Genomic DNA, 54,163 nt, shown 5'->3' on the forward strand with positions numbered 1-54,163 from the left:
ATGTTTCGGTAAATCTACTGCTGGCTACCTGCAGGACGGTGGAACTATCAGTACCAGATATCACCACCAGGGTCTCTGTCCACAGCGCACTCCCGTCGCGTGCCGCCCCATGGCCCAGTGGATGTTCCTGTATCTGGATACCGACTCTGATGGTCAGCTGGAAGCGAGAGAGTTGTACGCCGTGGAGAGGGATGAAATGAGCCCTGTCTGAAGCCGTTCTGGACAGCTGCGACCTCAACAGGTAAGGAATGGGAGGCGGGTCCGGGGTCAGGGGTGGGGTGGGGGATATTTGAGGGGCATTCGTCCTTACTTTGTTCAGAGCTCTCTGGTTCATCGCATCCTCCTGGTTCTTGGTGGCTCGTGCGGCGGTCAACCCCACAAGGCAACTGGTGTGAGGACAGGTTCTCGCTGGGATGCACATCCGGGATGACCGTTTGAGCGGCAGGCCGGGCTGTCCCAAGGGACATTGCCTTCTCAGTTCACCGGAAGAGTCTCTGCCGCGTTGTAACATGCATGGCTAGTGACTACTTCCTATCCTATCATCCCATAGCTCTGCAGTGGTCTTTACAGACCGAAAGAGCCTGTTCACAACTAGGAAGACAAACAAGAGGTTTTGATAAGAACGACTAAGCGAGAACCGAGAGTGGGAAGGAAAAAGAGTGGGAAGGAGGGGTGAGGTGAATGATTGGATTGTTAATGAAAAGCTCTTATGGGGTCAGGGAGAGAGTGTGGAAAGAATAGACACACTCTGTTACCGTAGAATGTGGTAGCATTACGGTAGAATGTGAAAATGGGTCGATAGTGGAATCCGTTCACTTACTGCAGCGCCATCTGCCTCAGCGAGGCTGATTGTAAGTCAACCTTATTTGCTTGGGGCTTGGGCTACGCGCTTCACTATTCGGTGGCTGTTCGAAAGAGTTTAATATTGATTTTTTCGTACCACATACCTACAATAAAAATATAGAATATAGATAGGAGAAAAGCCAGAAATAAAAACACATAAAAACAGAATAAAAACACCTATAGAAAAATTAGCCCGGGACACCCTCGTTTTATCGCAAATAACTCGCAATAGTAATAACTGCCTGCCACAGGACGTACACAATTCAAGTCGCAGTGATGCCTTTCAGATCCACTACATTTGCATTTTTCATACCTCTCTCTCTCTCTCTCTCTCTCTCTCTCTCTCTCTCTCTCTCTCTCTCTCTCTCTCTCTCTCTCTCTCTCTCTCTCTCTCTCTCTCTCTCTCTCTCTCTCTCTCTCTCTCTCTCTCTCTCTCTCTCTCTCTCTCTCTCTCTCTCTCTCTCTCTCTCTCTCTCTCTCTCTCTCCTCTCTCTCTCTCTCTCTCTCTCTCTCTCTCTCTCTCTCTCTCTCTCTCTCTCTCTCTCTCTCTCTCTCTCTCTCTCTCTCTCTCTCTCTCTCTCTCTCTCTCTCTCTCTCTCTCTCTCTCTCTCTCTCTCTCTCTCTCTCTCTCTCTCTCTCTCTCTCTCTCTCTCTCTCTCTCTCTCTCTCTCTCTCTCTCTCTCTCTCTCTCTCTCTCTCTCTCTCTCTCTCTCTCTCTCTCTCTCTCTCTCTCTCTCTCTCTCTCTCTCTCTCTCTCTCTCTCTCTCTCTCTCTCTCTCTCTCTCTCTCTCTCTCTTACACACATTCTTCCCCTACATTGACATCTTTCTCACCTTTTCTCTCTCTCCCCACAGCGACATCTTCCTCACGACCAGAGAGTGGTGTACCTGCTTCCAGGCCGTACCGGCGCCCTGTAAGGACCGTCAGCGGGAGAACGCCGCCAGACTGGGTACGTGAGGGCGGACTGAATGTCAGTCTGCTTCTGTGTATATGCATGTGTGTCTCCCTACCAAAGACTAGCGGGAGAATGCCGCCAGACTGGGTAAGTCGGAGTGTAGCGAATGTCTGTCTGTCTCTGGGTAAATAACAATAACTAAAATAAAAAATAACATGTATGTATGTGTGTCTGGCAATCGGAGATCACCAGCGGCCAGACTCGGTACGTTAGAGTGTGGTGAATATCAATACATATATCTGTCTGTCTGTTTGCCGGTATATCTAACTGTCAATCTACACATGTCCTTATTACGGAGCGAGCGAAGCGAGCGTAGTCTTTCCTTAGATTAACGGAAATTTCTGAGTATGAGCGGCCGGCCGGCCGGCCGGCCGGCCGTGGTCACGCTTTTGCGAGGCTTATATCTCAGCAACCACTTGACCGATTTACACGCGGTAATTTTTGTAGGGTAGCTTCATTCCTTCTACCAAGTATTGGACTATTCCCGATGCATGTGGGTGACCCCTTATGCACGTGCCACGTGCAAAAACGAAGAGGTGTCAGTTTTGTAATTGTTGCAATATCTCGGTAACTACTTGGCCGATTGCGCTGAAAGTTGGCATGTAGGTAGGCACCCACTAGGCACTGCATATACATGTGCCAGAGTTGGGGTGCTGCTGCACGTGCGCACGTGCAGGGGTCGTTTCCAGATCTCGGGAACGGCTGGACCGATTGCGCTCAAATTTGGTACACGGTTAGGGACCGGTTAGTAGGGTGCCGTGCACAAGTCAGTTGGGACCCATTTTGCACGTGCGCACGTGCAGGGTGCCGCTTCCAGATCTCGAGAACGGCTGGGCCGATTGTGCCCAAATTTGGCACATCGCTAGAGACCAGTTAGTAGGGTGCCGTGCACAAGTCAGTTGGAGGTACCCCCTCGCAATTTCGCACGTGCAAGGCCCACCCTCTCGCTCGCTCCGTTAGTCGCCCCAAAAGGCGTTATACTGGTTTCTGTATGTCTTAACCATACCCAGCCTTCGGTTCCGGACCGAGCGTAACGTGGAATTGAACGTGACCGAGTTTATTGGTGACCCAACCTAAGCTGGCAACCCTGTTATGGAGAGTTTAATTCGCTGTATTAGTGAGTTAGTGGTCATCTTTGGTAAAACACGTATTATAACAATCCTGAATATCGTGAATAGGTAGTCCGCCTACCACGGCCTGGCTTTCTGTCGATGTGTCATGTTTGTGCATATACGAAGCAGGCGTAATTGTTTTGCGCTGCAATAAATTTAAGAAAATCGCCTTATCTGACGTTATCTAAGCTGACTTCCTCTGACCTACCCTGATCTAATATACCCTGACCTGCCCTGACCTGCTCCAGGAGCCTACACGCCGGCCTGCGACCAGGACGGTTTCTTCCGTCCGACCCAGTGCCACGGATCGCAGTGCTGGTGTGCTGACCGGTACGGTGTCGAACAGAAGGGAACCCGCACGCGGCGCGGCAACACCAGATGCGGTACGTTCGTACTCAGATGTCGGTAAAGTGTTACTCATAAATCAAGAATGAAAAAGCACAAGCATTTGTCCCCTGACTTCTGCAGTCTGCTTACCGCTAGGTTTATAATCCGTCATTTATTTATTTATTTATTTATTCATATCGCCGACGGGAGGACCCATTAAAAGACGAAGTCTCACTTTTAAAACGAATAAGTTACATGCATAGGTACAAAGACGACACACTCGGGTAGGTATACATATAATAAAAGACCAATAAATATACGGCCGGTAAAAAAAAATAAAAAAAGATATAAAAGATAGAAGGTAACTATAAATAAAAATAAGAATAAGAATACTCAATAGAGTGCGATAAGTGACAACAAGGATGACGACAAGATGCCAGTAAAATGCTAGTAAATGAAATGAATGAACCTGCCAGGCAGGCTCATCGAATACAGCGAGGCATTTCCATTAGCGTCACATTTCTGCCACAAAATGTCTGACGCTGCTACGGAATGTGAAAATACCGTCGCAGAACACGTCCACCGCGGGAAGTCTCTCTACAAGCCGGTTGAGCTGCCTCGGCAGCCTTGTAAATAAACCGTTTTTCATTGCGTTCACCCTTGCAAATGGCACATGCAGCAGCGCACTCGCCTGTTGCCTAGTTGCGCGGATAGGCACACTAAGCGAGAACGCCTGCAGCAAGAGTGCGGACTTAATTCTGCCTCTAAGCACGTTGCGAACAAACATGATATCGTGCTGCACCAGCCTGGCAGATACGGAAGTGAGGTTAAAATGTTTCAGCAAATCGGCATATGAGATGGAAGTTGAGCGATGATGACAGTTGGCGTTCAGCCACATTAAAAACTTGTGTTCGATCCGGCCAATCCTGTCGAGATGCACTGCGGCGGCTCCACTCCAAATTACACTGCAGTATTCCATGTTGGAACGAACATAGGCGAAGTATGATACCATGACAGATGATACATTGAGATTGGGATGTCCTCCCGGGGTAGCCCTTTGAAACGATCTGATTAGGACACCCAAAGCACGATTTGTTTTTGATACCATCTGATGAACGTGGGGTCCGAATGTAAGTTTTGTGTCCAAAATAACGCCCAAATCTCGAATTTCGTTCACATGTTCCAAAACCGTGCCTCCGATTGAATATGCCGTGACCAGTGGTTTTGTTTTTAGAGTCATTCTGAACGTTTTGCATTTTGATGGGTTTAGCCTGAGATGCCAAGTTTTCGACCACTGGTGCAGACGTTCAAGATCTCCTTGTAAGCTTGTTGCATCTTTTGGACAGGCTATTTTGCGATAGATTTTGGCGTCGTCAGCAAAAAGAAGTACCCGGGAGGACATCCCAACAGACAGGTCGTTGATGAAGAGCGCGAAACACAGAGCAGAAATTACGCCGCCTTCCGGGGTGCCGGATGTGACACAGCACCAATCCGAACACTTCCCGTTCACCACAACGCGCTGCTGCCTATTGTTGAGGTATGACGTCAGCCAGCTCAGTGCCGAACCTGATATGTGATATGACGTTTTAAGTTTGTGAATTAAAAGACGATGATTGACACTCTGAAAGGCGGCTGAGAAGTCTGTATACACACAGTCGGTTTGGCACTGTTCGTCAATCGAGTTGTATGCGGCGCTGAGCAGTGTGGCCAGGTTCGTTGCACACGACCTGCCTGGGACAAAGCCGTGCTGCTCGGGCGATATAGCGGGGGTCACATGTCGAAGCAAGCTGAGGTAAACAACTTTCTCAAGGACTTTACCGAAGAGTGGTATGAGTGACACGGAGCGATAGTTGGCAGGGTCCTTGACACTACCTTTTTTGAACAGTGGTACGACATTGGCTTTCTTCCAGTACGTCGGAAAAACACCTTGGCTCAGAGAGAGCTTGCAGATCTTAGTAATTGGAACTGACAGCGCGCCGCTGCACTCCCGTATGATACGGGCGCTTATGCCATCAGGGCCACAGGCCTTATTTACGGGTATGTTTTCCATGATATTTTTTACCAGATCTGCATTGCATTCGAAATGGGTCAAAGGTGACAAGTTGTAAGACGGACACTGGGGTAGTACGGTCACAGGAGAATCGGTAAATTTGGCCGCGAACGCCCTGTTGAGTGCATTCGCTTTGTCTGTGTCGTCCGTGACCTCTACACCGTCTACTTTGAGAGCTGATAGACCTTTAGTTCCGCTTTTGGTACACTTTAAGAAAGACCAGAACCGTTTTGGATTTGTTTTGAATTCGACTGTGAGTCCAACTAAATAGTCGCTGTATTTTTTGTTTGCTAAGTTCCTAAATTCTCGTCGCTTGTTTCGAAATATCTGTTCGGTCTCCTCGCACCGATTACGTTTCAGTCTGCGAAAGGCAGTCTCTTTCTCTCGCAGCAGATCACGCAAGCCACGGTCGAACCAAGGTGGGTACAGGGGGGCGACACGGCTATTCGCGCAATGTATTCAGTTATGGGCCGCGCGGGGCCTCGCGATGACGCGGCTGGAGGCAACTGCTCAGCGCGCTAGGATACTTCTGGCGGGGCCGGGCGCTGAACGGTGTGCAATGAATGGGTTATGGGCGGGCGGACAGAGATAAGGTATTGAATTTGAATTGACATCAGCAATCGGGTGGGGAGGGAGAACGTTTCTAATCGAGCTTGGGATGGGGAAAGCCGAAAATGTCACGATCGGATCATAGCTCCGACAGGGCCGGGTGCCGTACCATGTGTAATATATTTAGGCGGGCAGACAGAGATCAGTTATTGGATTTAAATTCACCTTACCATCGGTTTCTGGTGGTGTTTGAAGACGTTTTTAGTCAAGCTCGGGGTCGGGCAACCCACTGGCGGATCCAGGGGAAGGCATTTGGGGCAAATGTCTTCCCCACAACCGGGGCAGCGCCAGAAATCGCTTTTCGAGAATAAAAGAAAACTTCACAACTATTCTGAGGAAATGTTGGTTAATCACACTGCACAGCAGTGCGCAAGAAATCGAAATCCGAGCTTCTTTTTTTTAAATTAATTCGGAAAAAAAACCTTTTTGAGGTTAGCCCCCGCAGTGTCCAAGACCGCTTCCTTATCCGCCAGTTGTGAATAAGTCTGAATGAAGTCACGGTCGATACCGAGCTTCGGCGGGACCAGACGCCGCATACATTGTACGTACCTACGTACCTACAATGAAAAGGCGGACAGACTCCTGACCCCACATCCTACTGCTGTGACCCGTGCTTCTGTGGGTGAAGCACTGAAGCATCACGGAATCCCACAGGACCTGCGAGTCGACGAGGTGGCCGCTTTGGCCGCCGGGTACTGCAGCTCCCTGGAGTTGCCTGGGACCGATGGTAAAACAGCAGCTCCGGCGGTGCCCCTATGAGCCGTAATAATTAGTGAATTCCCGTAATGTAGAGATCATATCCTCTATGATTTCCATTACGGTTTTATATTCCTAAGCAATATGACAGACCAATTATGCTTGCCTACGTAATCAGGCATTACCTCTGATGGTTAAACGCTCAGTACAACATGCGTTGTCTGTCAAACAACAATCGACGATGGGATCCTTTCTCGAATCATCTCTTAAACCATCGGTTGTCGATTCACCCACCCCGTTTCCCTAAAAATAGACGGTCAGATTCGGCCTGGGTCCTTACGAGTTACGACCCCTCTGGATTCGCCAGAGACGGGATCGGGTCGCCGTTATTGCACTCGTCTTAGTGTCTTTAGATACATACAGCTTCGACCATGGACGTCGGACGGAGTGATCGTTCTACGAATGTACGCACCATCCAGGCCTAGGATGCATCGAGGTTTATAAGACTGCAGTCTGTAGATCAATCAGCATAACAATGGTGGTATGCAACCACATTAGAAGATCTCTCCGGCTCCCGCAACGTTCCAACGCCCCTCCTTTATGCATTCGCCCGATGTGTCCGCCGAGCCGGCTTGCCTCCAATGACGTCATCGGCCGGCCGGCGGCGTTCAAGGTCAAACGGCTGGTGTCCTTACCTGGAGTTCTATAGCCTTGGGTGGGTAGTTCCTCTTTATATCAACGACAGGTATGCAGTCGCTGATGACTGCATTCAAGAGGTCGTAGAATGCGTCTACTGCTGCGTCCACATGCATACTGTCCAACACGGTCCATGGCAATAATTGTAACGACACACGCATTCTATCGAAGTCAGCTTGTTTGTAGTTGAAAGCTGAACGCCTGGTATTAAGTAGCATATGACAACATTTGAAATCTTACAATCGGCTGCTTCGCTCATATTGTTCTAACACCGTCTCTGACAGGAACTTGAACATCATTAATTCGTTTTTTCCTCCGACAGATGGCGAGACCTCTCGCTATGACGCCGATTTCAACATCGCCGACGAAGACGATGAGGACAATTACGTCGTGGATGGCAGCGGCAGCGGACCTCTGCTTGAGTTCTAGATGGCGCTGATGTCGCCCACACCGGCCCAACGTCATCTAGCGTGGCGTTTTCAGTGGTACAGGTGGCGCTATCGGCGATATAGGTGGCGCTGTAACCGGTAAAGGCGGCGCTGTCGTCGGTATAGATGGCGCTATCGCCGGTATAGAGGGCGCTACGTGTGGAGCGTCATCTTTGTCCAGTGGCACCACCTGTGCTATGCGCCGCCCCTCTCTCCCGGCAGCTAATTGGGCTCTGTTAGCGGTCACATGACCCCGCCCTCTGCATTCCCTCATTATTGGGGAAGCTTAGTTTGAGTTTTAGCGAGAACGGAACGATAAGGAACTGACCCGAATGATCCTCTGTCTCTACAGAGTGATGTGTAACGTCTGTAAGGGTCGGATGGCGTTCATTAAACATTCCAAATCGACATTTGTGACTGCATGTCACATTGCTGAGACTGCTTCACCATTTTACCTCTTTCCTAACCTATGCTGTTCTTCGTCCGTTTCTTCGCCTTCCTCCCTCCCTCCCTCCTATTGCTTGTTTTTTTTTTGCTATTTTCGTTCCTTCGGTAGTAAACAGAAACTTGCGGCAGCTAACTACTTGAGCAAAACTGTATGCACAGCACTGTGCATACAGTTTTGCGTATCGTAGTACCCTTCCGATTACATGAGGTCAAAAGCACTTCTTAACTCAATGTGCTACACATTCCATTATTTCGCCGTCCATTTGTGCTTTTAGTTCGCCTCAGTTATGACGTCATATTGTGACGTCACAGTGTACGGACCGCCGTCGGTGTTTGGCGTCGAAAAGGTCTTGCAGGTGTCTCAAACGCTCTCTTACCATTTCGGCCGCATGTGTGAGGTCACTGTGTGTCGCGCGTATGACGTCACTTTTAGCCGCATGTGACGTCACCGCTTATGATGACGTAACCAGGTGTTTTCGAAAGCACCAGTAGTGTTGGCAAGCAATGCAGTGTACGTTTTTGAAACTGAAAAATCTTTGCAAAATTGTTTCCTGATGCTTTGCTTTTATTCAAGTTTTGTATTAATTGCGCAACAATTGAAAACCGTGAGCGGTGATAATATGTTACTAAAGTGACATGAGATATGCTTTCACCTTAAAGTTCTAACAGCCTTACAGTCAAAACTCCAGGATATCTGAATCATGTGCTTGCGTCCTCAGTTTAAGGCTAAACCGAGCCAGAAGCTGCTCATTTGCGACTTGATGTAAGCTAACGTCCAATAATTGGCGAATCCGAATGTGCGTTTGGATGCTCTAGAACGTAGCAATCAGAACACAGTAGATACACGCAGAGCCATCTGTTCGGTGTCTACCGCTTCGCAGAGTCGTGGCGCGGCCCCGGAACGTCGTGCTCCAGCCATCCGCGGGCTGGTAGATCGCTCTACTTAACCACGAGTCGGTAGACTCGTTTCGATTCCGTGCCATTGTATAATATACTACTAACTGACTGTGTGTTGTGAATTGGACAGTGCTCGAGGCCCTCGAAGTCGAGTCGAGGGTATTATAATTAGTCGAGGAGTTGTTCTATCACCTTTTAATATGAATACCGATCAAATATGGAGCACCGAGTGGCCATATCAATTTCTTTAGCTAAGTTAGACTAGAAGAGTTAGACATTTTGTTTCTCTCACAGACAATGACAATACAAAAACAGTGTAAATAAGACCAGACGTTTCGACAACAAAGTGCCTTCGTCAGTGGAAAACAACATGTAGGCCTTACAACGATAAAAGGCTTGACCGGTTGTCTTCTATATTTTATCGATGTAAAGCCTATATCTTGTTTTCCATTGACGAAGGCACCTTGTTGTCGAAATGTCTGGTCTTATTTACACTGTTTTTGTATTGTCATTCTTTAGATAACACTCTATTTCTATGTTTTAGGGGGACTCTTTTGCGTTAAAAGTTGTCCTTAAGGTGTGTTCTATAAATCGATCAAACTAGTGCAGTATTGAGCATTTATTGGACGGAAAATCCGACACTACGGATAGGTAGTAAGCGAGACATATTGGACACATGCATAAATGTCGGTTGTGATGTACAGAACATACTGCAAGAAAACATTATAAGTGGATAGTATTATGCTACAGAACACACTAACTAGTGAATGCTCAAGATGTGGAAACGAACAAATCTGTCAGCATTCACCAGTGGGTCAATTGTAAGACATTTTTTTTTCGGTCAAACGAAATCAAACTATGAAATTAGACGACCACTGACAATGCTATCTGCATTCGTAGTGCTTTCCACCTTGCTTTCGAGGGTAAAGGCGCTACAAAAACGGAGACACTTCACACTCTCGTGATATCTCCAATACAACTAACACTGTACAGTGTACCTACTAAGTAACATTCATATAACATGCTTTTATCCTATCTCCACATCCCGTAGGGGTACACAACTACAGCAGCATAACACTAATGACAAGGTCATCCACGAAGTTTGCGCCATGTTTATACTGAACATCCAGTCTCCAAACACTGACGTTCTTTGAGACTCGGACCCTGTGGTGTCCAGCCGTCCTCTGGCGATCAACAGAGAGGTTCCAGAACACGGAACAGCTGTAGTATAAACAGTGGGACGTAAAATACGCCTATACGTGGTCGCCATATACCTACAGCGCGGCGATGCTGTCAGCCAACCGTGAGTTTTGTGAAGGAGGGTCTTCCAGCCAGTCGAATGAGCTGATTTTAAGAAGTTTTAAAGCGATTGCTTGCTTATTCTGGTAATATAACCAAATTGAGGTGTAGGTATCTGAAAATAAATCGTGCTCAGAAACAACTATGTATATTCTAAATCTATGTAGAGCCTGAAGTTGTGTTTCTTTTTTCGATAACTATCAGTGAAATATATGAAAACCTCAAAACTATAGTTATGTGTCTTCCTTTTTACGCATTACCCTTGAATAGTGCCAAACACTTCTTGGAAAACGCCCTTCTTCACTGTTGGAGTGCAGAGGTCGTCAAACCACGAGCCGAAACATCCGTGCCGCTCAAAGCACATCACTCGGCTGACCTGAAAGGTGAGAGCCACAGTGAGATTAAGTACCGATATCAACAGCTGCGATACACACGGAAAACACAAGCTGACAGGGTGTGCCAAGTGCTATATATAATACTCGTATGTGTCCCAGTTTCAAAGGGGTCATCTGTGTAGAGGCCAGCCTAGATGGATGGTGCTTAGCGTTAGGGACTTGCGCATATGGACTAAACAGTATTAACCCGCGCCCCACTGGGGTCTGTGTATAACCCGCCCTACTGGGGGGGGGCTATTCATAGCCCCCCCTCCTAACTCCGAAACTACTGGGTCGATCGTCAAAATTCAAACGGCGTCTGATAGCCCCGGAAAAACTGTCGAGCGAAACCTAATTTCATTGACCTCGAGGTCATCGATGACGTCACAGGTCAGGTCAAAGTAAAAATTATTAGCATTTTGGCTTGTTCACATTTTGGGCTCTGGCCGCCGTCTTACAAGTCAGATCATGCTCATTTTTGGTTTCCACACTCGTGAACAGATACTTTAGATACCTTGAGGGTACCAAACTTGTACTTTGATTTTCAGGTCAGGGTCAGGTCATCACAGGTCACGGAAATATTATATCATGCGTCGGTCACGTGACACATGTTTTATGGTCCGTTTAGGCCATATATTTCGAATTTGATGTCGTCTGTGTCATTTGAGGTCATTTTGAGTCGAATTTAGCTTAGGTCAGGTCACTTTCAGGTCAAAAAAGGTCAAATATTGAAGTTAAAATTTTTCAACAAAAAAGGTGTCTATTGGATGCAGTTTGAGCTCAGGAACACGATGGTGCCATTTATATTGGTGTACGATGTCAAATACGTACTGAAAAATTGATTTGAAAAATTAATAATTGTGAATTTTTTGCAATAATGCGTATAACTTGGCCATTTTTGAAGATATTTAGCTAAAACTTGCTATAGTTAGTCATAATCATGCGTTCTGTCACATATTTTCCGGTTTTTTTCGAAAAGTCAAAAACTTTTTGAAAAAAATACAAAAATATAAATTTTGAATATTATTATATGAAATTTTCGAAAATTTCGAAATTTTGAAAATCCGAGATAGCAGTTTGATAGCACGGTCAATTCTGAGTCCTTTCATGCAAAGAAATTGGATCTAGCTTAAAAACTGAGCTCTTGGGAGCGATTGCCGTGGTTCAATGTTTTGCGTCGAAATCGGACGAACATGACGTCACTCTGACGTCATTTCCGGCCGACCTATGGTAGCTACGAAGTTCAAATTTTGACACAAGGTGTCAAATTGATGCAGCTAAGGGTACCGAAAGCTTGGCGTCGATCCGTCAAGCGGTTTGAAAGTTATTGCGGAAAAACGGGAGGGGGGCTATAAATAGCCCCCCCCCAGTGGGGCGCGGGTTAAACCACGCCTAACGTTCAGGAAACCAGCCCGTACTGGGCTTCACCAGCATCCAAACATGGCCCACATTTGTCGAATTGCTTACCCCAAATCCCACAATAACCCAGCCTGCATGAAGCTTACACCAAAATCCCATAAAAGCCCAGATTGGGTCACGTTTATCCCAACATCCCATAAACACCCAAATTGATCGACGCTTACCTCGAAGTCCGCAAATAGCCCAGATCACTCACCCTGACATCAGGGTTGCTACAGAAGGTGACTACACCCTGCGCACAGGATATTGCCCAGATCTGTCGAAGTATGCTCCAAATCCGCCAATAGCCCAGACCACTTACCCTCACGTCGGGGTGGCTGGTGCTAAATATAACAGTTGACTACTCTATACGTACAGGAATTAGCCCAGATCTGTCGAAGTTTGCCCCAAACCCGCAATTAGCCCAGACCACTTACCCTTACATCGGGGTTGCTGCAACAGTTGACCACACCCCACGTACAGGGGGATACCGTCGCCGCCGGCGACTTTGTGCTGCTCTGAAACTTCACCGACGTATCGTCGAAGATCGCGAATGACAGGGCCGGCCGGGCGGGGGGCAGCTCTCCAAAACTGCTGTAGTCGTAGTCGTAGTCGTAGTCGTATTCCTCAGAACTGCCTGCGGAGGCGAAGGCGGATCCTGCGGAGGCGAACGCGGAACCAGAGGAGGCGACAGCAAAGGCGCCTCGCCCGCTCGAGGATGAGGCGCTCCCGCCAGAAGCGGTTGCTCGGCCGGCGGTGGCGCCAAAAGGTCCCGCGCGCGCCACCGCCGAGCCAGCGCGCGCCGAGGCTCGCGCCCTTCCGAAGCGTGGCGCCACTCCTCCGAAGCGCGGCGCGACGCCGGCCCGAGCGCGCCCTCTTGCCGAACGGGCGACCACTCCCACTCCGCGCGGTGGCACGCTATCAGCACGCGCCAAAATTCGGCGCGCGCGCGCCAGCTGGCGACGAGTCGCGAAAGACATTCTTCTTGTTGGCGGTTTCTTTTCGGAGCGAATGGTGGTAGAAATCTGCCGTGTGGGCTCCTCCTTTTGAGGAGCAGAAGAGGAGCTGACGAGGACCGTACACAGGCCCAGCAGTAGCAGCAGTCGGCACAGCCTCATGGCAGCCACTCTGGAATCATACAGGAGAAGAAGATAAAAACACCGTAGTCACCCAACTTAGGTTTAGGGATGAAGCTGCCTAATTCCAACAATTATGTAGAGGTTGTTATGGAGCTCAAATAAGTGGGCATTGTGCCCACTTATTACATACATGGTGTCGAGTGATTTCAATTGACGATACAGACCCATATTTCTAGTCATCAATTCTTGAGCCCATATTCCTAATCCTATGACCTAATTCAGTACCTACATATTTAATAAAGTCTCTTGGCGATCATAACTAGATAAATAATAACCGATCTGTTGGCGATCGGTCACTTTTACGCGAGCTATGCAATACTCGTAAAAGCCAGGGATCCGTTCGACACCGTCCCCTCCCCCAAAATGCGAGGATAGATTTCTCGAGACTCGATGTTTTTTGTGAAATGAACGGCAATGCACTTGTAAGGAAAGTGCAGTGGCAGTGCAGTGGCATACAGAAGTGAGTGCACGTGATTCATGACCACATATTTTCCTGCTATTGACATTTGCCAGCAGCGGATATGGTAAACAACAGTCTAATGACACGAACTAGGATATACATGATGTTTGGTGGTTTCACGTACCAGCTTCAGAGAATAATGCGTCGACTTTTTAGGTAGCTGTATAGTGTACATAGGAACAACGACGGATATGTTTTTTTCAAATAAAAGGTAGGTAAATTACATGTGTGCCACTGGGTTGCACCATTGTGTGCAGCATGGCGCATGCGAATAAAAACAACAATCAGCACACACGAAACCCTTCAAATATTCTTCTTCGTTAAATTTGTCAATAAAATTACACCTCTTTATTTTCACTCGAGGTTTCAAGACAAATAATCAAAGGAGGAACTGAAACAACGGAAACATCGAAACGTGAATTAGTAGGCGCGTTGTTTTGGGCTGTGATAAAAAGCACACTAGCATGAGTTCTTTTCTTTAAAAAAAGCAAGCGGAAATTAGGATTAAGGATGGTGTGTAGGATTGGAACATATATTCCAAAAGCGTAATGATTTGAGCAGAGCGAGGCGTGACATGTCATTAAAATCTATGGAATGAAAGATGCACTGACAGTGGATAGCAATCGATACCGACGGTATGTTCCCAGAAGGGTTGTCGTGCATTCCTCTAACCTCGGCTGAGCTATCACCCAGAAGATAGACGATTTACGTATATTCCGGGCGATGCACTGTTTAATCGATAGGGTGGTTGTCACTTTATGGCTTACATAAGCTCGTATTACCTGCATATGAACGTACAGCCCACCGCTAAAGTAATGTAGGGTTTTACCAATCTCAACGATTGGCTTTGACTGGCGATTGTTTAATGCGGAGTGATCGAAAAGAAGATGTCAGTAGCTAAAATTGTAGCTGCAAGGGTGACGATACATATAAGCTACATTCAAAGTTTCATTGTAGTCTGGTTAACCCGCGCCCCAGTGGCGGTCTCGGCCAACTTCGCCCTAGTGAGGGGGGGGGGGGGGCATATGTTACCACCCACCTCTAACTCAAAAACTAAGAGGGCTAGAAAGACGCGGTAAAAAGCAGTCGATAGCTCTCAATACGTACGTTTGAAAGTATTTCGGTCATTTTTTACCTTAGAGCAATATTGGGGTCACCAGAGGTCATCAAAGGTCAAAATTTGCCAATTGTCATTATATTTTTCAGAAAACATGCCGCTATCTCAGGAACTATGGTAGGTAGAAAAACGCATGGAAAAGCAATCGATAGCTTTTGAACTCTTCTTTTGAAAAGGTTATTATCAATATTGTCCTCAGGTCAACGGTTTAGCCTCCAGAGGGCAAAAACTCCAAAAATAGCTGTTTTTACGAAAAGTGTTTTTCGACAATAACTTTCGACTACAAAAAGCCACGACATTTCTATTGCCAGAATCGTGTTCCTCTCACCGAGACGCGTCGAATGAACTATAATTTGACCTTGAAAGGTCAACTTAAAAATTTGACCTCAGGTCAAGGTCATGACCTGACCGGAAAAGGTCATGTTGCATATCAGTCGATGCGTCTCAACAAGACAAACACAATGAGACCATCCCCAGCGTTCTATCTCTTTCCAATCGCGAGTTATTGGCAAAAAACTGTTTGTAGCCTCAAATGACCTCGGATGACCTTTCTAGAGGCTATCAGCAAAAATGACACCTTGGTCATCACGAGTGGACTAAATCGTTGTGATTCTGAAATATTTGGACTGTTCCTAATTCCTATGTGTACACACGGATCTAGAGGCATTTTGATTTTTCTCCATTGACTTGTAATGGAAAGGTCATGCCACTGACCTGACCTTAGGTCACGGATATAAAAAATCCGAGATATACAAATTGTAGGCTCCCATAACAGCATGCAATCCACCAAGTTTAAAACCTTTCTGACAAACACTGCAGGCTGGACATGATTGCAAACTTTTTTTAAGGCTTGGTCAGTTAACTTGACCTGGTGACCTGACCTGACATGACCTGGGGTCACAAATTTCACACATTGTCCAAAATTGACGTACCAAAAGCTACCCCAAGCGGCGCGGCGCTACGCGCCGCGGTTTTTTATTCACACGCGAAAAACGCGACAGGGTGGTAACATATGCCCCCCCCCCCACTGGGGCGAAGGTTAATCGTTCCTAAGCTTCAGAAGCAGAACATACCCATGACTGAAACCCAACATTACTTCTGCTGTGGACTGTACATACCTATCGACGGGAAATGCAACCAAAAACGACAGGTAATGCACGAACTAGATATCGAACTAGATACTAGATATAATAGTAGACCTACGTGTACGTACAGCATTGTAAGGCAAGAGGTGTACCTAATACAATTTGTGATCGTTGAATACGAACGAACATGCTATAGGTAAGGGTGCGTTCGGAGAGGCAGATTCCCGGGGAATATTCCACGCCGGCATGAAATTTCCGCCGAATGTGCCGTTCGGAGAGCGATTCCCGGGGAAAGTTCCGCGGAACGGACGCGGAAAGCGCGGAATCTAAAAAGCATCTCACGCGTCGTTCCCGTGAAGATGGCGGCGCCCATCAATATGCTCGAGTGAGTATATTATTGAATATAAATGGCTATTTCTTGCGTTTGTTTCCACCCTGATCAGTTTTATTGCAAATCCAACAATTGATAATGCTTACTCAGTTGTGTGATTGTCCTCTGAATCAATGAAAACGATAATTTGAAGTGTTGTGTTGTGTGTGTTTGGGGTGGGGTGGGGGGGGGGGGAGGGGCACAGTATATATTTTTATTGACTTTTTGAAAATAATTGTGATTTTTCTTAGTTGTTCTTTCTTCAAGAGCTTCAGAGGGAGTCAGAGCAAGAGCAAGAGCATTGGGCCAACCCAAATAACCCAAACAAAATCCCACGAACTCAACTTGGCGCAGTAGCGTCGATCCTTGAAATTGGCGGTATGGAATGTCCCTCTCCGAAGGCAACACGGGGAATTTTCACGATGACGGGGAATATTCCGCGCTCTCCGAACGCACCCTAAGTCTCTATCATTACACTATTTGTCCGATATTTGGATCAAAGTATGTTTCTCTCCGCTTGTAGGCATTCGTCATGGTTTATCCACAATTTTTACCTTTTTATATTGTAGGGGCAGCGCTGGGTAGTCACTATCTCTCCTTCTATTTTGACCCAGGTCAGGTCAGGTCAGGCCAGGTCACTGATCACAGCGGGGTCGTCGCTTGCACACTGTACCACAGTCACAGTTCTGCAGACTATGTTTTACCGCAGTTACCACCGCCAGGCGCGGTCTTCCACTGCTACAGACTAACTGTTTATAAATTACTTACGCTGACGAGTCGTCCTTGTGTGATTCTAGTGATCTCCGACAGGTGGCAGCAGTGATCAGAGAAGTCCAACGTATGGCGGTGATTATTGGAACTGCTTGTGCTTCCAATAATCGCCGGCAGGTCGTAACGGCTCACCGGGAAACCGCGGTCCTGCGTCAATGGTGGAACTTTGACGAGCTGCACTATGATAGGACGTTGAAACGACGGCTGATTCATCAATGATTGTGCTTAAAATCAGCACTCTACTTACGTATTTGACCCCCAGCCCCTGCTGGGCTAGGGGTCCTGGATTCAGTGGTGGATCCAGGGGGGCATGGGGGCCATGCCCCCCCTTGGGCCTCCCGGGGGGCACCATCACGGCCGGGGCAGCACAGGCCCACCAAGGGCACCACAGGCCCGCCAGGGGCACCACAGGCCTGTCAGGGGCACCAAAGGCCTAGCAAGGGCACCACGGGCCAGTCAGGGGCACCTCAGGCTTGTCAGGGCCCAGGGGCACCACAGTCCTTCCAGGAGCACCACAGGCCTGTCAGATGCACCCAAAACCTAGCAGGGGCACCACAGGCCTGTCAGGGGCACCACTGGCATCGCAAGGGCACCTTGGGCCCGTCAGGGGCACCACAGGCCTGTCAGGGACACCACTGGCCTCGCAGGGATGCACATTGGGCCCGTCAGGGGCACCACGTGCCTGTAGGGGACACTTCAGGCTTGTCAATGGCACCACAGTCCTGTCAGGGCTCAGGGACACCGGCGGCCTAGCACGGGTATCACAGGCCTGCCAGGGGCACTACCGGCCTAGAAGGGGCATCACCAGCCTCGCAGGGGTACCATGGGCCTGTCAGGGGCACCGTGGGCCTGTCGTTGGCACTTCAATCTTGTCAGGGGCACCAGTCACCATGGTCCTTCCAGAGGCACCACAAACCTGTCAGGGGCACTTGCGGCCTAGCAGGGGCACCACAGGCCCACCAGGGGCAACACACAAAAAAATTAAAAAAAAAAACTGAAAATAGGCACCATCACAATGAAGTGGCCGAAATCCGTTGAGCTTTTAATTTTGGGTATAGGTAGGGACACCACTTTGATTCGATTCCCTTGGAGTTTTCCTGGATCCGCCACTGCCTGGATTTCCACGCTCTGCTGAAAGGGGGGGGGGTGTTGAACACCCCCTTCTAACTCGGCTCCTGGGCCAAGTAGTGATACGCGGAAGGCCAGGGCCTCGTCTAAGGAATTTTCACTGGGGGGGGGGGGGCAGATTCTTCGCCAATAGCTTCTATACGACTGCAACATGTTGCAAACTGCTTTTGCCACTCGTACTTACAAAACTCATGTCTCCCCTGATGACGTCGCGCACAACGCCCCTTTACTGATGACGAGCTCTGTAGACAGTGACGTCACACTAGCGCTGTAGACGGTGACGTCACACTAGCGCTGTATGTAGACGGGGACGTCACACGGCCGCTGTAGACGGTGACGTCACACGGGCGCTGTAGACGGTGACATCACACTAGCGCTGTAGACGGTGACGTCACAGGGTACTGTGGGCGGCGCAAGGGTCGACGTTGTGGCCACTCCCCGGCGAGCCGCCACCATGGCCGGACGCTCGTGTCTGGCCGGTCGGCCTTCCTCACTGACCGTGCTGCCGATACTTCTTGCTTTCGTACGCTCGATGAATGCCGACAGCTTTTCTCATTTCCCACCAGAACTTTTGGACAGGTCGAACACCGGGTCGGTGACGTTTCCACCCGAGGCGTTCGAGTTTGACTACATCTCCAAAGGCTCTCAGAGGTACGCTGACCACATGCGCTACCGCACCCTGACCGGCATCTCACTATGCAATTGTCGGCTTCGCTGTCTGGCCGAACCGCGTTGTCTGGGCTACGAACATCACATGGGAAGCAGGACGTGCGGTCTTACCGACATCCTGCTGCCGGCGGACGTCACCCAGGAGACGGTGGAAGAGTGGAGCACGGGCCGGCGTCGTGGCATCAGCTGGCTGGGCCAGCCGTGTCATCAGGACACCGACTGCTCCATTTTTGCTAGCGAGCCGGATGGCGTGGAGTGTAATGCAAACGGCTTCTGCTCCTGTCGCCAAGGATGGGAACTTTCTGGCAGGCTGCATTGTCGGCCGGATTCCAAGACAGACACAGACCAGACCAGCAGAAATCCCAGTGAATCGATTGATCAAGAAACATTCCATCATTCCAGAGTCGCCGTAACAGCTACATCAGGAATGGAGTCCATCTTCACCGAAATCTCCGGACGTCTTATTCGTCTCACCGAATCTGCCCTTCCCAGTACTGAAGCTGCCCGCGGCTGTCTGGACCTCGGCGGTGTCCCCTTCGTTCCACACTCCACGGAAGTAGTTGACCATCTGTACGGGGTTTTCGGCATCACATCAGATGAACCCATCGGAATCGGAGTCAACGACATCCTGGAGGCACATCGGTATGACGCAGCGGATGGATCCAACATAACTGCAGCTCAACTCTGGGCCAACACAGATCTTGACGGCAGCGACAAGCCGAACGAGGACTGCCTAGGACTTCTAAATAAAACGATCCACGACTTCGATTGTCATGTAGAAATGCGTCATTTGTGCACCTACACCGGACCAAATCTCCTTGCAGGCATTGGTGGTGATTTTGATGATCCTTGGTGGACCTTTGACATGGGCCAGTCCCACACTATCTCAACTATCCTGTTCTTGGCACCGATTGTCGCAGCCACCGACCAGTTCCCAGTTCCCGAAGCTCGGGTTGGGGGAAGTGATCCGATCAGCACTTCTAAACAGTGCGATCACGAACCGTACCCAAACGTTGCCGCGGGTTTTTCGGTACGATTTGAATGTTCAGAACCCCTCACTGGTCAGTTTTTGCACGGAAAGTTGACTAGCGCCTATGGCCAGCTAGCTGCGTTTGGGCCGTGATCAACCCATTTGCAGTGTGGAAATATGAACGCATTCACACGAACCCCGTGTCTCTGAATTGACACGAACCATCGATCAATTTGACCCATCCAGAAAGATACTGGCCCCCGGCACCGTCCCTTAAAAAAGATTGAAAAGACCTGTCACGTCGTCGCTTGTATGTATAGGCACATAAACGGTTTATGCCGTATATTGTTTGATATAACAGCTGTCATGTTCGTAGTTCTTTTCGCGAACCTTGCTGTAGTTTCAGATACCAGCAGTTTTCTCGTGTTTTGCTTGTAAGCAAATGTGTTTGCTGTGGTTTGTTTTGGTGAACCACACCATATTTTGTGCATAATACTGTGTTTTGGGAAATAAATACATGGTGGCCGTTTTCACGACGGAACTTTCGCAGAGGAACTTATTTGATACCTAAAAAGTACCTACCCTTAGAGGCCTTAACATCCCTCAAACTGAAATATTTTATGTTCAAAAAAATTTTAGAAGTTTAAATCCGGGCATTTTTTGCCCTCAAATCACTTATTTATTTACAAACACAGCAATTTTTAGTTCTAGTAGCCCACCTTTCGACTATGAGGTATTAAATCAGCGTGGCAACTTTGCTCCCTCGGGTATCTAATTCCGGAATTCTTAAAAACAAGGAAAGTATATATCGAGTTCTCTTTTATACCTATTCAGTTATGTTTTAATGGTGATTAAAATACGACACATTTTTTAATTACATTTCATATAAGAAAACACGCAAAACAATGAAACAAAAATAACTACGGCAGATAATTACCTTCAGGTATCTAATTCCGACCAATCAGCACCTCAGTAGGATATGACGTCATACAAGAATGGTGGTGAAGGCCGTTTGCAGTCCCGGCCGGTAGGTCACGTGACCGCCGGGCGCCTCGGGTCACGCGGCGGTCGGGAGTCGGACGCGGGGCGTGGTCGCGGGCGGACGCGCGGGGCATCATGCTTTGCTTTGCTTGCTTTGTCAACTTCATATAACTTACTATCGCATTCGTGTGAAAGCCAAACACTGCTCAGTGCCCTTAGAAATTGAGTTTTGGAAAGCTCAAGTCCCTATAGCTCCTCAGGTCGGCAACAGTTGAAGCCTCATCTGAACCCATGTGAAAAAACGAGGGTAAGGAACCTTGTGTTGCTTTTTCTTTTACCGTCATAATTATCTCAAACCATCACAATTTTGAGTTGCCACATTGTCTGCTTCACTACATTCGTGTAAAACTTGGGTGAAGGCTGGTGGCTCAAAGAAAGGTGAAGATATTTCTTTAAGTGCCTAATCCGTGAAATTGAAATATCCCGGCTTTATAAATCTACACTTTTCATTTTCTCCACGATACATTTTTTAAAATTGTTTAAATTTTATCTACATTTGTTAAAATCGGGGCTTTGGTTTTGTGTAAACTAGATCATAAAGTTTACTATAGTTTTGTGTAACCTGATGGCTGAAGAAAATAGTAATTTTGCTAAAATGATGTGCGGAAATTTGTTGCTTTCCAAATCAAATTACTCATACCTATATTTCATTCAAAATTAGGAGGCATTATTACTGTTTTTTCTTGTAACATGAACTGAGTTTGGGTACGGTGCTCCGGAAACGTGGAACTTTAAAGGGACCCTCCCACCTTAACATTAGTTTTGAGTTGAGATAGCCAAATTGGTGGCCATGGCCTGAAAATACCGGTTTGGGCATTCACAACATCGAAAAATGCTTTAATTCGGAGATATGGAATTTCAAACTTGCAGTTTTCGGATTCTAAGGGGCTAATGCATTGGTATGCCCCCTTAGAATTTGTGACGTCAGCGGAGATCTAACGATTTTTAAATCTTTTACTAAAACGTTTGGCAGCACGCGGTGGTATATGCTGCTTTGCGCGCAACAAATGCCGCACTTTCAAATAAAGTCGCTAGGAACAGCGGAGATCCCAAAAAGTAAACAAAAGTAAAAGTCTAATATCTTGAAAACCGGTGAATATTTTTCGATGAAATTTGGTAGATATTCATTTTTGCTCTTTCTGAACCGCGCGACATCACTTTCATGCCAATTCATTAACTTTTTTGAAGGTGGGAGGGTCCCTTTAAGCTAGCTAGAGCAGTTTCCATAAAAATTGTTTAGATAGTTGACATGGCTTGTTGACAACTCTTGCTGTTTCTAAAAAAGTGAAAAAAATATTTTCCTGCATTAAGCACACAAGGCATGTTATTCTCATAAGCTATCGAATGTGTGTGTGTTTTTTTAAGCTGTTTTTTTAAGCTTTTAAGCTGTAACTTCAGTTACTTCACTTTAGAACATATTGCCCAGAATGCGTCACTAATCATGAGCTGGTATATCATATCATATGTAGCAAATACATAAATGAGAATAGTGTGTCATGAATTTTTGTGCATGCTTCTGGATCATCTGTAATTACATCAACGGCTCGGCTCAAGAGTGTCCTGCCGACCAGCTTATGCCCAACCCTTTCTGTCCGCAGAACGTCGCCTGCGACTCCCGCACGCCGTTTGCCCCGGCCGTCCGTACTGGTCTTCGCGCTGCGAGCCGCGCTGGAGTTCGCGGCGGCGTCGTGGAGCTCCCATCGGGACGGCGTGTGATGCCCGCGGCGAGCATATAAGCCGTGAGCTTCGATTGGCGGCTCACGCGGTCACCAGCTGTATGTACAGCCTCGGCCCCGACGACCCCGCTAATGGCCGAGACCGGCATACCCCCGGCATGGGTCCGCTGTCCGGCGCAGCGCTGGCCGCCCGCATGCTATGCTACTTTTGGCTGTATCGCTGCCCAGCGGGAGCGCGCTCCACGCTGCGGAAGAGGTACACGTTGCGACCCGACTGAGGACTGCAACCGGATGGTGACACGTCGGCCTCTGCGCCCTGGCCGGGGCAGGCGTGACCGACGTCACAGTGGAGGAACGCCCAAACAAGACCAGCCCACCGTCGGAGCAGCATGGAAATATCATGTTCTGCCTGGACGTCGGACCCGGCGGCCGCAGTGCACCTGCACACGTGCGGAGAGGGGCGCTGGAGGCTACTCTGGAGCTTCTGCCATTCCGCGGCGCGACTGCTGGCAAAACGGCGGCGATTGAGGCGGTTGGGAACAGCTGCAGCAATGGTGATGGCGGTGATGGCGACATGGCGGTTTGGGACTTCATCTCAGCGCGGCCGCCGCCCAGGCGCCGCTGCGCCCGGCTGCTCAGCCACCTACCGGATGGCGGGGTGGCCCTTACGGCCCTCACGCCCGTTCGGTCTGCGGCCACGTTGTGGGGTGGCGGTCGCGGGGTTAGCGGCGTTGGACTTCGTCCTTTATCCAGACTGCACCGTACCATCTGAACGGATGGATCTGCCAAGAAAGATGACATTCAAGGCGGCTATGAGGCGATCACAAAGCTTCACCAAGAGCTTCTCCTTCATGGGGCCGCGGCCGGCCGTTAAGTCGCAACACCGGCTGCCGAGTGCCAACAGCTGCGTGCGCTGGCGCCGACGCGTTGTGGGCCGCGCTGCTGACGCCCAAGCTGCGATATCAACCATCTATGAATAAGTGGCAGCGGTGGCGGCTTGTCAGTTGTTAACGTGCCTTAACAGACGTTGCGAATAGCCCGCGTTGGAATCGCATGGTTGGGAACACAACGCAAGTAAAAATGGGCTTCCTTGATGAACCTACTTTTTAAGCATTGTAGCCTTTGTAATTTTGGATGTTTTGCTGTAGATATTATTTTCTACATATATACTATATAGGCACTCACGTGCTTTAAATCGCGCAATGCAATTGAACCATGGTAAAGACAATGATAAATGAACTGAGAGCTGACATGCCCCATGCTTTGTGTGTGTATGTGTGTGTGTGTGTGTTTTTTTTTTGGCGAGTCGATAAAAGTGGTTTTGGACACTGGATGAGTTTTTAGGGGTGTGGTGAGGGGGGATGTAATTCCACAGACCTTCTGTCAGATTCACTAATGCAGTAGGTCTGTGCGGTGTTTAGTTATCGGAGCATTCTTTGAAAGTCGTGAATAGGGCCATCGAGTACCTAAAGCCGTGATATTCCCCCACAAAAACTTCTTTTAAATAACCGGGGATAGGTACATGAGCAGAGTAAATGCTATTACGAACGCCTATCACAATGCTGAGCGAATAGGAAAATCCATAGATGGAGAATTGTGCCGCGTTACGGGTGCTCGGGCGCAGCCAATCCACCGTTACCCCAGCGGTGACCTTGACCCGCATCGTCTGTCTCGGCTCCAAAGCCAAACCGGCGTGGAATTGGGAGCGTTCGAGCACTCATGGTCCAGCGCAATTCTCCACCTAAATCCATTCCTGATACACATTTGCTTGCTCATAGTCATGTAACCCCGGTAAATTCACCCAACTTTCATATTGGTCGCTCCATAGACAGATGACCACAGAGATCAACTTAAAAGGCCATTGTTGCATTCATTTAGTGGAGATCATTAAAGAGCCGTGACAGGCCACAAGTCGCGTGACATCATACGTGTAACGACCAATGACGTCGGCCTGCAAAACCCAATGGAAGCGGCTAGCAGCGTGCAATAAAACAGGGCGCTGCTTTCTAAATGTCTGTCGTGCGCCATAAATGAATATATTCTTTGTAGCCTGGCAACTCAGTATCTTTTTTTAACTATTGTACTAGTATTTAATAATTTCATAATTTTATAATTGTGCTTACGCTTTATGTTGATATTAGTGATAAATCCTTAGATAAAGTAAATCGATGTGATATTTAATAGAAAAATAGCAAACTAACGCACCATTCATTCGAAAGCTGGGGAACCTACTAAAAAGAACTACTAAAATTCCTGAGGAACCAAAGGATTAAATGGGGATTAAATAGATGCCTGCTATTCCGTCGTGAAAACGGCTGGTGTGAGTTTTTATTTTAGAAGCGGGATTCAGTCTCCTGAAACTGCAGTCATTGACTGCTATACACGTAGCTTTTTTATGACAAATTTAACCCGCGGTACTCTGAGATTCCGCGCCGGGCCGGGGGGGGGGGCTCTGAACACCCCCCCTTCTAACTCGGCTCCTGGACCACGTAGCGACACACAGTAAGCGGCAATCGAAAGAACATCCAAAATAAGGTCGAAATCACTTCGGTCATTTTTTGGGTCAGGTCAAAGGTCAGGTCACCAGAAGTCACCAAAGGTAAAATGTTGACTATTTCAACATTTTGGAAACTGCCAACGGCTATCTCGGGAACCAATAGAGCTACAGCGCCGCGGAAAAGCGCATTCGATAGCCCTTTTACAGATCTTTCTGAATAATGTCCTCAGATTTGACCTCAGGTTAACGGTTTAGCCTCCAGAGGGCAAAAACTCCAAAAAACAGTTTTTTTCTGCAATAACTTTTGCCACTTTTCTTTTGTCAGCATCGTGTTCCCCTCGTCGAGACACGTCGAATGAATTATAATTTGACCTTGAAAGGTCAACTTGAAAATTTGACCTCAGGTCAAGGTCACGATCTGACCGGAAAAGGTCATGTTGCATATCAGTCGATCCGCAACGTCGAGCCGAACACATCTAAGACGTTTTCAGCGCTCTAGCACGCCTTTATCAGAAGTTACACGTATTAGCGAAAAACTTAGAATCTGTTCGTGACCTGAGATGATCTCGGGGACACAACGAGGGGTCACAGTTGCCATTTTCCGGTTCAGTGTGTCACTTTTACCTACATCTCGATGTTTGAGAGTGTCTAGAATAGCGTTCGTGCAAAACAGACGTTTTTCAATTTTCTCCCATTGACTTATAGTGGAGAGGCCGCAAAATTGACCTGACCTTAGGTCACCGATATCAAAATTCCGAGATAAACATTTTATAGATAATGTTGCTTTAACCAATCGCTGAAACTTTCAAGGCAATCGATCAATCGGTGTAGCTATGACGAGCATTCTTATTTTTTCTGAGGTGAGGTCACTTGGCGTGACCTGGTGACCTGACCTAAGGCGACCTGGGTCTGAAATTTTTACAACATGTGCGGAAAAGATGCACAAACAGGTGTGCTAAAAACGGCGGTGCTTTGCGCCGCCGTTTTTGAGATAGCTGCTAAAAACCGCAGGGGGGTGTTCAAACACCCCCCGGCCCGGCGCGGGATAATTGCACCATTCTCATTCCAATACATTATACAAGGTCTACCTACAACTCTTACAATATTCTTTTTTTGTGTATTTTGCCGTCACTATATTTCATATTTTCCATGAACACCAAAGTTGAGATTATACAAATATTTAGAACAAAATGCAATAATTTACCGTTTTTTTTTAAGCGAAAGTGGCGTGACTTACGTCACTAAAACGTCATTTTATTAAAAACAAAGTTGAACGGATTATACTCACAATTTCAGGGAACATGTCTAACCAAATCGATGTATGATAGGATACTGAAAGTTTTACGGCACTTGCTTAGCGCGGTTAGAAGCGTTTAGCAAAAAAGGAGGTGCAAATTCTGCCCCCCTCCCCTCCCAGCGGGGCGAGAGCAAGAAAATAAGCCAATCCTGTGCCGAGACGAAGCTGGCAACTAGCACGCACAGCTGTCAGCTGTGTTAGCCAATGGGCTGTTGATTCATCCACCTTCACAGTGCACACGTTTCAAATGTCATGCTATGACAATAAACCAAACGATAATGAGTTATTACTATGTCCAGCTGATGGGACAAAGGTCATTTTTGCGGCACAAAACCAGTGAAACACCGGCAATAGGTTGACATGTGTCCAGGTACCGAAACAAATCGGTGACGTGTGTCCGCGTGAAATGGTCTCGTTGTTGGTGCCCACCAAATCATCATCAATCAAAGTGTCAAGCTTGTCTTTAGAGGGTCATTTGGTTACATGCGAATGATGTTTGTCCCATGCATTTAGGTAGATGTCAAGGTCACCTGAATATCAGGGTAAGATCGTTGACCTTAGATGATCTTAGTTCACCTGCGTCACATACAAAGTTACTACGATAAAGATGCAGCAACGGGCAAGATGTTTGTAAATGCTACCGCAGCGTAGCAGTCAATAGGTGTATCGCATGAGCATTTCTCAGTGCCAAGGTCATGTAAGCTCAGTTTTCATCGCACATGTTATCACGCTGTCAGCTCCTCTGAAGTATGTGGTTTCACTCGCTCAGCTCCTCTGATTGGGATGGTGTCACTCGTTCAGCTCCTCTGAAGTACATGGTGTCACTCGCTCAGCTCCTCTGATTGGAATGGTGTCACTCGCTCAGCTCCTCTGAAGTACAGGGTGTCACTGCCCACACGTTCAACCCTTCTGGAGTGCTTAGATTAGATAGTGCCCCATCCGTTCAGCCCCTCTGGAGTAGATGTCGCCACTCAATAACGTGCGATTACGTTTTGTAGGTGACGCTACATGCTGCCAGTTGGCTTCTCCACCTATTGCTTCTCCCTAGTTTGTCGTCCTCGCTCCTAAATATTCCGGAGGATTGCCGACAAAAACACTTATCGGTTAGGTAAGTGAAGTCAGGTTAGGTAAGACGATGGATAACACTATAACACTATATCTAACACTTTTATCTCATCCATGGTAAGACTAAGTAAGATCAGCCTAGGTCAGGTCAAATAAGGTTAGATTATAAGCGATACAATTTTCGCCCTTGCGTATTTTATCGCCTACGGACTCCGACCCCTGCTTGAGCTTCCAATATCGACTCCAACTCCGGCCAGAGCCGTCAACTCCGATCGACTCTGACTCCGGCTCCGTTTCCGCAGCGCTGAATGTGACTACGATAAATTTCAACAATTTACGGCGGGTCTTTCTCTATAACCCCGTTTCCATGGGCATCACTGATCCGGATCAGCAAATTTAATTCGTGTAATATTTCTCGAACTCTTAGTTACAGGACACAATTGCAAGTGGATTAGGATTATGTAGTAGTTAATCCATTATTTTCATTTTCATATATTGTCTACTTATACATACTGGTAAAGCTAATCCATTTTTACTGATCCGGATCAGTGATGCCCATGGAAACGTGGTCTATGACATGATGCCCATTGCCCATGGACATTAGCGATGTGGGAACGCGGTGACTGAGAAACACAGTTATGCACTATGTTTTACGGTGCTATCGGACAGACGGTAATGACCTGGAAAAGGTACTCCCTGCAATCTAATCATTTGATCATCTCAAGACCGCTGCGTTTGCTTTGCAGGAACAGCATCAAACATTTATGCGGATGCCTTTGCAAATACTTACTATCTCACTAACTCATCCATGCCCTTGCTTTACATGGACACATTTCGTTATTACCTTTATTACATAGGTATACCGTCATTAGTTTTATTTATCAGAACATCTGGAACACTTTGAATAGACCACCGGATGGGCCGCGTTATGCGTTACAGTGTTGATTACATTTGCGGATGAATGGGCAGTGGGGGGGGGGGGGGGGTCTGGGGCCACCCAGTCTCCTTTGTCTCCCTCTCTCCCTCTCCCATACTCTCTCTCCGTCTCCCCTCCTGGCGCGAGCAAAACACCCTCTGGACAGCGCGCAGACACAGTCGGCCATTCATACTCCGAGTATAATTATATGTACCGGTGGGCGAACAAAGCCGGCTCCCCTCCCCTCTCCCTATCCCCACCCCTCACCCGCTCCGGCTGGGGCCCATTCTCGCCTTAGCGTGTGGCCCGGGGCCGGGCAAATCAGTGATCTTCCCGTCTGTCTGTGCCAGCCCAGACACGGGTCCAGCCCGCGAGTCCAGGTCCTCCGGTTCAATTCATGATTATGGCATGTGCCACACTAGTGATATGTTAGACGGATAACCAATGCTTGTTATAAATGTCAGTTGCAAGGCGATAGATCAAATATGCGGTGTCGCATGTCTGTTTTTTGTTCCTCGCTTTCTTTTATGAATGCCTACCTACTATTTTCTTGATATTATCCAATTTTGCATATAATATGTTTTCCTATCTCTTTTCAATAATGGTTGGCCTTTGATATGTATTTCCGTGGCTTTGTTTGGTATTTATTTTGGTTGGGTTTCCAAATACTCTGAAATGCTACCAATGCATCAGCCCTGCACTGTGCGCCATACATCCCCTGTCCTCTCCGATCCCCACTCCCTCTCATCACCCCTTCCCCCTCCCCTCCCCCACCCAGCCGGCCGCCCGGCCTCGGCCGAAAGGCTCAATTGATGTTATCTCCGGGCCGGGCCGGTCAGAATGGATTACAGGTAATACGCGTCTGGTAACTATGCGCGTTCCATTCAGCCAAGGGGTGGTCTTCTAATGAAGCTGTGTGGTCGAGGTGCGGGTAGTGGCGATTCTGGCACGCGGTGGGTCAGTTTTCTGTCCTGTTGACAAGATGTGCCAAAAGCCGTTTTCACGACGGGTTATGTGGCACGCATCTGATTACATTTGGTGCGATCTGGTCAAATTAGGCACAAAGTTCGTTTTTAGCAGTTTTAAGCTTAGATTGAGCTAGTTTCCCACAAGTGTAAAGAGCCAAAAACAAGCATATCGACGCGAGTATGTATGTGCAAGATAATGGTAAGTTTTATGCAATGTTTTTATTTCATCCTTATGCCAAATTCTACAGCACAAGATGATAATCGAATTGATCCGTTCCATTCGGACTAAATTTCTTAAAAAAAGTTCAACAATGTGTCCAGTCTAACTACTCCCTGTTCTCAATGTCGCGCGAATCCCGTGTCTCGTTTTCTGTGTAAACAGGGCTTTAGCGGATACAAAGTACAGTGGACAACACTGTCGAGTTCTTACCAACTGGCAAGGACGGACTTAGAGCGGCTCACACAGTGCCACAAACAGTGGGATCAAGCGTGTCAGAGTTGAATCTCCACTCTGATTAGTTTTTATCCTGAACTGGACACTGGACAGAGCATCTGTGCCGATATTTTTCCTCACGCCGAGGTATAGAAAGGAAGGAAAGGATTAGGAGGTAAAGATATAAAGAGCTATACCAAAAAGGAGTTATAGGAATAAGGAGCGATGAGATAAGAAGTCCGCCACAGATTCACAGATGCAAGTCACCACACACGCTCAGACTAAGGACCTAATGAGGCATAAGCACTTGTCCAAATGAAGCATTGTTTCATTTTTCGGATGAATTATTGACACTTTTAGTTGTTCCCATCATCCAACGCAAACTCATTTCCAGCCAATTCAAGGCCAATTAGTTACTAATAATTATTCTCTGGTACTTTTGACATGCATGAACTTTCATGGACTTCAATGGCCAGTGTCCAACGGATCTTGACCCGTAACGTACCCAATTAAAAAAGTCGAAAGAAACTAATTATATTGAAGATATTTGCTATAAACGATATTTGTTTAGATTTGGTCAGGGTTGAGGCATTCGCCAGATGCCTCGTCAAGAAAATGGCTGAGATGGGTGGAAGGAATAACTGTAACTTCGGGCACGTCACCCGCCCCGCAGATAAACGCCGTACATGCTATCGTTATATTCCATTAACGTCGCTACCGTCTCATTAGTTTCATCTCACCATATCCCAGAAACTCCTCTTAATCCCAAGTCTCATCCTAAAAACCCTTTTAATCCCAATTCTCCTCCCACAAACCCACGCTCTCAATTAGACCTATCCACAGCGTCTCTCGTAGTTGTCATTAGTTCATCCCATTCCCGGGTGTCGCGTTTCAAGTAACAATCACCCCTCACCCCTCCTCCGCCCTCACCCCCCCCCCTCCGGGAGAGTGTGGGTGGTGACTGCGGAGGGCCAGTATCAGAGGCGTTTCTAGCCACCGGAAAAAGGGAGGGAAATGTTCTTTAGAGGGTGTTTGCTAAGAAAAGTACTCCGATAATCTGGCATGCGTCTTATTTGTTGCTGTCATGATCAGGTTTAGTCTCGAAGGTTACTAGGTTAGGAACATAGTGTAATAAATAAATATGTTCTTTAAAATATAAGGCGAGCAAGGCTACCGCTGATGTAAAAGAAAATCTGCCACAAAATTACCTAATCTGGATTGAACATTGTCCAGCATGATACGAAGAGTCCAAGCATTGTTTCAATTTGTTCAGAGAAGGTTCGACATGGCCTCCGAACGTCTCATTATTTCGTCATTTTGCTGTATATCCTAACACTTACCCTTTCTGCTTTCGCCATATCTGTTATCTCTCCTTTCGCTAGCACTAGCATCTCAACCTTACCTACCCCCCCCCCCCCCCATATTTTCCGAGCTCTCACTCCGCCCCTGCCGTCCCTCTACGCCGCTGTATTCTCTGCTATGGAGCGGTGAGGTGGTCGGTTCGCCACCAATCATTGACATTCCAGCGATAACCCCGCCGGTAAGATCAAAGGACACCGATTCTGGGTGTCGGTGTGATGATGTCTGACACAAAGAGGCCGCTGGGTCGCAGTGAGTGTCAACACGTCTAGTGTGCGCCGAGTGGAGTGGACTGGGTGGACACCTGTGTGGACACGTGTGGACTATGTGGATTGGAGAGTGGATATGAACTAGAGATGTCAATCGTATACCAACTTTTTGGTATACCGATACCAAACCGGTACCAACTTGGTATTTGGTATTTCATGGCTAATGCATTTGGTATTTTGTTGGCATTGTGAATCGTCGCTTATGTAAAAGAGGCTGTGCATTTGGTAAAAGGTTGGCATTTCTCTCAGTTTCTGAAGTTGGTCTGGTTTTGGTATTTACCTATAGTTATATTTGGTATTTGTTTTGGTATCGGTATCACGATTTTCTGTAACTGACATCACTAATATGAACACATGTGGAACTGGATGAGGATTCTAGTCCATGAGGATTCGAGATTTCGAGGGTGGAAAGCATAGCTCTGGGACAGGGGACACGTCTGGTGGACATCGAATGAAGAGGACAGGGTGGGCGCGTGTGGACACTTGTGGACAATGGGCATGTCTGGTCCATGTGGAATGTGGACTGTGGAGAGTGGATACAAGCACGTGCGGACGGGTCTGCCCATGTGGATTGGATAAGACCGACCACTTACGTGTGAACACTTCTAGTAAATGTGGATTGAAAACGTATAAGAAGAACACATGTTGACATGTGTTCGCACGAAATTCGTGCATTTTCGTGAGATGCAGGGAGGTAACGTGGATATCACCTCCAAGCAGTTGAGCTGGTCTGTCCATACTGCCTATATGTAAGTGTAAACTGTAAGTCGACCTATATTCAATATTCATTATTCATGCCTAAGCATGACAATTTGAATGTATAGGCGATGACATCAGGAATGAGTGGCATTTCGGAATGCCGGCCGCTAGCGACAAACAACTATCACGAATCGCTAAAAACGGACAAATAGTGGGAGTAACTGGTTTAGAGAGTTGGATGCCACGTTTATTTATATGTTTATTTCCAGTTTATATTATTTATGAATCGTTTTCTCTAACCATCGGTTTTTTAAAAATCAGACAAACAGTCAAACACTATTCTTTATAATCCTGCTTGTCTATTGAAAAACGACCGGAGCAGTTAAATCCCCCGAACCCGATTACGACTCGCTGACGAAGTTTTGTAAATACAATTCGAAAGCTCCGACCCGAACGATTTCTTGTGGAGTAAAGTCCTCATTCACTTATCAAATATTTCGAAGAAGATTTGTTGCCACTGCCTTTCGCTTTCTTTCAGTTTATCTTTTCTTCATTACTCCTTTCTTTCCTTTTCACTCTCTCCTTCTCTCTCTCTCTCTCTCTCTCTCTCTCTCTCTCTCTCTCTCTCTCTCTCTCTCTTCTCTCTCTCTCTCTCTCTCTCTCTCTCTCTCTCTCTCTCTCTCTCTCTCTCTTCTCCCTCTCTCTCCAAAAATACTTGAAGTAATCGTCCCTATTTTACTTCAGCGTGCACGACATCCGGCATCTACGCCATTTTGCTACTCTGTCTGTGCAACATATCCTGTTTTGCTACTCAAGTGTCTGTGTAACACCACTGTTCGTCGTCGTGCTGCTTTCGTTGGCGCCAAAACTTCTTGGCGCGTGTCTAGTTCCGCTAGCACGTTGCCTAGCAGCCTGCCTATGTCTAGCAAAGATATCTTCGGTTCGGCTGGCCGGACCATGATTGGCAAAATGGCAGCAAAAAATAACAAGCAGGAAGGTCAAAGGTGTGCTCTGTTTTGGAATGAGATGATCCCTTATATAACCATTCTTCCGCCGAGAGTTCCCTTATATAACGCTCAGCGTCACACAATATAACGAGAGCAAGTGTCAAAACCCGGAAATTGTGCTAGTTTCGTAAGAGTGCTGCGCAAAATTTGCAGTGTAGAACTCTAATATCGCATGCCTTTAGAACAGAAGGAAGACTAATTTGAGTGAAATTGAGAACCGCATTTTGTTCATTTTTTTCAGTAATTTTCCTTGGATAAAAATGGCAAATGGGCGTCGATGAGATCAAGACACATTTTATTACATTCCTTAACCCTCGCCCTGGCAGGGCATTTTTCATAACACGGCCTGGCAGGGGGGGGGGGTCGATGCGCCCCCCCTCGCGATTGGCTCCTGTGGTACCTAGAAACACCAAATTTGGTAGGTAGGTGGGCCCCCTGGAGTTCTTGCCCCTGTGCAAATTTGGTTGCTCTAGGTCAATATTTAGGGGGGTTTTGGGGGGTATAAATGTAAAAATTTCGCTAAAAACAGGTCAAACGTTTTTCGCTTATAACTTTTGATCTAATTAAGATAGAGCAAAAAGAAAAGCACCAGTGAACTCAGCACGTCAAGGCGCGTCGAATGATATACTTTTTAGCTTGCTTAAGTGTACTTAAAGTTTTTCTTAAATCTTAAGTAAACTTAGATTTATTAATTAAGTTCAAATTAACTGAATTGCATCATGTCGCATATTATTCGATTCGGCTGATCACCAGGAACACAATGATACCATTTTTTAAGCTCTAGCGTCATTATGTGCCAAGTTATTGGCAAAAACGGCATTTGACCTCAGTTGACCTCATTTGACCTGACCCATGGATAAGTACACCAAACAAAGAAGCACCAAGTGACCTGCTGTTAAGTACTGTGGTTTCAAAGCACAAAAGTGATAGAACAAAGCGGATATCTCCAGTATTTTCCGAATTTAGTATTTTCCCATAGGCTTAACATTACGACGTAATGACCTCTAACTGACCTCAGATCAGTGACCTCAAAAAACCCGAACTATATGTTATACAACTCGGTGAACTTAGCACATCCTGAAAGTTTGAAGGAAATCAGTCCCAAACTGTGAGTTGGACAGGTGCAAAAAGAAAATTGAAATTTGACCATGACCTTGTTTGTACCGGTTTTTCTGACCTGGTGACCTGACCCAAGGTCACCCGGACCTGAAATTTTCAGTTCATATGTAAAAAGGTTGCTCCATAGGCTGTGCCAAATTTGGCGGCGCTGCGCGCCGCCGTTTTTACGCTATCTTCGAAAAACCTTAGGGGGGGGGGGGTCGCATCGACCAGGGGCCCGGGAACGATTTTCAAGTTGGGGGGGCGAGCCTAAAATACCTGACATGATGCATATGAAACAGTGGCGTAGCTAGGGGTCTAAGGGGACACTAAACCATCGGGATGAAGGGGACCCTTGGGTCCGAGGGGCCCTGCGGCGCCATTTGACCGCTGTGGGTTAACGATGGCCATATTTCTACTCAGAAGGGCCCCATGGGGCTCGTCAGAGCACCTCATGGGCCCTAAATAGCCACACTAAGATCTCCATAAGGGTCCGACGCCGGCGTCTGAGGGCCTCTTGCGGCTTTTAAGGACACCTCGGTGATCTCCAAAGGCCCGTTACTGGCCTCTCAGAGGTCTTACCGGCCTATGAGGTGCCAGTTCTAGGGGCATTTCCCGCCGGTGATGGTCCCACACTTAATTTTCTGAGGGCCCCATAACGGCAACTGTGGGGCCCTCGTCGGCGCCTATGAGGGCCGGTCTTTAACCCGCGCCCGGCTGGGGGTCCTGGATTTCCACGCCCTGCTGGGGGGGGGGGGTGTTTGAACACCCCCCCCCCTTGTAACTCGGCTCCTGGGCCACGTAGCGATACGCGGAAGGCGGCGTTCGAAAGAGCGTCAAAAATAATGACGAAATCACTTCGGTCAATTTTTTGGTCAGGTCAAAGGTCAGGTCACCAGAGGTCATTGAAGGCAAAATTTCGCCGATTTCCAGGTCGAATGGCGAAAATTTCCAAGAAGCCAACGCATAACTCGGGAACCAATAGAGCTACAGCGCCGCGGAAAAGCGCATTCGATAGCCCTATTAACGCCCTTTCTGAATAATTCTCTCAGATTTGACCTAGCATCAACGGTTTTGCCTGCAGGGGGCAAAAACTGCAAAAATAGCCGATTTTTTCGGAAACAGTTTTTCTGCAATAACTTTTGACCCAAGCCCTGTACGAGCTTACTTTTACCGGCATCGTGTTCCTCTCGTCAAGACGCATGGAATGAACTATAACTTGACCTTGAAAGGTCAACTTGAAAATTTGACCTCAGGTCAAGGTCATGACCTGACCGGAAAGGGTCATGTTGCATATCAGTCGATCCGTATCGTCGAGCTGAACACATCTAAGGCGTTTTCATCGCTCTAGCATGCCTCTATCAAAAGTTATTTGCGAAAAACTGTTAGATACCATTCGTGACCTAACTCCTAAGATGACCTCAGGGCATAAACAAGGGTCACGGACACCATTTTCATGTTCAGTGTGTCTAAACCACTTGTAATTCGGTGTTTGGGAGTGTTTATAATGTCTTTCATCCAAAAGAGGCGCATTTCAATTTTCTCCCATTGACTAATAATGGGGAGGTCGCAAAATTGACCTGACCTTAGGTCATCGATATCAAAATTCTGAGATAAACATTTTGTACATGCTATTGCACTTAGCAATCGCTGAAAGTTTCAAAGCGATCGGTCACTCGGTGTAGCTATGACAGACATTGAAACTTTTTATGAGGTGAGGTCACTTCAAGTGACCTGGTGACCTGACCTTGAATGACCTTGGTCTGAAATTTTCACAACATGTGTAGAATTGATGTATGATAAGGTGTACCAAAAACGGCGGCGCTCCGCGCCGCCGTTTTTGAGATATTCGCGAAAAACCACAAGGGGGGTGTTCAAACACCCCCCCCCCCCAGCAGGGCGCGGGTTAAGGACCCCACAGGACTTCTGCCGGCGTAAGGTCCCCTTGCCGGTCACTGAGACTCCCTGCCGGCTTGTAGAGAGTTCGCGTCAGCAGCACTAAAGGCCCCACACCCGTCTGTAACGGCCCCACACCAGCGTCTATGAGGATCCACAGCAACGCCTGTAAGGACCCTCATCGGCGCCTCTGAGAGAATCACACTAGCACCTCGGAGCGTCCACACCGGCACCTGCATGGCGGCCCCACACCAGTGCCTCTAAAGGCCCCTTACCGGCGGCTCTGAGGGCCCTACGCCGGTGATTCTGAGGGTGCTACCGATAACCGAAGGCACCACACAAGCCCTTAGTGTCGCTGAGCTTTAATCCCATACCGGCCCTCCGAGGGCGCCACGTCAGTGCACTCATTGCCCCACACCCCTCCATCACATCCGGAGCGGGTAAACTGTGTTATACCTATAATAGCAACGATTTTACCACCTTGTACGTTATGTATTTCTCAAAGTTGACTCAAGCTGGTGCAGTATAAAATCTGGCCTGCCAAACTTATGGCCACGATCAGGCCCAAATCAAAGCGGGATGACAATAGTCAATAGCAGATGTTGTCAAATCGATGCCTACTGTATCAGCAGAAACCATTCAGATGGCAAGGAAAATGCCATGTGTTGATGCGTAGATGTATAAAGGAAACAAGAAGGAAAAAAGTCCGGAAACGGGAGGAAAGATCTTTTCTCGCTGCCTCAATGTTGAGGGGGCGCCGCCCCCTCGGCTCTCAAGTTGGGGGGGGGGGGGCAAGCGCCCCCGCTGCCCCCCCCCCTGTTCCCGGGTCTATGCCATCGACCCCCCCTGTCAGGGCGAGGGTTAATATGTGTACACGGGATGAGTCGATTACAGCAGCAACGTTAATTTATAATTACTTGCAAACTCAACGAACCACTTAGAATCTACAGCAGTCGGCATTAGTGATTTTGTTGTATGTAGGTTGTTGAAGGTTTTATGCCTTTTCGCTATCCTAATTGCTATTTCACTTTACTTCGTGAGTGTCTGGTTAATATATATTCTTACTTTATAATCGTTTTTTCACTTTTCTAGTTTGTTTTATATTGTTCAGTGGATTGCGCGGTTGGTATATGGTTTGCTTTGGGTGTGTCGCTTATCCGATACGGAGGTTACTGGCATGCGCTGCTCCCCCCCCCCCCTCCCACCTATTGCCATCCGCCCAACAACCCCAGCACATGCATTATGATCAGCTGACCTTCTAAGTTGATAGTGGAGGAAGAACCCTGCGTTTGGTAGTTTTATATGTAACTCAAACGCTTTATTTCTTTCATTTATCATTCAATTATACAGGGTGATTTTTTTACTTGTTAAAAAGTAATGAGGTCTAGTGGCGTTAAAATGCAAATATATGTTGCAAAATTATATACCAGGATGACGAGCATTCTGGGACATTTTGATTTCATGCAGACACGATGTGAAGGAACGTCCATCGTGTATTTTACTTGTGCTTGAAGTTACCCCCTCTCTCACCGACACGAATCAGCCCGCCTGAGCACGTGTTGAACAGCACCATGGACTCCCTGACTCATTAGGCGGACTGAAAAGGCTCCTATTGCCCATTTTCAGCTCTGCCAGATATTTCCACTGTTTTCTGGTTATATCTGCCATAGATGGATCCAAAAAGTAGAAGTCTAGGGAGGGCAGGTCGAGGATTTTGATACTGACGGCCCTGGTGGTGTCTGATTCGCTGTTTTTCTTTCTCCCTGAAGACTGATTCTTCAGAGTCTGCACTTAGCCAGATAGACCGTTTGAAGGTTATTTATGACTACAAGCTTGTTCGTGCGTTATTTAACGTCTTTCTGAGGTATCTCCTTGGATCATCGTATGCTTCGAACTGCCTCAATGCTTCAAAATTATCGCTTTGTGTCGTTGCTTACTGAACGGCAGTGGACCATGCGTGCCCGATTGGTGGGACATTTTCAGGTTCCATTGGGGCCGAGGCCGTCGGTGAAAAGGGACAAATGATGACACCATACAAAATGTCCCAGATTTATATATCACGTGCATTGCTTTTTTGCACGCGATTTGTCGATTTAGGGACCACCATTGACGTTTACTTTTTAACAGTTAAAAAAAATCACCCTGTAGTCGGCAGCTTGATCAGGGATACAATTTATAATGCATTCTTGTGGTTGCAAGTTGTAAGTTGTAACATACATAAGCTACAGTACCAACACTTCTTTCTGAGATTCTTTATCTATCACTTGCCACCTTCCCTACATATTTTAGCAGCTCTGCAAGTATTCCCGGGTCCCGACGGAAAAAGACGTGGGAAGGGTGTAATTTGGTGCCAAGGACCACCGCCGTTTTTAGGAGGCTGCCGATCCCAAACAGTGTCCATTGTTAGGTCTGAGCTGCTGATCGCCGGTACCGTACTTCAAACGCGCCGACAGTGTCCGATAAACGAGGTAAGAATGTCACCATGCCCAAGGACTATTCGGCGCTGAGAAGACTACCTCGTGAGCAATGTATGTATATGTATGTATATTGTATTAGCGAAGCATTCCAATGATGGATTAGTGTCAGCTTCTAGTCAATGACAATAGTAAAAACATATAAAACACAAGCACACACACGCATACACATTGTACTAAAATACCAAAACGCTAGTCACTTGTCGAGTTTAAAAGTCGTAAAAACTCTGCTCTAGTTCGAGAGCCGGTGGTGGCAGGTGTAACGCAGATGCGTTACATTTTTTTCATCTTTCATGCTGAACTGCAAGCTGTGCCACAAGCTGAAACACGGCCATCTGCGAGCGCCGCACAGACACGGTCAGCCGGCTAAATCGGCTGTGATACCCTCTCTCCGTCCCAGCTGGCGTCCACACAGACGGCGCAGTCGGCTCTGACAAACAGGGGTCCTCTATAGATGACCACCCCACTTCATGAGAACCCGGATCTGAAGCCAACAAATAGCATACCGAAACGCGCCATTCTGCCAGCCTCGAGCCATTAATCAGTTTAGCCTTTGGAAAACAAGACTCTGTCCCACGCTCGGCACCCCGCCAGAGAACAAGGAAAGGGGAGTGCAGACCGGCCCTGATTTGAACCAAAACAAGAAAGGGGAGCGGAGACCGACCCGGTTTGTACGAAAACAGGATGAAATGAACTCGGTCGCCAACGACAAAATATAGGACATCTGGCCGGACCTGACTTCAAAACAAGGGGAGCAGAGGGCCAGGCCCGCCACCTGGCGCCTCAGGCGCCGTGAGCGCCGGCGGCGAATTCCACCCGATCGCTGCGTGAAAGGGTGCGACTGCCATGGCCGGAGGGGAACCGAACTTTGTCAGCAAATCACGAACTTTCGAGGGCGGAGCCGAGTGCAGCTTCTGAGAATGGAGGACGGAGATTGGACAAGGTGATGCTGCCCGGCCCTCTGAAGTATGACGTCATCAGAAGTATAAGTTGATGAAACGGAACTGAAAAGCCCTCTCGGAGGACGCATTCCGCGCCTCTCGCTCTCTCTCGGACGACGCATCCCGCGCCGGTGGCACTCTCTCGGCCCACGTCTCTCGTCTGACATCGCAGACAGCCCACGAGACACCAGCGGCTGGCATCACGGCGCCGGCGGCGGCTCTGGCCGCCGGGCCGGGCGCTGGACGGATACGGCCATCATGTCAGCGACTCCATCTCAAGTAAGGTCACGGTGATCACGGGCGTGCACCTAATCCCCAAATCCTTGGAATAATCACTCCCCCCCCTCGTTACTGCTATGTGAGCCACTTTATATTCCCCTTTTTGGTGTCGTCCGCAATATTTTAGGCCATTCAGTTTAGGTAGTTCAATTTATTCTTGGGACTTTCAGTCTAGGTAGCTTAAGTTCACAATTCGATTCGGTCAATTATGTAACCGTGCGCGTGGTGCGAGACGCGTGCCGACGTGGACCCTCGTCCGGCGCCCCGTGGTGATTAAGGCGGACGGAGGGAATTATGCACCGTGGGGAGTCGGGAAAGGGACGGGCGGGCGACGCGACTTTGTACCGCACCGCGCGGCGTGTGAGTTCCAATTGCTGGACGGCCTGGTCCCAGAACGTTTCGTAAATTTTGGCATATAAAGGAATGAAAAGCGTTGTGTCAGGGAGAATGTAAATAAATGGAACTTGTAAATATCGTAATACGAGTGTGACAAGTGATGAAGGGCAGGGACCGGAGGATAGAACATAACAGGCCACATGCCAGCCACACAGTCGGGAAAGCGGTCGTTTTCAAGGTGTCTGGCTCGTCACAGTAATTTACAACGATCAGTTTTCTTTATCTGCTTATTTTACACAGTACACAAAGGGTTTCTGTACGCACACTGGACCTAACCCAACTTGTCTCATACTGGTGGGTTCCACTGGTTGATTTCCGAGGGCTGCTAAGGCGGCTGACCTACTTCCTGCTATACCACATTCCAAGTTCCTTGACATGGCTCGTATCAGTGGATTCCTGGTACTATTTCCTTATCAAATTATCAAACGGCCAATTACAAGGATTCTACACGCACACTGGACCTAACCGAACGCATTTCACACTGGTGGGTTCCACTGGTTGCTTCCAAGTGCTGCTGAGGCGGCTAACCTATTTCCTACGTCACCATATTCCAAAAATTCCTTGACATAGCCAGTACCAGTGGATTCCTGGTACTAATTCCTTATCAAATTATCAAACGGCCAATTACAAGGATTCTACACGCACACTGGACCTAACCGAACGCATTTCACACTGGTGGGTTCCACTGGTTGCTTCCAAGTGCTGCTGAGGCGGCTAACCTATTTCCTACGTCACCATATTCCAAAATTCCTTGACATAGCCCGTACCAGTGGATTCCTGGTACTAATTCCTCATCAAATCATTCAACAGTTCGAATACAAAGATTCTGCAAGCATACTGGACCTAACCGAATTCGTTTTATACTGGTGGGTTCCACTGGTTGATTTCCAAGTGCTGCTGAGGCGGCTAACCTATTTCCCACGTCACCATATTCCAAAGCTCCATGACATAGCCCGTGCCAGTGGATTCCTGGTACTATTTCCTCATCAAATTATCCAACGGTTCGAATACAAGGACTGTACACGCACATTGGACCTAACCGAACGCATTGTACACTGGTGGGTTCCACTGGTTGAATTCCATGTGCTGCTGAGGCGGCTAACCCATTTCCTACCTTACCATATCCCAAGTGTCCTTGACATAACCCGTGCCAGTGGATTCCTGGTACTACCTCCTAAGCAATTCACCAATGTCCCGCACACAAGCACCACGCATATACAAAGTCGCACCTGTCCAATTGCATAATCATCTGATGAATAGGGATTGCGTAACCGGGGAGATAGATGATGCACGGCACGCCCCTGTGCGTGGAAAGTCCACCGGCGCGGCCATGGGTTAGGAGGGAGATGAGAAGCGAGTGAAATGGAATTGAAGACTGTACACGTAGAGGAATCGGATTTCCTGAATGAAGCTCAGCTCGGATAGACCCCACTTAAATAGTAGGCCTCGCTTGAGTAAGCCCTGGATACGTGCAATAAGTCGCGAAGTGAAGAGAAAGGATGAGAGCGAGTTGAGGATCGATTATTGAGGATGAGTGCATAGCCGACGAAGGCTAATCCGTTCGGTTGCCGGCGCGGGCCCCATAAAGCCGAGGCTATACGGAGACGATGCAGGCAGCCCGGAGGGACCTAGTGACCCCGCCCGGTTTTAAAAGATAGGTTAGGTCCACTATCGGTCCATTGAGTGATCAGCGCAGGATGACATTCGATAAGCGACGTAGGTAGTTTCGGAGATGGTTAGGACCCCAGGCGTCCCAGCGAGGAGACGTATGCCGCCGGTTAAGTAATGTCCCGCGAAGAAACGTGTGATGCTGCAGGACGGGGGTGAACATTAAATACCAAAGCATGCGAGTCGGGTGATCGCGGTAAGTCGGTACTGGCCACCCCGCTGTTAGTCGATTTACTCCGGCCGTGCAGCGGTCATTTCGGATAGGTCTGTGACGACAGCTTAACTACCAGCAACGGATAGATAGGGCTTCGGGCACCTATAACGCTGGTAGTCGTGGATTGTGTGAAGCCAACGGAGGCTAACCCGTTCGGTCGCCGGTGCTGTTTCAAAAGCCGTGGCTATACGGAGACGATGCAGGCAGCCCGGACGGACCTAGTTACCCAGCCCGGTTTCAAAGTTTAGATAAGCCCACCGCGGGCCGTGGTACGCTTAGTTTTCGTTTTCTTATAGGCAATTTGGCATAACTGGTAGTCATGGATTCGTGTAAAGCCGACGAACGACTAATCCCTTTCGGTCGCCGGGGGCTGGCCCGAAAACCGCGGCTATACGGAGACGATGCAGGCAGCCCGGACGGACCTTAGTTACCCAGCCCCGGTCTCAAATTTCAAATAAGTCCCCCGCGGAAACCGGACTACACAGTGTCCTGCGAGCCGTAGTCTCGGAACCGCTGGCCGAAGGACATTTATGTTTTTTTGTGTAGGTAGTTCGACATGGTGATGGGACGGACCGCAATAAGTCACGTAAGGCGAGGGTCGAGTGCCGAAATCTGTGGTGGGTCGTATCTCTAATTGTGTAGCGTGAGCATTATGAAGCGTTTGTCTGATGTACGGAACATTGTGGTTATGAAGGGATAATGGTTAAATGAAATTTAAGGCCAATGACTCGATAACGACTTTGCGCGCGCCCTAGCACCACCGGGGGAAGTTAGGAAAAAGGGGAGGGACCGGAGATGGTCAGCTCTGGTAAATCACGAGGTATAAGTGGACGAATGGCAGGGTTGTAAGGGGATGGATAAATGGACGAATGATTGATACATATATCTGGTGGGAGATGACCCTCAAGCTAGGAAGGGCGCTGTTGTTTAAGAGTGATTTTTTTTTAAGTAGAGTTGATTTATTATTTCAATGTGATCAAGGGTAATGGGTTATTATTTATCTCTCCTCCCATTCCTTAACCCTGGCCTATGTGTTTCCGATGATTGATCGCCCCGGAAAGATAGAGTCAGAGTCGGAACGGGTTCGCGAGGGGCAGTACAGTGAAGGGCTTCTAGGAGCGCACCGACGGAGTTCTCTTTCTCTCTCTCTATCTCTCACTATCAAAAGAAGACACTGCCCGGTTAGCCCCGCAACGCCGCGAAACCCCGCTACAGATTTACGCCGCGAAACCCCGCTACAGATTTGGCGCACCCAACGTGGGGTAGGATCAATCAAAGGAATCATGTAGTCGGTGGACGGACGTGCATTGCCGAACCCAATGCTAAAATTTCAGAGGAAATGCGAGCGTGAGTGAGAAAACTTATTATGTCTGAGCTAGATGCAGTGGGAGCTGGTCACTCAGTGCAGCGTTACTCGGGTTAAATTGATTTGATTGAAATCAGAAAGCGTGGATTGCTGGAGGGTGTATATATCATGAAGTGATAAGGGTAACTCGAGAATCAATTTTAAGTGACGGGCGAGCGGGCTTGGTATATTTTTTTTTTCGGCTACAGGTATCGCCAGCTAAAATTATGTGGCTCACATCTAGCGAACCCTAACCTTGAGTGAAATCCCGTGATCCAAAGTTAGAGTAATCACACCGAGGATGCCATTTTAATCCAATTTTTAAGAGATTGTACCCATCCTATACCAAAAAGGTGCAGTGACCTATGTGTAACCCGTGGACTGACCCGCCTCTGGAGAAAATTGACAGGAGACCGGCAACCGTCCACGAGCCGTTCTCCGCGACGGAAAACCTGTTACAAAGCAGGCAGTCATGTGTGTTGCCAAATCCGATGTATATAATGAAGATACGACTGAGCGCGACGCTATGAAGGTATCGAATGTTGTGGAATGAAATCAGGGCTGAAGAAGGCAAGAATGACAAATAGAACGTATGATATTGAAATAAAGGTGACGGCACAGATTGAAGATGATCGAGATTGTTATTGAAGCAATGTGAACAGTAAGGTGAAAGAAGGAGGGCACACAGCGGAGATTGACGGCGGGAAGAGAAGATATTGAAGGAGGAGACCGATGACAACGGTGCCACTGATACTGAATTACAGTGCAGACACGAAATCACAGAAATAAATCAACAGCTGGGAAGAGAATATGCAAATGATTTGAGAATAATGACATCACGAATCAAGTTGGGAGAGTAAACACGCAATAGAAGAACAAGGACAACACACAACCGAGTGACGGCAAGAAAGAAGACATTGAAGTAGTATACCGATGGAAACGACGTTGATACTACATGGCAATGGAAACATGCAATCACAGAAAGGAAACGACAGCTGAGAAGAGCAAAATACAAATGATTGAAGAACTATGACATCACGAAGCCAGTTGGAAGAGCAAACGTGCAGCGGAGAGAAGAAGAGATGCCGACAGAAGAACAAAAAAAAAAGCTAGTCATCAACAGCGACTGGCTGATGCTGATAGCCAGTGCCCAAGGGAACTCAAAATGAAGACAAAGCCTGAAACAAATAACAACAGAGACCGGAAGCAGGAGGAGGAGAAACTGATAACCAATTTATGTCAACAAAATCAGGCAGCAACTAGGGTGATGGTGACGACTACTACCTACAACTATAGAGCGTCATTAGATAAGACAATTCGGACAGATCTGAATGCTGCCTGTTTCGAGCGATATAGACAACCGTAATGGACCGGATCAGCCTGCGAGCCCATTTCGGGGCCGCCCGCTGCACTGGGAGGTGGTTACCTGGCATTACATCAAATGCAGGCGGTCCCCACTTCCCACACTTCAAGACCGACCCACGAGACCTGCACCGGGCCAGTTCATAGTCACGGCCAAACAACCATGAGCAGACTGCAGGGACAACAGCTGCTTCATCGACTGCATCCGCTCCAGCGTCGACAGTCAAGCTGGGCTACTACTTCCGTGACAACCAGACCAACTGGGAGGCCGGCGAAGGCCAGAGCTGTGACCCACCTACAACAATCGCAAAATCGTCGGAAAGGCTACAGTGTAGCCAGTAGCCGAGTCTGCCACTGGATGTGACAGCCGTTCCATCACCGGCAGTCCGCACCAGAACGCAACCTCGGCGGCCACTAGACCAACAGAAACAGCTCGGAGGTGCGCTAGAGCCACGTTCAACCCAGGCTCAGCCACAGACGACGAGTTCTGGGCCGATCATAGCCAGCCCTGACAGCTCACCAGGGCAGCTGCGTACGACATCGGTGGTCGGCGAGGACTACGACTACAACTACGAGACTGGGGAAATCCGGAACTGGGACACGACGACAGCAGCAGCCGGCCGGTTCGAGACCAAATCGCGGACGACCGCCAGTCCGTCATCGCGGCCATCCAGGACCGGAGCTGTCGTGGCTCATGGAGCCACCATCAGGTGCCAGGCTCACTTCTTTGGCATACCACAATCTGCACCGGTATGTTATCGCTAATTTGATCTGAATTATAGTAACCAAATGTACCAATGTTATTTTTGTATCGTCATGTGTTAATTATGTCAATGGTTTCATTCAATTTCCATTGTTTTGCGCGCAAATTATTTGATGTGTAGTTGGTGGTGTTTTACGGGATAGTACGTGAATGTTTTCTGATTCTGGAAATGTAAGGATGGCCTGAAATACTGTGCAATGACACAAAAACCCGCACTCCTTATGTCCCAATCATCCAAGCTCGTATTATACCATCCTCCCCAACCGAACACTCCTGTTGAAATAGCTACCAATCCATTAGAAGACGGCCACCCGCTCTCGTCAAAGAAGTCACCAAGAAACACGACGAAACGGCACCAAATAGCACGGCAGAAGCGGGCTCTCAAACGTTTAGTCGCGGGGCGCGACTATAAAAAAGAGGTCTGAAAATGTAACGCAGATGCGTTACATTTTTTTCATCTTTCATGCTGAACTGCAAGCTGTGCCACAAGCTGAAACACGGCCATCTGCGAGCGCCGCACAGACACGGTCAGCCGGCTAAATCGGCTGTGATACCCTCTCTCCGTCCCAGCTGGCGTCCACACAGACGGCGCAGTCGGCTCTGACAAACAGGGGTCCTCTATAGATGACCACCCCACTTCATGAGAACCCGGATCTGAAGCCAACAAATAGCATACCGAAACGCGCCATTCTGCCAGCCTCGAGCCATTAATCAGTTTAGCCTTTGGAAAACAAGACTCTGTCCCACGCTCGGCACCCCGCCAGAGAACAAGGAAAGGGGAGTGCAGACCGGCCCTGATTTGAACCAAAACAAGAAAGGGGAGCGGAGACCGACCCGGTTTGTACGAAAACAGGATGAAATGAACTCGGTCGCCAACGACAAAATATAGGACATCTGGCCGGACCTGACTTCAAAACAAGGGGAGCAGAGGGCCAGGCCCGCCACCTGGCGCCTCAGGCGCCGTGAGCGCCGGCGGCGAATTCCACCCGATCGCTGCGTGAAAGGGTGCGACTGCCATGGCCGGAGGGGAACCGAACTTTGTCAGCAAATCACGAACTTTCGAGGGCGGAGCCGAGTGCAGCTTCTGAGAATGGAGGACGGAGATTGGACAAGGTGATGCTGCCCGGCCCTCTGAAGTATGACGTCATCAGAAGTATAAGTTGATGAAACGGAACTGAAAAGCCCTCTCGGAGGACGCATTCCGCGCCTCTCGCTCTCTCTCGGACGACGCATCCCGCGCCGGTGGCACTCTCTCGGCCCACGTCTCTCGTCTGACATCGCAGACAGCCCACGAGACACCAGCGGCTGGCATCACGGCGCCGGCGGCGGCTCTGGCCGCCGGGCCGGGCGCTGGACGGATACGGCCATCATGTCAGCGACTCCATCTCAAGTAAGGTCACGGTGATCACGGGCGTGCACCTAATCCCCAAATCCTTGGAATAATCACTCCCCCCCCTCGTTACTGCTATGTGAGCCACTTTATATTCCCCTTTTTGGTGTCGTCCGCAATATTTTAGGCCATTCAGTTTAGGTAGTTCAATTTATTCTTGGGACTTTCAGTCTAGGTAGCTTAAGTTCACAATTCGATTCGGTCAATTATGTAACCGTGCGCGTGGTGCGAGACGCGTGCCGACGTGGACCCTCGTCCGGCGCCCCGTGGTGATTAAGGCGGACGGAGGGAATTATGCACCGTGGGGAGTCGGGAAAGGGACGGGCGGGCGACGCGACTTTGTACCGCACCGCGCGGCGTGTGAGTTCCAATTGCTGGACGGCCTGGTCCCAGAACGTTTCGTAAATTTTGGCATATAAAGGAATGAAAAGCGTTGTGTCAGGGAGAATGTAAATAAATGGAACTTGTAAATATCGTAATACGAGTGTGACAAGTGATGAAGGGCAGGGACCGGAGGATAGAACATAACAGGCCACATGCCAGCCACACAGTCGGGAAAGCGGTCGTTTTCAAGGTGTCTGGCTCGTCACAGTAATTTACAACGATCAGTTTTCTTTATCTGCTTATTTTACACAGTACACAAAGGGTTTCTGTACGCACACTGGACCTAACCCAACTTGTCTCATACTGGTGGGTTCCACTGGTTGATTTCCGAGGGCTGCTAAGGCGGCTGACCTACTTCCTGCTATACCACATTCCAAGTTCCTTGACATGGCTCGTATCAGTGGATTCCTGGTACTATTTCCTTATCAAATTATCAAACGGCCAATTACAAGGATTCTACACGCACACTGGACCTAACCGAACGCATTTCACACTGGTGGGTTCCACTGGTTGCTTCCAAGTGCTGCTGAGGCGGCTAACCTATTTCCTACGTCACCATATTCCAAAAATTCCTTGACATAGCCAGTACCAGTGGATTCCTGGTACTAATTCCTTATCAAATTATCAAACGGCCAATTACAAGGATTCTACACGCACACTGGACCTAACCGAACGCATTTCACACTGGTGGGTTCCACTGGTTGCTTCCAAGTGCTGCTGAGGCGGCTAACCTATTTCCTACGTCACCATATTCCAAAATTCCTTGACATAGCCCGTACCAGTGGATTCCTGGTACTAATTCCTCATCAAATCATTCAACAGTTCGAATACAAAGATTCTGCAAGCATACTGGACCTAACCGAATTCGTTTTATACTGGTGGGTTCCACTGGTTGATTTCCAAGTGCTGCTGAGGCGGCTAACCTATTTCCCACGTCACCATATTCCAAAGCTCCATGACATAGCCCGTGCCAGTGGATTCCTGGTACTATTTCCTCATCAAATTATCCAACGGTTCGAATACAAGGACTGTGCACGCACATTGGACCTAGCCGAACGCATTGTACACTGGTGGGTTCCACTGGTTGAATTCCATGTGCTGCTGAGGCGGCTAACCCATTTCCTACCTTACCATATCCCAAGTGTCCTTGACATAACCCGTGCCAGTGGATTCCTGGTACTACCTCCTAAGCAATTCACCAATGTCCCGCACACAAGCACCACGCATATACAAAGTCGCACCTGTCCAATTGCATAATCATCTGATGAATAGGGATTGCGTAACCGGGGAGATAGATGATGCACGGCACGCCCCTGTGCGTGGAAAGTCCACCGGCGCGGCCATGGGTTAGGAGGGAGATGAGAAGCGAGTGAAATGGAATTGAAGACTGTACACGTAGAGGAATCGGATTTCCTGAATGAAGCTCAGCTCGGATAGACCCCACTTAAATAGTAGGCCTCGCTTGAGTAAGCCCTGGATACGTGCAATAAGTCGCGAAGTGAAGAGAAAGGATGAGAGCGAGTTGAGGATCGATTATTGAGGATGAGTGCATAGCCGACGAAGGCTAATCCGTTCGGTTGCCGGCGCGGGCCCCATAAAGCCGAGGCTATACGGAGACGATGCAGGCAGCCCGGAGGGACCTAGTGACCCCGCCCGGTTTTAAAAGATAGGTTAGGTCCACTATCGGTCCATTGAGTGATCAGCGCAGGATGACATTCGATAAGCGACGTAGGTAGTTTCGGAGATGGTTAGGACCCCAGGCGTCCCAGCGAGGAGACGTATGCCGCCGGTTAAGTAATGTCCCGCGAAGAAACGTGTGATGCTGCAGGACGGGGGTGAACATTAAATACCAAAGCATGCGAGTCGGGTGATCGCGGTAAGTCGGTACTGGCCACCCCGCTGTTAGTCGATTTACTCCGGCCGTGCAGCGGTCATTTCGGATAGGTCTGTGACGACAGCTTAACTACCAGCAACGGATAGATAGGGCTTCGGGCACCTATAACGCTGGTAGTCGTGGATTGTGTGAAGCCAACGGAGGCTAACCCGTTCGGTCGCCGGTGCTGTTTCAAAAGCCGTGGCTATACGGAGACGATGCAGGCAGCCCGGACGGACCTAGTTACCCAGCCCGGTTTCAAAGTTTAGATAAGCCCACCGCGGGCCGTGGTACGCTTAGTTTTCGTTTTCTTATAGGCAATTTGGCATAACTGGTAGTCATGGATTCGTGTAAAGCCGACGAACGACTAATCCCTTTCGGTCGCCGGGGGCTGGCCCGAAAACCGCGGCTATACGGAGACGATGCAGGCAGCCCGGACGGACCTTAGTTACCCAGCCCCGGTCTCAAATTTCAAATAAGTCCCCCGCGGAAACCGGACTACACAGTGTCCTGCGAGCCGTAGTCTCGGAACCGCTGGCCGAAGGACATTTATGTTTTTTTTGTGTAGGTAGTTCGACATGGTGATGGGACGGACCGCAATAAGTCACGTAAGGCGAGGGTCGAGTGCCGAAATCTGTGGTGGGTCGTATCTCTAATTGTGTAGCGTGAGCATTATGAAGCGTTTGTCTGATGTACGGAACATTGTGGTTATGAAGGGATAATGGTTAAATGAAATTTAAGGCCAATGACTCGATAACGACTTTGCGCGCGCCCTAGCACCACCGGGGGAAGTTAGGAAAAAGGGGAGGGACCGGAGATGGTCAGCTCTGGTAAATCACGAGGTATAAGTGGACGAATGGCAGGGTTGTAAGGGGATGGATAAATGGACGAATGATTGATACATATATCTGGTGGGAGATGACCCTCAAGCTAGGAAGGGCGCTGTTGTTTGAGAGTGGGACTTTTTGTTAAATAGAGTTGATTTTCTATACCAATATGATCGAGGGTAATTGATTAACATTTATCATTATCTCCCATTCCCTAACCCTGGCCTATGTGTTTCCGATGATTGATCGCCCCGAGGTAGAGTCTGAGTCGGAACGGGTTCGCGAGGGGCTGGACACGGAGAAGGGCTTTTAGGAGCGCACCGACGGAGCTATCTCACTCTATCGAAAGACGCCTGCCCGGTTAGCCCCGCAACGCCGCGAAACCCCGCTACACAGGCGGCAGGCGATTCCAGGACGAGGCCGCTCGGTACGACAAGGCCCGGCGCGACATAGACAGCCGGTAAGCCGGCAGCTCCAGTACACCGGCACACGTTGCCCGCGTTGAGCGCTGCGATACAGCGGCTCGCCGAGTGAATAGGGAGCGGATCGCCTCCGGAGCGCAAGGGTCACTCAGCGCCCTGAACACAGTGGAGCAGTCACGGTGGACGACAAGATCAGCAATGTCATGCCAGCCGAGGGCTCTCAACACCGGTGAAATATGTTCAGAAACCCGCGCTCCGGAGACGACCCTAGCACCAAAATTCAGGATCTTCTGCACCTTATGTAAATGACAGCGAGCGGCCCCGCCCCAGACGGAGAGGCAGTAAAGGATGTGGGGGAAAACATGGCACTGGATAAGGAGCTTACGGGTCTCGGGGGTAAGATGATGACGAATTTTATACAAACATAGAAGGATGGAATTGCACTTTTTGACAACATTTGAGATGTGCTTTTCCCAGGATAGGGTTGAGTCGACCGTCACTCCCAGCATCTTCACAAAAGGGGATGGTTGTAGTGTGTGACCGGATATGGTAAGGGAAAAGGATGAGGCTTTCTTGAGGTTCTGGCCAGTACCCACAAGAAGCAAGGTGGTCTTACTAGGATTCATTTTCAAGGAATTGGATGTGTAATAGGACTGGACAGCGAGCAAGGTGTCTTCCTGTTGTTTTTTAAGGACAGGTAAGTCAGTGGGAAGAGCGGAATCGAGGAGTTGGGTATCGTCTGCATAGGAAATGAGCCGTCCATGAGGAAGGTAGGAAGGTAGGTCATTTGTGAAGATGCTGAAGAGGATTGGGCCGACCAGGGAGCCCTGCGGAACGCCATGGGACATAGGAAGGGATAGGGAGCCGCCTCTCACCACCTGCCGCCGGCCACCGAGGTAACTCGCGAACCACCCGGGGTCAACACCGTACCAGCTCAACTTGGACAATAAAATACCATGGTCAACACTATCAAAGGCGCGACTGAGGTCCACCGACGTGATGGCAACAATGTGACCCTTGTCGACGCGGCGCGTCACCCACTCAACAGCGTCGGTGAGAGCATCCTCCGTTGAGTGATATCGGCGGTACGCATACTGAGATGGTGATAAAATAGAGGACGTATCAAGATAAGAAGCGAGCTGATTGCAAACCACCTTTTCACATACTTTCGATAACACTGGTAAAATTGATATAGGTCTAAAATTAACAGCGCTGTCACGGGAACCAGACTTATGAAGCGGCACGACAGAAGCAAGCTTCCAAGATGAGGGAAATGTACGTAAAGAAAATGAGGCATTGACTAGATGGAGAATGTGGGGTCCAATCACAGGAAAACACTGGCGAATAGCAAACAGTGGTACACCGTCATGTCCCACCGCACGGGAGGACGACAACTGCCGCAGGGCCACAGACAACTCCGGGAGTGTCGCCGGCCGCAGACACATGCTGGCCGTGGTGACACAGGGCGGCCTCGGCGGGAGTGGCGGGGGTTGCCGGCTGCCAGTTCAGCGGCAATACGCGGACCGACTGTCGCGAAGTGCCGGTTGAACTCATCCGCCCGGGCCGGCGATAGGCCCTCGCGGGAGTCACCACCCCCGCCCCTCCCCGGACGTAAGGCGAACTCGCGCACGTTTCGCCAGAAACCACGGCGGTCCGACAGCATACCGTCACACAGAAAAGCACGCTTACATTCCGCCAGGCACGATTTCACTCGGTTTCTGAGTCGCCGGTAGCTGTTTCTGTCGCTGTCAGCGCCGGAGTGCCGCCACACTCGGTAGGCCTCGTCTCTCTCCTGTAGCAGGCGCTGCAGCTCCGGGCTGTCGTCGAGCCACGGACAGCGCGGACGGCGAGGGGTCACTTTTCTCAGCGGGCAGTGGCTGTCTATCACGCCCCACCAAAGACGCATAAACTCACCGACCTTATTGTCCAGGTCAGCGGCACTGTATACCGCGCTCCAGTCCACCCGCAGAAAATCAAGGCACACGGCGTCCCAGTTCACCTTACGCCAGGAGCGCGCGGTAAACGGGGCGGGCCGGCGGCTCCCCCGACGGAACGGCACACGCACAGTCACAGTGAGATGGTCGGCCACGGCGTCAGCCGGCGGCAAGACGTCAGCGTCCAGATCAGGCACGTTAGTGATGACGTGGTCTATGAGACTCTCGGACGGCTCCAGGTGAGTAGGGACTCGCACCAGCTGAAACAGACCCAGCTCGTGCAGCGCCGCACGGTACTGGCGCACACCTGGGCCGTCCGGACGCAGTAGATTGATGTTGGTGTCTCCCAAGCAGAAAGTGGGTCTCCCGCAATATGGTTTGAGAGCCTCTGCTTCCGAGACGGGTGGACAATATGGTTTGAGAGCCACTGATTCCGTAACTTGCCGGTAAGATATTTGGGGAATGCGTGAAGACAAGGTGAGAGGACAGAGTTAAATGAAGGGTGATGATGACTCATTCAGTTAGCGTGATTACTGACTGACAAGTTTCCGGAGCCCTTTATTGTTAGTGAACATCAATAGCTCATTCTCCGCAATTCTATAGTTTATCACCATAACCGCACAACAAAGTGATGTGTAAAGATGAAATGTCAGAAAACGAAACCGAACTATTTGGATTTTGTTAGTTTTAGTTCAATTTACGGAACCGTTCAAAAGCCGTCTTTTACTTCAGTCAGTGATATTTTCCAGAGTTGTGAAACTTAGGCCCTGTGCGCTTCAAAAGCATTTATTTCATCAGAGGTGATAGCACGATCAGCAGAGAAATATTTGGCTATCTCCTTGCAATTGCGAGATAGCGTGAGGGGAGGCTTAACCCTCGCCCGTAAACGGCGATCTGCCACCTTCGCCCATGCAGGGGGGGGGGGGTTGGTGCGACCCCCCCCTTGGCGTTTGAAAACGGAGCGTCGTAGAGCTTAGCGGAAAAGACCAACGGATTGCTCTCGCCGAGATCTCGCGATTGGTGGTATATTTATTGGTCCTAGGTCAACATTTGACCTACTTTTGACCGGTCAAAGGTCAAATTTTCGGAAAAATAGACTTTTTCAAATTTTCCGCGGCGATTGCGGCAAAACGGTGGGAGATATCGACTTGAAACCTTCACTATCGTGTTCCTTGATCAATTCTCTATCGTTTGGTATGTATTTCGTTTCCCTAGCTCTAAAAATGGCGCGTTGGGAGCGCCGGAAGTCGGCAAGGTCACAGTCGGCGGCAGAAATTCGAAAAATCAAAATTTAAATTTTTGAAATCTGATTGTATTTTTGGATTTGGGATGTCCATTTGCTCCCTATAGAAGCTAATATTGCTGCATATTCCCATTGAGGTGACAAGAATTAGCAAAATAGTGGTTCGGGCGCTTTTCAAAAATAGTACCGGACGCTGTTCCTCTTATGACGTCATAGCTCCGTGACCTGACCTGACCCGGTCAAGTTTCTTATACCATATGATAGCCAATACTTGCCCCAACATGCATGGGAAGTTTCATCACGATCCATCAACCGATGTCCGTACCACCGGCAGGAAACCTCGGGCGTTGGCACTCAGTTTGTGAAAATCCGGCCGGAGGCTGTTCCCTTTGTGACGTCATAACTCCGTGACCTGACATGACCCGGTCAATTTTTTTTTTTATCAAAAGATGCGCAAGGTTTGCCCCATAAGGTACCCAAAATTTGGCGGCGCTGCGCGCCGCCGTTTTTGCACTATTTCCGAAAAACCTCAGGGGGGGGTTGCACCAACCCCCCCCCCTACATGGGCGAGGGTTAAATCGTCACAC

The 54,163-nt window shown here is 48.7% G+C and overlaps 1 protein-coding gene and 1 long non-coding RNA gene across 2 annotated transcripts; one reads left to right on the forward strand and one right to left on the reverse strand.

Annotated features, from left to right (window-relative positions):
- Positions 1-81: 81 nt before the first annotated feature.
- On the forward strand, positions 82-9,169 carry LOC122375526. Its single transcript, XR_006255416.1, has 4 exons — positions 82-241; positions 1,698-1,792; positions 3,159-3,293; positions 7,611-9,169. It is a non-coding gene; the product is annotated as an uncharacterized LOC122375526 (long non-coding RNA).
- Positions 9,170-9,664: 495 nt separating this feature from the next.
- On the reverse strand, positions 9,665-17,059 carry LOC122375525 (protein FAM71B-like). Its single transcript, XM_043354978.1, has 3 exons — positions 16,857-17,059; positions 12,569-13,259; positions 9,665-10,735 (listed from the first exon to the last, which is right to left on the reverse strand). Exons 2-3 carry the CDS (start codon positions 13,247-13,249, stop codon positions 10,616-10,618), a joined length of 801 nt encoding a protein of 266 aa, XP_043210913.1. The 5' UTR covers positions 13,250-13,259; positions 16,857-17,059; the 3' UTR covers positions 9,665-10,615.
- Positions 17,060-54,163: the final 37,104 nt, after the last annotated feature.

This window comes from Amphibalanus amphitrite, unplaced genomic scaffold, assembly GCF_019059575.1.
Source record: "Amphibalanus amphitrite isolate SeventyFive unplaced genomic scaffold, NRLGWU_Aamphi_draft 001861F_arrow, whole genome shotgun sequence".
In the NCBI taxonomy this organism is placed as follows: domain Eukaryota; kingdom Metazoa; phylum Arthropoda; class Thecostraca; order Balanomorpha; family Balanidae; genus Amphibalanus; species Amphibalanus amphitrite.

Coding starts and splice junctions, on each gene's coding strand:
- LOC122375525 (XM_043354978.1), bottom strand. CDS start 13,249: ATGAGGCTGTGCCGACTGCTGCTACTGCTGGGCCTGTGTACGGTCCTC. Junction 10,736..12,568: donor GCAGCAACCCCGATGTAAGG/GTAAGTGGTCTG, acceptor CTCACCTTTCAG/GTCAGCCGAGTGATGTGCTT.